Source organism: Giraffa tippelskirchi, chromosome 9 (genome assembly GCF_054371585.1).
Source record: "Giraffa tippelskirchi isolate mGirTip1 chromosome 9, T2T-mGirTip1v1.2.pri, whole genome shotgun sequence".
In the NCBI taxonomy this organism is placed as follows: domain Eukaryota; kingdom Metazoa; phylum Chordata; class Mammalia; order Artiodactyla; family Giraffidae; genus Giraffa; species Giraffa tippelskirchi.
Genome location: NC_137283.1, coordinates 128404256 through 128476344, shown reverse-complemented (window position 1 = coordinate 128476344; position 72089 = coordinate 128404256).

Below are 72089 nucleotides of genomic sequence, written 5' to 3'. Positions count from 1 at the left end.
TTGAAAGATATGTAGCATGGATGCTGACCCCAGGCTTTCTCTCTTTTTCTCGTGCTCTCTGATTCAGAGTTCCCTGCTCGGCCTTCAGGCCCAAGAAAATTCATTGTCTTAAGGTGAGATGGTGACAGTAAGGTGGTGTGGTGGTGGGAGTAGCATTTTAGGCAGGTGGCAAGCGTGCCTTATGTGTTTGTGTATTTGGTGTGGGTGGCCTCTTTTAGATCTCTGAAATTAACAAGAGGTAGCCAGCTGCTTCTTCACCTGCCTAAAATTTGCCTTCAATGATGGATTCCCCTTCTCAGAGAGAGCAGATGGCCTCCTGCTAGAGACAGATACTTTCTCCCTTTTGTTTAGCGGGAGGTATGCCTAAAAGCCTGATGTGAAGGAACCTCTGGAAAAGAGCAGCCTCTGTGCAGAAAAATATGGAGAAGTAGACCCTGATCTTAGACAAATCATACACAGGGGCAGACAGAAGAACAGAACTTAATTCTACTGTGGCCTCTTAGCAAAGGTCTGCCACTTCTGCATCTCTATCTCTTTCCGTTTCCATAAAGCCCTTTCTTAAGGCCTATCTGTATGTAATCGGACAGCCATCCACCAACCTTTGGGGTACAAGTGTAGTACTTCAATCTTGCCCCAGCCTCACCCCAAGCCTAAACAGAGGCCTGAGAATGGGGTCAGGCCTCCTAGTGGGAGTGCCAGTACAAACCAGTATTTTCCCTCTGTTAGTGTTGATGTCCAGCTCTTCCTTTCAGGTCTACTTCTTTAGGTATGTTGTTTCTATTCTATGAAATGTCTCTTTTTAGAGAATTTTTCCTAAGAAGATAATTAGGTAGGTAGCCAGAAATAGGATGTGCAGTAATGAGAGTAGGTTGTACAATCTGGGAAGATTTTTCATGCCTATAATGGGGAGAGGGCACAGATAAGAATGCTGGTCTTCAGTAAAGTGAGAGGTACAATTGCATCCTTTTCCTTATCAAATTATGACCCCCTTGTTATTCTGTTTCCTGACTTTGAATTCTTCCTTCTATAAAGTCATGTACTAACTGGAGAAATGAAACATCTTATCATTGCCATATATATATGTATATGTATATATATAAATAATAGGAAAATAGGGAAAATGTACCTGAATCTTTTTTAAGTTTTTAAAAAATTTTATTTATTTATTTTAATATACTTGAACCTTAACGGCTTGTATTTTTTCTAGAGCATTTCTTTTGTGGTTCTCCTTTCTGAGTCTTAGGTGGCTTATCTGTGTATCAGAAGCACAGCAAGAGGGAGAAGAGGAAGAGCAATCTAAGGTCATGACCCTGAGGATTCAGGCAGCAAGATAAAAGCTCCTTTCCTGCCCCAACCGAGAGAGGAAACCGGAAGTGATGGGCATGCCCTGACTTTAGCTCTAGAGCTGCCTTTGAATCATTTGGTTGTGAGAGGTGAATTCTTTTTAAAAAAAATTTAAAAAGAGTAATAACAAAAAATGGCATCATGCACACCTCTTAGACAAGATACCACTAATTTGGCTAAATATTAGGTGAGGAGAGTTGATGGTCCCAGGGAAAATTCAAATGCCTGCTTTCATCCAAATCTTCTGCATGTGAACAATAGCTCTCATTGTCATATTAGGAAAATTGAGGAGAGAAAATAGATGTAATTTTCTATTCTTGTCACTACATTCCTCAGAGTCCTTGAGTGGCTTCTGAGTTTTACTCTAGACATCAGATGAAAACTTCTAGCCCAGGCCTTCAAAACTGCACACCAGGCTTGTCTTTCTTGTCTGCTCTCATCTCCAGTAGCCATCAGGAAGTCTCTTCTGCAGCACAGACTACCTCCCTGTAGGATCCTGAGGTCAGATTTTCCAATCTCCCTGTTCATCGAGTGCACAGCCTGGGCTGGTGCTCAACCAGCCTTAGAAATTTTGCCTGGGTTCCTTGCATACACTGGAGTCTCCAGATTTCTCATCTTGTCTGCTCCTATCCAGGATTAGGTTAGTGTTTCGAGAAGATCATCTTGACCATGGTTTTGAGAAGGGAAGGCTTAGTAGAAGGGCATGGGTAGGAGAAATGCAAGCAGTTGGGTGGGAAACGAGCACCAGGGATGCTTCTATACCCACTAAGAAGCTAGAGGAAAGATGATTTGAGTGCCCAATTCAATGTCAAAAGTGAAAAAGTGATTATTTGATTCTATGCATTTTGATTTACTCTAACCACTGATTATCCAGATTTACCATTAATTGAAATACTTTATCTCCTTACTATGGTCACATTTATTTAAGGGACAAGTTATATAAAGTTACCAGAATTTCATTTATAGAAGCACAGTTGTTGTCTTCAGATCACATTTAGCTCCTCATCTAAGGATATGGTCATACCATGAAAATGAAAGTTACTTGCAGATTTTAAATATAAAATATGAGCAGTTCACAAAGTTGCCATAAGAATTTTCTCCCCACAGTTCCAATGCCTTGGTTTTCTCAGAAGGTTCCCAATACCTTTTTTTTTAAACCACACCCTAAAATAAACACTAAACAATTATGTCACAAAATAATACAATCTTGTAAATATCTGGAAAGTATAAACTTTATAAAGGGAAAAAATTAAAATCAGTCATAATCCTATTGTTCAAGGAAAGCCACTGAATTTTTTGAATTTTTTAGTCTTCAGAAAGACTAGATTGGCATAGGTGTAACTGTATGTATCCACATAATTAGGACCATAGTGTATATTCTAATTTATATTCTTTTCTCATTTAATACTATATCTTGAGCATTTTCCATTGATATTAGAATTTTTGCAAAAGCAGCATTCAGTGAATATATGACATTCTAATATAAAGAGGTACCACAGTGTAACAGTTTTTGCTACTGATGATGTTGTGGCAGAGACTGGTTAGATGGAAGGTCATTGAGAGTATGTGACATCCAGTTGACCTCGGAGCTGGACTCTGACAGTGGAAGGCTCCTCACTCCCTCCCCTGTCCTTGGAATGTGTGCTCTGTCTACTATTCCCATAGCTGGAGCTGTTTCCAAGGATGCAGCCTTGAGTGAGCAATGTGCTGTTGAAACCATCTGGATGGTATACATGACTGAGCCTGGTTAACTTTAACTACATAAACTTTAAGGTTTTGTGGGTAAGTGTAGAGATCCACTCATCCTGTAGCTGCTCAAGATGAGCCTCCTAAGTTTCCTTACCACCTGCCCATCTGGAGTGGTCTTCCCCTTTCTTTGGTCTCTTCTTTCCTCTGTGTATGGGGGTGGGGCAGTTTCAGATTGTTGTTGTTTTTTCAGGAAATTCTCAAGGTTTCAAACCAACATCATCAACCCCATTTCCTCCTCCAAGGTACACAGGAAGATGATACTGTCCAGTCTCTCTTGTAGCTAGGTTGGGGCCATGTGACTGGCTGCTGGCCAAGAATTTGAGTAGAAATATCAAGTCTAACCCTAAAATATACTTTAAGTCTTCCATTCTCTACAGAACCAAAAGGACTCATGGCAGATGTAAAGGAAGGCATATCTTGGAGTTGTCACTCAAAGAAACAGTCACACAAGAAAGCCCCTCAGCCTGCATCAAACTCTGGTATGAGTGAGAAAGAAATGTTATCGTGTCAAGTGTCTGGGAATTAAAGCTACCCCCCACCCCCCCAGCAGCTACCATTATTTATGTTGAGTTTTTCTAATTTTACTCAGTTTATTAATATACCAAAATGTCTATCTTTATACAAATATAATTTGTCTTGTTAGGACAGGTTCCTTAAGATCAATCTGGGTGGGATTTTTGGCTTCCATCGAGGATGTAGAAAGCTAGAAAGAGCATCATCCCTATTCCAGCAATAAAAAATCTGGATAATCTACAAAATAATAATTTTTCTTAGCACCACCCTAGAGGTGAATTCACCCAAAATTTAGGGAAAATTTTAGAACCTAAAATTAAGGAAAATTAAGGCAAGGCAGTCACCTCCACAGAGAGACAGAACATAAGCAGTGTCCTACCTATCAAGGCAGCACAAGGAAGATGGGGCTTTCATACAAGGATGGGCAAAGATGCCTTCAGCTAAGATTTGTATCAGATTGCTAAAGGCTAAGAGTGGGCCGGCATGAGTGTATAGATCTCCTGGGAGCCACAGACAGAATGGGCGTTTTGCAGCCTCTTCTGGGATCTTGTCAGATGCTCAGAGAAAGAATGGGGCATGAGGCAGTTGGAGAAAGGCTCTCTTGGTGATATTGGCCTCAGAATGAGATTGGCTACCCCTGTAGGAAAAGCATGACATCCCACTTGTTCCCATCACCCTGTGGGCTGCATAAACATTTCAGTTAGTCAATCAGCAACTAATCACTGTATAGGCCAGGGCTGTATAAGGCCTCTTGAAGTATGCCATAAAGATTTCCTGCCTATAGGGAGCTTCTAATGTAGTGAGGAGGCCCAATTAACACCCACAAAATTAGGAACAGTTAAATATAACACTGAAAATTACCGACTCAGAGTTCAACATATGAAATCTGGATGTTGAAACCCCCTTTCCCCACCTCCCACCATCAGTACAATCACAACTTCAGTTGGATATGATCAATAAGCAAAATGAGGAAACATCAGTAACATTTGCACAGGTACGAGTGTCATATGGGAACAATTCTTGGCACAGCAGAATAAGATCCTTGGTATAAACTCAGAACTAGCTCTTTGCCCAGCCCAGCTTTGTATGTCAATATCAAAAGATATTGCCGAATTTTCTCAAATTATCTCTGAAACAGTTTATACTCTCACCAGAAATGTATAAGAGTAAAATCTTGTTTCACCTTAAATCACTATATGTCAATCTAATGAGTTAAAATGCTACATGATTTGATTTTAATTTGTATTGCCTTGAGTGAAATTAGGCATATATTTCTTATGCTTAGAGATCATTTGCTTTTTCTTGTGACCCATCTATTCACATCCTCTGCTCTTCTAATACATTAATGGTCTTTCATTTATTGATTGTAGAGCTCATTTGTTGTTGGTGTTCAGTCGTTAGTTGTGTCTGACTCTTTGTGACCCCGTGGACTGCAGCATGCCAGGCTCTGCTGTCCTTCACTATCTCCCAGAGTTTGCTCAAATTCCTGTCCATTGAGTCAGTGATGCTCCCTCACCATCCCATTCTCTGCCTCCCCCTTCTCCTTTTGCCTTCAATCTTTGCCATCATCAGGGCCTTTTCCAATGAGTTGGCTCTTCACATCAAGCAGCCAAAGGATTGGAACTTCAGCTTCAGCCAAAAGTCCTTCCAATGAATATTTAGGGTTGATATCCTTTAGGATTGACTTGTTTATCTCTTTACTGTCCAAGGGAGTCTCAAAAGTCTCTCCAGCATCATAGTTTGAAAGCATCAATTCTTTGGCGATCAGCCTTTTTATTGTCCAACTCACATCCATACATGACTACTGGGAAAACCGTAGCCTTGACTAAACAGACTTTGTTGGGTAATGATGTCTCTGCTTTTTAATATCTTGTCTAGATTTGTCATAGGTTTCCTTCCAAGGAGCAAGCACCTTTTAATTTCATGGCTGCAGTCACTGTCCACAGTGATTTTGGAGCCCAAGAAAATAAAATCTGTCACTGCTTCCACTTTTTTACCTTTTATTTGCCATGAAGTGATGGGACTGGATGCCATTATCTTTGTTGTTATTCAGTCACTCAGTCATGTCTGATTCTTTGTGACCACATGGACTGCAGCACACCAGGTTTACCTGTCCTTCACTATTTTCTGGAGTTTGCTCAAACTCATGTCCATTGAGTTGGTGATGCCATCCAACCATCTCATCCTCTGTCATCCCCTTCATCTTAGTTTTTTTAACACTGAGTTTCCATCCAGCTATTTCACTCTCCTCTTTCACCCTCATCAAGGGGTTCTTTAGTTCCTCTTCACTTTCTGCCATTAGAGTGTTATGGACAGTGACTGCAACCATGAAATTTAATGGGCACTCTGGCCCTCTGGCACCTTGTCTTAGTTCATCCAGGCTGCTAGAAGAAGAACAAACAAATATCAAATTGCTTGTTGATATTTCTCCAAGCAATCTTGATTCCAGCTTGTGATTCATTCAGCCCAGCATTTTGCATGATGTAATTTGCATATAAGCTAAATAAGCACGGTGACAATATACAGCTTTGTTGTACTCTTTTCCCAATTTTGAACCAGTCAGTTATTCTGTGTCTGGTTCTAACTGTTGCTTCTTAACCTGCATACAGGTTTCTCAGGAGACAGGGAAGGGGTCTGGTACTCTCATCTCTTTAAGAATTTTTCACAGATTGTTGTGATCCACAAAATCAAAGACTTTAGCATAGTTACTACTTCAATTTTAAAACTTTAAATTTAAAAATGACTTTTTTTAAAATTTAAAAATACCATACTTAAAAAAAAATTTTTAAAGAAGAAAAAATTTAAACAGGAAGAAAAAGCATCTCTAAAATGACCAATGACCTATTAGTCAGTCTCCTGCTAAATTTTTGCTTTTTTATTTCTTGACTACATGCTTTCCCCCTCTTCCTTTCTTCTTATTTCCCTTCCTCCCAAGAGTAATTCTCACTGCAGTGATAGTATGGTGATATTACTAAGGCCCTTACCCACTAGAATTTACACTGAATGAGTATCAACAAGTATCTCTGCTCTGCTTATTTGGGACTTGAAATCTCCATTCCCTGGCAAGTTCTTCACTTTACAGCTACCTGGTGGTTATCTGACTCGCTGTGTGAAGTTTTACTCTATGAATGACTTACTACTCAGCAAAGATTCAAGATGACTCTTAGGCCAATTTTTGAGGTTCATTTTCTGTGTAGCTCCCATGTTTACAGAACTCTTTGCAACTTCCAGTGACTTCTGGCTAATTAAACTCCAATCTTTGTTTCTTTGACTCAAAGAGTCTCCAAGAACTTGTTTAATTTCCTTTCCCTTCATGTAATGTCTGGAAATAACTTCCAGGAAGAACACTAGGGAGATGGTAGCATTTACCTTCTTTGCATCTGTTCTCCCAGGGATCACAGTCCTGGGCTGTCTATTTTGCAATAACTGGAAACAGTTGCTTTAGATTCCACACCCCCTCCCAGTTTTCTAGTTGTTTGTGGCAGAAGATCAAATCCAGTTTTTATTTCTATATCACAGCTGGCAATTGAAATCCTTAGCTTCCTTTTAATAACCTATCCAGAAGGCCAACTGTGATAGGCAGAAGAGTGCTCCTCCAAAGATGGTGGTGGTGGTGGTTTAGTCGCTACGTCCTGTCCAATGCTTTGTGACCACACAGGCTGCAGCCTGCCAGGTTCCTCTGTCTACAGGATGTCCCAGGCAAGAATACTGGAGTGAGTTGCCATTTCCTTCTCCAGGGGATCTTCCTGACCTGGGGATTGAACCCATAGACCCACATCTCTTGCATTGCAGGCATATTCTTTTACCGTTGAGCCACCTCCAAAGATACTCATGTCTTATTCCCTGGAATCTGTGAATTCGTTGCCTTTCATGGCAAAACGGACTTTGCAGATATGATTACGTTAAGGTTCTTAAGATGGGAAGATTGTTTTGAGTCATCAGGGGCCTAATGTAATGTATAGAGAAGCAAGACTGTCAAATTTAGAAAGGCATATGTGATGACAGAAGCAGAGATTGGAGTGATTTGCTTTGGTGAAAGAAGAGGGCCATTAGCCAAGGGGTGCAAGTGGCCTCTGAAGCTAGAAAAGACAAGGAAACAGAACTGCCCTGAAGCTTTCAAAAGAAACACAGGGCAAGTGACACTTTAGCCTTCGAAGACTCGTTTTGGACTTCTGACCTCCAGAAGTGTAAGATAATAAATTTGTGCTGTTTTAAACCCCTCAGTCTGTGGCAGCTTGTTCCAATAGAAATTGGAAACCTAGATATCCACCCATGTCACAGTGGCCACCCAATCTTTACAAGGGAAAGCTGGAAGACATAGCTTTTAATGGGCACTCTGGCACCTTGTCTTAGTCCATCCAAGCTGCTATAACAACATGCCACAGACTGGATGGCTTATAAACAACAGATATGTATTTCTCATGATTCTGGAGGCGGGAAGTCCAAGGTGAGAGTGTCAGCATATTCAAGTTCTGGCGAAGGCTCTTTTCTGTGTCGCAGACTGATGACCTCTTTCTGTGTCCTTACACAGTGGAGGAAGGAGCAAGGGATACTTCCGGCACCCTTTTATAAGGGCACTAATCTCATTCATGAAGGCTCTGCCCTCATGACCTGATCACCTCCCAGAGGCTCTACTCCTAATACCATCACTTTGCAGGGTTAGAATTTCAGCATATTAATATGGAGAGACAAAAGCCTATAGATCACATTGCACTTCCAATAAAATTAGAATTCTATTAAAGCCAGAATTGTTAGTTAAAAATGAGCAATCTCTTCCACAACAGATTTGTTTTAGTTCTTCACTATCCTAATTACTTTTTAAAAAGAATTTATTTATCTATTGTTTTGGCTGCATGGTATGTGGGATCTTATTTCCCCCACCAGGGATGAAACCCATGCCCCCCTGCCTTTGAAGCAGGGAGTCTTAACCACTACACCACGAGGGAAGTTCCACTATCCTAATTATTATAGCTGTTGTGAGGTGTTTTAATATCTAGTGGGTCTATTCCCTTTCACTTTTTTCCTTTTTTGAATTTCTTGAATATTCCTCCTTGTTTATTTTGCCATGTGTACTTTACAGTCAATTTGTTTAATGAAAAATATCCTGTTGGTATTATGTTGATTTGTAGATTAACTTTTAGAGAATACTGACATCTTTATGAGGCTGAGTTCTTCTGCCTAACTGCATGGCATGGGTCTCCATCTGTGCTAGCCCAGTAAGACTCCTTTTGTACTTCTGACCTCTGGAACTGTGGGCTTTGCTTCTTTCTCTATGTAGATTTTAACTTCTTGCTTGAAAAAGGCTAATTCTATTTGTTATAGGATATACAAGAGTGATTTTTCAAATGCCGAAGTAAAAAAACATGTGACAGTAGTATTACGTTGAATTCCTTCTCTCAGGAGGTCACTTGCAGAGAAGTATCACTGGATATAAAATCACAAACAGCTTTGTTCACTGCTCACTATTTGAAGATACAATATAGCTCCTTGTAGACAATAACCGCTGAAACTTGTTCATAGAATGATTATATTGTCAAATATGTGAAATGTTTCTTGACATGTAAATTACTGCATATGAAAACTTTGTTAGAACTGAAGTTCAAACAGCCCCATCAAATTCTGAAGAGTGAGATAGAGCAAACTGAAAGGAGGAAAAATGCTGATGTGTGAAACAGGCAACTCATAATGCCAGGCTAGGGATGCAAAGGGAGAGCTATGAATGTGTCCAGACCTCACTGATCCTTGATATCAATCATCCAAAATATACTTTCAAATTCTTATGCTACTAGACTAAACTGCCATGACTCCAATTCTTTAGTATCTGGTACTTTCTGAGAAATTCTGTATAAGTAAAGAAGAGTTACTTCCTAACCATCATATATAATCAACCATAAACTGGCTTAAGTCAAATAGTCAGAAGTTGTATTCATTTATCCTGTCTCACTTGAATCTATTAAAAAAAAAAAAACCACTAAAATGTTGATTGCTGCTGCTGCTAAGTCACTTCAGTCGTGTCCGACTCTGTGCAACCCCATAGACGGCAGCCCACCAGGCTCCCCCGTCCCTAGGATTCTCCAGGCAAGAACACTGGAGTGGGATGCCATTTCCTTCTCCAATGCATGAAACTAAAAAGTGAAAGTGAAGTCGCTCAGTCATGTCTGCTCCTCCGTCCATGGGATTTTCCAGGCAAGAGTACTGGAGTGGGTTGCCATTGCCTTCTCCAAAATGTTGAACAGGGCTTTTTTAAAAGACTTTTTTGTGTGTGTGTGAACCGTTTTCAAAGTCTTTATTGAATTTGTTAACAATATTGTTTCTATGTTTTGGTTTTTTGGCCATAAGACACGTGGGATCTTAGCTCCCCAACCAGAGATTGAACATGCACCCCCTGAATTGGAAGGTAAAGTCTTAACCACTAGACTGCCAGGGAGGTCCCTCAATTAAGACTATTAAGCAAGGGTTTTACCTCTTTGGGTGCTCAGCTATTTCTTGAGGGGGTTAGCTGTATAGAATTTCAAGGCATCACTCAGATGTAAACATAAACAACAAATGGATTAGGGAGATCCTTTAAATGATTCACAGCTTGGAGGAGAATGTCCTGTAAATTGAATGCTTTAATTAGCTTCAACAAATGGGAGAGACAAACTGGAACAGAACCAAGGGAAGATGCTTAGACTAACCAACATGCCAGCTCTAGTTGTTTGCATCAAAAAAGCTACACTGCCATGACAATTTTTTCCAGTTGAATTCAAAGAGGAAGTAGAACATGCACAAAATAGAAAAATACAGATTGAAAAAGTAGGAGAGTTAATCTGCATTAATATTCAGGTAAACCAAATTCTATAATTTCAAGAAGGGATGTAAGCATTAAGGGAAAGAGGTCCCTGGCTTATAGCCACTGTTCATCTCAGACTTGACTGCCTGCCATTACCTAGAAGCAGGCACTGGGCTAAAAAAAGACCCAGAATATTGCAGACCCAATTTTGGAAGGTATGTTAAATGTCATCTGGAGTGATCCATCTCCTTTCCTGTGTTGATTCCTTTCTGTAGAAGCCTCACAAAGTCATCACTAAATCAGCTTGTACACCTCCTTCCAAAGCAGTCTACTCAATCCTTGGGGAGCTCTGGCTGTTATCTTTTGCTGTATGTTGATCCAAAAGCTGCATAGCCTTAGTTTCTACCCATTGCTTTTAGTTCTATTCCTTGAGGAACAAAATTAATCTTGGAAACTGTACAACAGTTTTTCAACTCTCGAAAACTGGCTATCATTTCCACAATGTACTGTCTTTAGCCGACAAACTAGTTCTTAATTTCTTTAACTGCTCTGAACAGGACAAGAAGTCAAATCTCTTCATCATCCTTGTCTCTCTTTTACAAGCTTGAGTTTCTCTGTGTCATCTTAGGCAATTAACTCAGTAATCATGTATGAACTATTCATTGCTGAACAGAGCATACTTCCTTTGTTTTAAATCTTTGCTATCGAAGTGTGTTCTTCCAACTCACAGGACTATCCAGGAACTTGTTAAAAGTGAAAACTCCACAGACCCACCTCAAACTCCTGAATCAGAGTTTGGATTTTATTAAGATCTCAGGTGACTCATATGAACTTTAAAATTTTAAAAACACTGTTCTAGATAAGTGGTTCTAAAACTTGACACCACATTGGAATATAAGTCCCTGAGTCCATTCTGGGGGATGACTGAAAAAATGTTTTTTCCCAGAAGCATCAATACTACCTATTTTTCTATATAAATGTTGAAAAATAGGGGCAGTTGAAGTGTGGAGAGCAAAATAAGCATGTCATGAGTCAAGAGTACTAACAAACCCCAGAAGGAATGTCCGTTTCCATGTGCTGTGTGGTGGTGCTATCCAGTCTTAGTTCTGCTTCCTTGAAATATGACATAATACTTATTGGAAATTATAGTGGCTTTACTTCCTATTGATAGAAGAATCTGGATAACAAAACAGAAAAAAAAAAAACAATGAATTTAGAAATCACAATGACTAGGATGCCAAATTTTATAACTTATGAAGGCCTGCTGTTTAATGTTAAGACAGTAATTTTGTATTTATTTGCTTATACCACATGGTGGCTCAGATGGTAAAGAATCTGCCTACAGTGAGGGAGACCTGGATTCAATCCCAGGTTCAGGAAGATCCCCTGGAGATAGGATTGGCAACCCACTGCAGTATTCTTGCCTGGAGAATCCCATGGATAGAGGAACCTGGCAGGCTACAGTCCATGGGGTCACAAAGAGTCGGACATGACTGCGCAACTAACACATATGATGAATTGAGACTCACATGCCAATAATGCCTATGTCTTGTCCACTACATGCAGCCTGAAGACATACTCAGGTCCTTTTTTGTTGTAGATTTTGGAGTCAGTGTTTTATAAATCATTCATCTATCATTTTAAAGGCAACAGTAAAGTAATTCACTTTCATCAAAAGAAAATTTAAGCTTTTTGTGCCGTGCTAAAGAAGTTAGATTAAAATCTACTAACTCACTGGTCCCAGAGCTCTGGGATCTAATGTCTGATGATCTGAGGTGGAGCTGATGTAATAATAATAGAAATAAAGTGCACAGTGAATGTAATGTGCTTGGATCATCCCAAAACTATCCCTTCTCCCTGACCTGTCAAAAAATTGTCTTCCACAAAACTGATCACTAGTGCTAAAAAGGTTGGGGACCATAACTTATTGGGAATAGAAACAGTATTCAATACAAAGTAGAAACAAGAAAGATTTTAGAAAGATTCTCTTGAGAACAAAAAGAGAGAGTCAGAGAGGAAAGAGTTTAATCTCACAGTTCTGCTGTTTGAATATCCATTTTATCTGTGTAGAATGAATAAGTTGACTTGTTTTATTGCATCCCACAAGGCAAATTCCTTCAACTTCATTAGAAAAAACAACAAACAGAATGGATGCAATATTTTTAGCACATCAGCATGTAAAAGATTTGCATTGTGTGATAGGGAAAAAAATACATGTAGACCACGTGTTACGTTCAGTTCAATGGTCCCGGCTGTCTACACTTGTCGAATGCCTCTCACTTCTTATATAGAAACTGCCACAGCACATGGTAAAAAATGCACCAAACTATCACAATTAGGCATAAAAATATTCCCTAAGAATACAAAATACAAGGGACTGATCTCAAAATACTCCCTAGTATACAAGTTCTAGGGACCATATTTCTTTTCTGAAATCTCATTTTTTCCTGGGAAGTGGCAGAAGAGAATTGTGGTAATTTTAATCTCTAACAGAAGGACCTGTAAGGAGAAGGCTAAAAGCTTGAATGGGCTTCCCAGGTCTGTCAGTGGTTAACAGTCCACCTGCAATGCGGGAAACAGTTTTGATGCCTGGGTCGGGAAGATTCCCCTGGAGAAGGAAGCGACAATCCACTCCAGTATTTTTGCCTGGGAAATCCCATAGACAGAGGAGCCTGGCAGGCTACAGTCCAAGAGGTTGAAAAAGAGTTGGACATGACTTAGCAACTAAACAACAACAAAAGGTTGAACACTCTTTCTGGGCATCTGGATAAATCAGCAGTTGAGATGAGAACTAGAAGTTAGAGGACAGGCTCAGTAAAACAGCATTTCAATGACTTCCATCTGCCTTCTCTTCTCTTCATTGCATCCTTCAGCCATGCACTCAGTCTGTTGTTTCTTTCCTCCTTATTCATGCATTTGTTCCAAAAATAACTGCTGAACACTTACTGCATGCCCAGCAATGTGCTGACGTCTATGGATACAGCAGAAAGCAAGACAAAAGGTCTACTCTTGTGAAGCTTGGTATTAAGCAGAGAAGACATGCTGTTAACTAACCAAATTACAACAAAGTATTTGACTGTGTTTACCCCATCTCGTTGTCATTTACCTCCAATGTCTACATCTCTTCCTCCCTCTCTGTCTGGGCATAAGGAAACTAGGGGCAATCGGGGAGACCAGGAACAGAGGAGGTGACTTTGTCCCTGTGTTCTCTGAATCTTGTAGTTTTGGGGATAGAGTACTCACTTTTCAACCTAATGTTAAATATTTATTTTCTATTTCCAAACTTAAGTTACACTTCACATCATAGGGTTATCTTATACATATAAATAACACTTTATTATTTTTAAAAAAATATTTATTATTTGGCTATGCTGGGTCTTAATTCTGGCACTAGGGATCTTTAGTTGTGGCATATGGGACCTAGTTCCCTGGCCAGAGTCAGTTGAACCCAGACGCCCTGCATTGGAAACATGGAGTCTTAGCCACTGGACCACCAGAAAAGTCCCTGTGTAGCACTTTAGAGTTTGCAAAGTCCTTTCACAGTCATTATTACCTTAGACTCAAAACAAGACTGTGAGATGAATGATCCATTTTATGGAGGAGAAAACCAAGGCTCCTGGAGGCTAAGCTACTTGGATCATTAGCAGAAGAGCATAAACTTGAACTCTTCTACCAGATTTAATTGGTTACAGGCTCACACTAGATTTAAACCTGTCTTTGCCTCAGTGATGCTTCACCAAATATCTACTGTGCTAGAAGAATGTTAAAAATCATAGTTTATGTTACTTCAGTAAATGATTACAGAGACAGTGATTAGATTTTATCTTAGCTGTTTTCAGAAATTACCCTGCAGGTGGCACACTGACATATTCAACCCAGGGATGCATTTGCCAAGTGGTTTCCTAGAAGCTGCCTGTTTTGTTTGTTTGTTTTACCATTTATTTATTTTTTAATTTTTTTGGCTGTACTGGGTCTTCCTTGCTGCGTCGACTTTTCTCTAGTTGAGGTTAGTGGAGGCCACTCTCTAGTCACTGTGCACAAGCTTCTCATTGTAGTGGCTTCTCTTGTTGCAGAGCACAAGGTCTAGGGCTTACAGGCTTCAGTAGTTGTGGCTCCCCAGCTCTAGAGCACAGGCTCAATAGTTGTGGCACATGAGCTTAGCTGCTCCGAGGCATCTGGGGTCCTCCCGGACCAGGGACCAAACATGTTGTCTCCTGCAATAGCAGGCAGATTCTTCACCACTGAGCCACGAGGGAAGCCCACTGCCTATTTTTGGTTCCTTTGCCAATACTAGTTGTGGCTGGAGTTCTGCAAGTGGAGACAGGACAAGAGACTATTAGGAGACTGCTGGAGCAGGGGCCCTGACATACCATGTAAGTTAGGTCAGAGTTCTATGAGTAAAGTGGGTTAAATTTGGGAAGACAATAAAAGAAGATGTCAAGAATCTCAGAGCTGGTTACAGTGAGACTTAAGCAGCAGGATGATGAACACCATCAGGTTGGGCCTCAGGCTGGCTTCACGGGCCTGTGACCTGTGCAAGGTTTAATGTTATGCTGTTGCCATCTTGAAATTCTTGATAAGTATGTCTTTATATATTTAGTACAATGGGGCAATGATGATGAAGAGAAAGAAGGAAATCTGTGAAATATGCATATGGTCAATCACTTCCCTCCTCACTTACATGTAGCACTCACCATGCTCCGTGAGTATGTGATGAGTGAACAAAGGGTGGCTGTGAAAACAGTTGTCAATATCACAGGGTGATCCATGAGCACAGGGATGTCCATGAACATTCTGAACATCTGTCCAGAAACACAGATGACCAAGGATCTCTATTACATTCTTTCTCACTGTTGTACCTCCCTGCATTGCTGCTGCTGCTAAGTCGCTTCAGTCGTGTCCAACTCTGTGCGACCCCATAGATGGCAGCCCACCAGGCTCCCTTGCCCCTGGGATTCTCCAGGCAAGAACACTGGAGTGGGTTGCCATTTCCTTCTCCAATCCATGAAAGGGAAAAGCGAAAGTGAAGTTGCTCAGTCCTGTCCGACTCTTAGCGACCCCATGGACTGCAGCCTACCAGGCTCCTCCATCCATGGGATTTTCCAGGCAAGAGGACTGGAGTGGGGTGCCATTTAAACTGAAATGGTGACATAGAAGGAAAGAGCAAGATGGAGCAACTCAGAGTTTCTGATCATTTCAGTCCTTCCTTTCTCATCAGCAAGTAAAAAGAGAGTTAGGTGGTATATGCGTATATTAATAAGTAAAATAAAGCCAGGTGGTTTTGTGACGTTTTCCCATTCTTCTGGTTAGAACAACATGCATATGCTTGTTTCAGTTCTGATATACAAAATTGTGTAATTTTGGTGATTCTACATATGAATTAAGTGCTCTTGTATTTTCATTTAAAACTGGCATTTCACAATATAGAGATGAATGGGAAAATTCAGGCTATACATTTAAATTTAAAAATTTTGTTTGTAATGACATTAAATATTAATTTAAAAAATTCTATGATGAGTGAAGAGAGAAGCCATGGAGGAAAGAAAAAGTTTATATCCAAGCATGTTTAAGGCATGTTTTCTCTTGCTTTGGGAGTGGGGTTCCTGCATTTTCACTTTGAACTGGGCCCTACAAATGATGTGGCCAGGTCTCTTTCTCCCAGGTAGGGTAAAGAAACCTTCAGCACCCTGGAAGGCCTGCAAAGATCAGTAAGAGCTTGAAACTTGGTGACTTTTATGTATTTGGGTCAGACAAACTAGAGGATGTTCACTAAAGGAGCCCCAGACAGATGTATCTAGAGTCTGGGGGACAGTCAAGGTCACCTTGATGTAGACCCTAACTACAGAGGAGTGTGGTCCCTGGTGAGGCTTACTATTTTCTGGCCTTGGGTGGCTTCTGTGAGCACCCTGGGCGGAATGGGCCCTGGAAGAGGAATAGCAGGTGCCAGCAGCAACAAGAACCAGGTGGCTGTGAGGTGCGTCTGAGTCAAGGTGTTTCTCATATCCCGTCAATGCCATCTACCTTTATTGCTGCATTGGAGCTCCAAATGCTTTAGTGAGTTTTCAAGTAGCCCAGGGAAACTATTCTCGTTGCATCAGATGTCTAAGCAATAAACATCATGAACTCTTTGACTCTGTGAACCCCAGGATACACAGATGCAGTGAGACAGGAAAGCAAAGATGTCACTGGAGACTGGATCTGAACCCCATGTGGGAAACAGCTGGCAAGCATGAATGCTAAACACATCTACATCTCACAGTTTTCTCTGCTCACATCTGACAGATAGGGCAAAACTCGTAGGCTTTCCTAGACAGAATGCTCCCTGCTTCCCACCTTCAGCTTCTAACTCGGAGCCTGGCCCCATGGCACACCTTTCCTCCTTCCTTCCTGCCGTCACATCACTGACAGGGAGGGGATGTGTGTTCATGCAAAACCAACCACAGTAGCAAATGGTCCCAACATCCTTTCTTTGACTCTTATTGAGCTTTGCCAATAAGGCTAACAGCCTACAATAATAAATACATGCCATATAAGGATTTTCACCGAATATAAATAAGAACTCAAGAAGTCTCAGCACTTCTTCTCTCCACCCTTATTTTTACCCACACATTGGCTACTGCTTCTGGAAGATATAAAGATTCTATGTAAACCTTGGGAGTACCCAAGGCGATAGTGTGCTGAATAGGAAATACACTGCATTTAATATCAGAACTTGCCAGTGGGGCACTGGCAAAAGTTATTTTATATCAGTGAGCCTCCTCTATTAACTGATGAAAGAAGTTCTCTTCCTCTGTAGACAGTGTGGGTAATGTCTTTGTTCATGGTGGTGTCTATGCAAGTGTTGGTTATCATTAAGACAGTCAGTACTTAAATTTCTGTTGAATTGTTGAATCCTCAAGGAAATCTGGTGAAGAAGTCCCCCAAGTAGTTAGTCTGATTGTCCTAACCTCTGCTTGGCATTGTATGTCCCAAAGGAAAAAAAAAATTGACAAAGGAGAAAGGATAAGGGTCAGTGGCTGTAATATCCTGGCTAGTTCTCAAAGCAAATTTGACATACTTAAGACGGGTAGAGGCAAGATTGATTAAGAGGTCTTTTGGGACATATTGTTGTTCAGTCTCTAAGTTGTGTCTGACTTTTTGTGATCCCATGAATTGTAGCATGCCAGGCTTCCCTGTCCTTCCTATCTCCCAGAGTTTGCTCAAACTCATGTCCATTGAGTCAGTAATGCCATCCAATCATCCCATTCTCTGTTGCCCCCTTCTCCTCATGCCCTCTATCTTTCCCAGTATCATGGTCTTTTCCAATGAGTCAGCTCTTTGCATCAGGTGGCCAAAGGATTGGAGCTTCAGCTTCAGCATCAGTCCTTCCAATGAATATTCAGGGTTGATTTCCTTTAGGATTGACTGGTTTGATCTCCTTGCTGTCAAAAGAACTCTCCAGAGTCTTCTCTAGAACTACAATTCAAAAGTATCAGTTCTTCAGTGCTCAGCCTTCTTTCTGGTCCAACTCTCACATCCATACATGACTACTGGAAAAATCTTAGCTTTGACTATCCGGACCTTTGTTGGCAAAATGATGTCTCTGCTTTATAATAGGCTGTTTAGGTTTAGCTTTTCTTCCAAGTACTGGGACATCAGTTCAGTTCAGTTCAGTCATCAGTCATGTCCGGTTCTTTGCGACCCCATGAACTGCAGCACGCCAGGCCTCCCTGTCCATCACCAACTCCCGGAGTCCACCCAAACCCATGGCCATCGAGTCGATGATGCCATCCAGCCATCTCATCATCTGTCATCCTCTTTTCCTCCTGCCCTCAATCTTTCCCAGCATCAGGGTCTTTTCCCAGTATTGGGACATGGCCAACTGCAAAAGAGAAATACTAAAGATAAATTTACAGCTCCAAGAACTCTCTTCACTTTATATAGTTCACATGTGTTTGTTTAGAATTGGAAGTACTTTTAAAATCAGTTTATTTTCATTTTGTAAGTGGCACAAAATTCTATTAAATTCCATAGCAAAATATTTTACAAACTAATTGCTTGAAAGAGGTAGCAATAATTAATGTTTGTAACATGTCTTAATCTTTACAAAACACTTTTTTAATTATGATGCATTTGCTCCTCACAAAAACCTTTTGACAGTAGTAGCTATTGTTTATCTGTTTTATAGCTAACAGTACTGGACTTAGTATCTTTTCAGGAAAAATTAGAAATTAGTTGGACTCCAAGTTGAATACAGGCCTATTGACTCCAACATCCATAACATTTAACAAAATGTATAACTGATAGTCAGATACTCTGAGCAGAGAGGGAATTAGCCCAGTACTCAGGAAATGTGGATTCCAACCCTGTCATCATCTAGAGTCGCCTCAGCCCCTCCCTTTCACCGGGTCTGTTTCTTCATCGGCAGAATGAAGAGGCTCTGTGGAGCATCTCTAAGTTGTCTCCCATTCCTTTATCATTCGATTGGTATGAAGAAAAGAATTGCAATGGAACCACATTGAACGGAAATTACTCCAATGCTATCTATTTTAGAAAATGTGTTTTCTGTTTGGCTTATGGGAGAAGGAGGGCAAGTAGGAACAGCCAAGCAAGTAACAGAACTAATCGAGGCGAGTTTTCTCACCCAGCATAACTCCCACAAGAAAATAAATTCCAACTGGCACGGTGCAGACCCCACCCCGGCCCCGCCCCGCGCGCAGGAATTCAGGGTGGATCGCAGAGGAAGTGGCTGCGGTAGAGCGCCTGGCACACTCTCCTGTCTTTGAGCTTGAAGATAGGAGGAGGCTCCATCAGGAGGGTAGGAGTTGGTCCCCAACAGAGGGTTTCAGAGGCGCTGAACCTGCTCCACAGGCATCGTGCCTTTCCCAGAGGAACTCATACTCGTTAGTCATAAATAGGTCCTGTGAAATGCCGCCCACGTCCCATGTGAATATTTCAAACATCGTGCTTAGCCAAGAAAAAAAAGAACAAAAACAAAAGAGAGATTTACCTTTTAAGCTTTAATATTTGTTTGTTTATTTATTACCAGATTTAATCTCCTGAAAAAAAAATTTGGTATGCCGTCTTTAAAATTGTTCCTCTCTGACGTTTCCTGGTGAGGCGCAAATATTCAGGCAAAGACGGGCTTTGGAGGTCCCGTCTAATCTTTATACTCCTTATTCTAACTACTGGAGGTCTTCCCATTCTGGAGACCAGGCAAAGTGCTATGAGAGAAATCTGTGGTAGGAAAGCAGGTTTCCCTAGAGTCAGATGTCAGGCACTGGTCCTACACTTGAGCAGGGAGATGAATAAGATACAGTTTAACTAGTGGTTACCAGTAGGGGGGGGGAGGGATGGGCAAGACAGGGGAAAGGGATTAAGAGATACAAACTATTCGGTATAAAATAGATAAGATACAATGATGTCACGTACAGCACAGGGAATATAGCCAGTGTTTTATAACTTTAAAATGGAGTATAGTCTAAAAATATCAAGTCACTGTGTTATATGTCTGAAACTCATGTAACATTGTAGATCAATTCTATTTCAATTTAAAAAAGACACAGCTTAACTCAGGGAACCCTCAGTTTTACTGAGAGAGACAGGTCAGGTAGAGGAATCGAAGGAAACGATCGTGAGATGTGAGCTTGGAGAACAGAGTTTGGCTTAGACATACAGGAGAGGACTGAAGGCTACCTGAGAGCAGAAGAGAATTCAGAAACACCTCAGAGAGCAGATGACATTAGAACTGGGTTTTAAGGGAGGTGTTTCACAAGAGAAGGAGTAGGGGAGGAGAAGAATCTTCGTGAGAGAAATTAAGGCATGTGCAAGGCAGGGAGGTGAGAGAACAGGGTCTCTTCCGGGAGCCTGACCCTCCTTTGTATGGCAGGCACCCAGGACTTGTATGTGGAAGTGGTGCAGTATTAGCTTGGAAGTTTGAGCATCAGTCAGAAGGTGAAGGGGACTTGTGTTCTATTCGGGTGGGAGGTTAGCTTTTTTTCTCAAGGAAATGTGAACTTGGTTTTTGGATTATCATTCCAGCAGAAATAGAAAGGATGGATTAGAGGGAGAAGAGGCTAGAGGAATTTCTTCTTATTATTGTAAATTTTTGGCTGCATCCTGTATCATGTGGGACCTTGGTTCTCTGACCAGGGATCGAACTCACACCCCCTGCATTGGAAGGCAGAATCTTAACCACTGGACCTCCAGAGAAGTTCCCAGGCTAGAGAAACTTAAACCAGCCATATAGAGGCAAGAGAGGGGACACGTGCGAGAGATCGAGGAGGCTGAATTGGTAGGACTTGATGGGGTCGCAACGAGTCGGACACGACTGAGCCACTTCACTATCTGTCTAACTATTTTCTGGAGAAGGAAATGGCAACCCACTCCAGTACTCTTGCCTGGAAAATCCTATGGATGGAGGAGCATGGTAGTCTACAGTCCATGGGGTCGCAAAGAGTCGGACACGACTGAGCCACTTCACTGTCTGTCTGTCTGTCTGTCTGATGACCCGCTACACAGACCCAGTAAGCAACACAGTCATGGGGCTTGGGAATGCAACTTAATCATGATAGGAGAGGGTGATGAGCCTTGAGGCCCTTGATGGATGGGCTAACAAATACTAACTGAGCTATTTGTTGGTATTGTGGTTGGGATGAAGGATGAGCCAGAAAGTGGAAACAGTAGTGATAAAGCTTCTTTCCTCTCTATAGGAGCTTATCCTCTGCCTCACTGTTCAAGGAGTGGTCTGAGGTCTGGGCACCAGCAGCATTGGCATCACCTGGCACCTTACGCAGCATCCTGAGCCCTTGAGGGTTACTAAATCAGATTCTGCTTTCTAATAAGGTCCCCAAGTTAGTTATATGCAGTCAGTTATATTAAAGTTTGAGAAGCACTGGCCAAGGGTAACTCTTTGAACTTTTTCTGTTGGCAGGAGGATTGTAGGGGCAGTAACCACAGAGAAACAGCATAAAGCATTAGACAAAAGTGCCAAAGATTCAAATTGTTAATCACAAGATTGTGGAGCCAGACACTGATGTTTCTTTATCCTGAAGTTTGTACCTATTGGTAACTATGCCTAATTACTATCTTGATTCTCTAATCTTTCTTCCGCGTGCATGCTCAGTTGTGTCTGACTCCTTGCGACCCCATGGACTGTAGCCCACACCAAGCTCCTCTCTCCCTGGAATTTTTCAGGCAAGAATACTGGAGTGGGCTGCCATATCCTACTCCCGAGGATCTTCCTGACTCAGAGATCAAACCCTTGTCTTTTGCATTTCCTGCATTTGATGGTGGATTCTTTACCACTGTGCCACCTGGGATAATCCTTTATGTATATGTGACACTTAAAGGTACTTAAAATGTTGTAAAATGAGTAAAGCTATTTTGGGAACAATTAAGACAACAAAATAAACAAAAAATTAACAAATTTGTTTACATATCTCTGGCATCTTTAGCAACTCATTATTCCTGGGTTATAAGGAGATGTTGAGTATGATTTAATAAAGGCTAAGCTAATATTCTCCAACTTCTAGATCAGAGAAGAGACTCAGAAAGTCAGGGTCACTTGGTACCAGGGCTCTGTTGGGAGCCAGGCAGCTTCAGGCAAGGAGCAAGAGTCTAAGTCATTGTGACATCTCCATTAAGCCTCAGAAACTGTTCATTGCTCCAGACAGGAGCTTTGGTTGTAGTGGCTCTTACTTTTTCAGCCTCTCATTCATTCAGTTAGGATGGATTTACTGGCATGAAAATTTGTTATGGATCTAGAACTCTATGAACCAATAATAATAGCATTTGATGGAGGTCATAAAGATGACTCAGGCCCATAAAAGAAAAGGGCTCTGCAAAACGCTAAAAGCACACCAAGATAAAAAGCAGAATATGCGGCATTTCACAAGCTTAAAATGGCATTCACCTCTAGAAACAGGCTTAATCTAAGCTTTGACACACGCTATCAAATGCAAGATTTCCAAAGTCTGATGATGTACTAGTTGCACAAAGAGTATGAGAGCAGGTAGACCACATTCAGTTGCCCCTGTGATGACTAGAATGACTATGTGTTGGAGCAGAGAAGTGACAGGAGACCGTGTGCACTTCAGAAGCACTTACAGTGATGAAGTCTAGACAAATAGATGAATTTAGTGGCGATGTGAAATTGCTTTTCAAGTACATAATAAATGATGGGATATTCTTTTCTGAACTAGTCTTGTTTCTATGAACCACAACTGTGAAGAGAATATATTTCTTAGGAATTGAACAAAGCCTTTGAAACAGTCCACAGCTACTCTGAAGGAATGGTTAGTTTCCATTATGGAAGTCACTTTGGGGTGGTTTTTAATAGCACTGTCCTAAGGGAGGGGCACTTTACACTTAGGCACTTCACTCAGTTTTCTCATCTGTAAGATGTGATGCATCCTAGAGCAGACTGAATGGATCCATCAGACCAGCAAGTGGTTGTTTCTTCAGTTCCTGGGTTTACAGTAAGTAATGATGCTCCTATTTCCTCTCCTTAAAGTGTGGAGTGTAGGATACTGTGGTAGCAAGAGTGGAATGAAAGTCCCCTCTCACCACCCTTCTGTACCAAAATTACAAAGATGTGGGAGGAATGTGGAGGGGTGGTGAATGCCATCACATTTTCATTTTACCCACTTTGTTGACCTGTGCAGAAGATGTAGGCTTAACAATAAATTATTCCAAGTGTAATTAACTGGTGGATTGAATTATAGCTGCTCCTCTAGATATGATATCTTCTCCAGTATAAATAGACAAATTCTTTGACACCTGTTTTGTAGCTCCATATCTGACCACCTCCAAACTCCTACTGAACCTAATAGCACATTTCAGAGAATAGGATCTAACTGTGAAGCCAAAGAGAAAGGCTGAATGTTACAGACTCCAAGTAGGAGGGATTTAATTCCTCATGGTGAAAACTTTGATCAACGGGGGATATTTGACAGGAGAGACTTCAAGAAGACTTCAAGAAGAATTTCCTGTGTCTTCTAAGAAATGCACCTCTAGAGTTAAGGGTGAAAAATCTCTATGAGAATTCAAGGGCATACCTTATCTGTTTCCTTTAGCAAAGGAAGGCTGTAACTGGAGGATAGACTTCCAGATGAGACCTTAAAAGTATTTAATCCATATTGTAGCTACTCTGAGAGATCTGAAGGGGCTGGAGATTAACCGGGTGCTAAGCCCGATATCCCTAGGAAGACCCTAGAGCCCCTGGGCTGTATGTTCTCTTCCAGGCCTGGCAGCCAAAGCTGGGCGCACTGGAAGTGGAAGGAGGTGGGAAGGATGCTCAGGCTGGCGGTAGAAGAGGGGGTGGGTTGGGGGATGGACAGATGAGCATCTGTCACTCCCTGTGAAAGCTCACTGGGCAGAAGAGAATCCTTAGTGGTCAGTTTACTGCTAGTGAAGACCCAGTAAAACAGATGCTTGATTTGCCCCCAGATAGAAAGGTGGGTGGGAGGGAGGCATCCCAAAAGGAAAGCAGTGAAGTGGTGGGTTTTTTCTTTTCTTCTCTTTTTTTCTTTGTTTCATAATATACCTGTCTCAATTTGACATTATTTTTAAACAGACAACGTCTGTGCTGGAAAAGAAGAATGTCTGATAGGTAAATTTGGACCATGAAATGAATAGAAAGGAAGGTCATTTTCATTCACCTCAAATTTTTAAGTTCTTATTTTTGTTTTTATTTGAAAAGATGTGACTCTTTTCCTGGAGGGACTTATTACCTGCAGAAAAAGACACAATGCAGGATACTGGGAATTTGGAAGGAAGAATATTGTATACATAAATGCAAGCTGAGAAAATACATGCCTACATATATAGGCATGTGTGCTCAGTCACTAAGTCATGCCCAACTCTTTGTGACCTTGTGGACTGTAGTCTGCCAGGTTCATTTTTCCATGGGATTTCCCAGGCAAGAATACTGGAGTTGGTTGCCATTTCCTCCTCCAGGGGATCTTCCTGACCTAGGGATCAAACATGCATCTCCTGGACTGGCAGGCAAGTTCTTTACCACTGAGCCACCTGGGAAATATACATGTGTATATATATATATATATATATATATATATATAAAACTTTAGGTAAGTATAAATATATATATATATTCATAACTTCAGCTAAGTATCAAAAGGAATGCTTTGGTTTTCTTTACCTTTCAAAGTGCATTCTTATTAGGTTTTACTGTAAGATTAAATAACAAGGGAATGGGCAAGGTAAACACAGGGCTTGAAAATTACTTTTTGTTGGAAAAAATTACAATGACTTAATCCTAACCTCCACTTGAACCAGGGCAGCATGCAGCCACAGAACTTAACATTACAGACTGTATCCTGAGGCCCCTGATGTCCCTAACAGCCCTTTCTTCTGGTCAACACATATTTTAACTTCTCAGAGCTTTTTAGTTACAAAGATATTTCTATTTTATCTAGCAAGACAGCCTCCACTTGAGAAAATGTGATGCCCAGATAAGAAGTATTTCTTCTTTCCCTTTATTATTCTGATAAATATTCCAGAAGGAGATCTCAAAAATCAGTGGCAGCTGCCTGTCAAGAAGACATTCTGTCAAATTAGATAATTCAGTGATTTTGCAGTGTGACATGAAATTCCTATTTTTAATAGAATTGTCACCAAGGTTCATTACCAACTAGACAGGTACGTTGATTTAGTTGTGAGTCACCAGAGTTAGCACCAGCTAGAGAATTTATCTGAGGTGCTAGACTCAGTAGAAATGAAAGAGAGACACTTGTGGTTTTGATAGAATGCCCATGCAGGTTCTGTTTATACAGAACTAGAGTGACTTTCTTGAAACTGTTGTTTCTATTGATGTTTTACATGTATCTTAGCTTTGCTAGAATCTCTTAAGGCTATCAACTCATGTTCTTTTGGCCAGGAATCAATATCAAGCAATGTTTTGTAGTTCTCAGGAGATTTGATAACCTATAAAAGCCTTTCTATGAGGAAGTGTCCTTAGAATAACAATCTCGTTTAAATCTTTGGCAGTAATTTTCCATCATACACTCTCTCATAAATGCAGACTCCTGTCCATTCTCATTTATTTCCTCACTGACTTATTAGTATAAAGTAATTTTCAAGTTCAAGATGATAAAATTATCATCTTTAAATTCTTATGTTTATTATTATTATAATCATTAAATTCACATTATTTCAAATGTCATAAATAATTCATAGCAGTGGAAATAATAATTTAATGCTATTCAGTTTCACAGCATCCCAAATTTCACATGGTTTTGCCATTGTTAAATCACACTTAAGCCCCACTTTTATATTGTTATGGTAATATGACCATCAACCTGCTTTTACTTTTATGTCATAAAGCTCTCATAACTAAAATATGGCAACTGAAACTGACTTCTCCCTGGATTCATGGTTCCTAGGAAAGTCAAAATCTTGTATGAAAGCAACTCTTTGCTTCCTCTCTTCCTAGGAGAAAAACATTTAATTAGTTCAGGTTGGGTCTTATTTATCAATTCATCATCACAGTTGGAGGAGTACTTATTACCCATGTTTAGTTTCCATGAAGAGAGATATTTCCCTTAACCTCTCTTGCTCTGCCCTACCCAGGACAAGAGATTGGAATTTTCTGATTTGAGGGTTTGGAGATAAAATCTGAGATCCCTTGCTCAGTCCTTTCCCTTTCTTATTGCAGTGCATCCAGCTGCAGAAAGCACCCCTTCTGGTCTGCTCCTCCAAGCTGTCTACATTTCAGGGGCAGGCTCAACCCTGGTAAGGAGATGGGGAACACAGGTGAACTTTCCCAGAGCGCAACATCTGGTACATGGGTTGAGGATCTTGAGAAATCAACAAGGGGTAGAATTTGAAGAGAAAAGTAATACTCACAGAGCCTGAGACTTTGAAATGGGTCAGGCCATATTTTTGTTGTGTTGAGTTTGGCATCTGCAGGTGTCTCTATTGTGTGATGCTGCTAGTTTTTACAATGGGAGAGTTGAGCGTTGGTGAGACAGGCTTTTAACTTGCATAGCCAGAGCAAGCAAGTTTGGGTTTTAAAGTATGAGCTACTTCTCATTGGCTTGATATTATATCAAGGCTGGGATGGGATTAGATCTTTCAGGTGCTGGTTAAGCAAACAACATTTGCTGCAGCAATAATATTTTTCAGCCAGGTTGATAGGCAGCAGCTTTAGCTTTCATGGGATCTGAGTTCTGCACACCTTACAGAGCACTCATGAGGCTTATGATTTCAGTTTCTCCCGCCAGTCTAAAGTCAGCTTAAATTCCATTTTGTACTGTAGCCCAAGAGAAGGCAAAGGAGGCTCTAGGCTAAGTTTGGGTTAAGTGGCTTATTCATAACCTTGGGTTTTCCCTACTGTGTTATTTCAAATTGACTCTGGATTTCTTAATGACAGGATATCTATCCTTAGCTTTGGTTTTCAGAGAGCCAAGCTCTAAGTCCATCCATAGAACTTTTGATTAATAAATAGATTTTGTTAATAAAATAATAGATTTTATTAGATTTTATTAATAAAATAATAAAAAGGGGTTGGAAGACCTTATTATAATAAAATTATGCCATATTTTAAAGGGATATAAATAAATTAATGAAGTTACCATATACCCAAAAGTTAGAAAGGTAACGAAAATGTCTTGACCAGGTATTCTCTGTTTCCAAAGGTCAGTTGCTTGCTTTAACAAGAAGGAGCTGGAGAGATCTGAAAATCATTCCTCAAATAGACAAAGGCCTATTCAGTCCTACTAAAGGGCTTCCCTGGTGGCTCGGCAGTAAAGACTCTGCCTGCAATGCAGGTGACCCAGGAGACCTGGATTCGATCCCTGGGTTGGGAAGATCCCTTGGAGGAGGGTATGGCAACTCACTCCAGTATTCTTGTCTGGAGAATCTCGTGGACAGAGGAATCTGGCAAGCTACAGTCCATGGGGTCAGAAAGAGTCAGATATGACTGAGACAACTTAACGTGCATGCAATATAACAAAAGTAATGGAAGAAATAGAATGAAATAAAAAATTTAAAACCTGTTGAACAAGGGAAGGGAAAGATGAGACTGTGACAACTGGAAGGTCAGACCTGATGTGTGTTAAGGAGAATAGGATGTACCCAGGTCTAATGACTCTTAAAGGAACTGTTTGTAAAAGAGGACCTGTTTTGCAAGGTAACTAGATCAGAAAAGCTAACACAAACCCTAAACAATATAACAGAGGAGGAGGAGCAACATTGTGAGCACAAACTAGAATGATTGTCTGAGGGAACCTGTCCCCAGGATATCCTGAGAAAGACTTCTTAAAGTTTCACTTGTATAGTCTATACCCTGAGCGTTTGGAAAACCACTTGCTGACTGTCTGGGCAAGTCTCCCAAGGTTGCATATTATCTTCATCCCAAATTCAGGCCGCTCACTATCCTATAAAGAGGAGAGGATAAGATGCAGGTATATAAAACTCTTCAAACAGAGACTCCTAATCTTCTAGGAATCGCTAAGGAGATTTCTCAGGAGGACCTCTAAGATGAGGAAAATTAAGTTCCCAATGTGATTGGGTGACATCTGTAAAGCATAGTGGGTGTAAGCAGGAGAAATATTGATACAATTTATTTGACTAGCTGTTGAGCATTTTGTTGTTTTAAAACCCTTTGACACACATCATCTCCTTCGAGTCTCACTGTGCCCTGTGATAGAGGGTGAATTACTTCTGGAATCATAAGCAATGGGACTGCTGCTCAGCCAGTTGTTACTTGCTAAAGGACATTCAGCTAGTGATTGAGAGATCCAGATCGCTGAGTTGTGCCATCTACTCCATTTCCCTGAACCACACTGTTCTTCCCACCCTTAACAGGGGTTGCTCAGCCTGAAGAATGACCAGTGATATAGGGTCTGGGTAGTGTCAGAAGATATACTTATCTTGAAAACTAATGTTGTGAATTGCCTGATTCTTTTTAAAATTAATTAATTTTTGGCTGTGTGTCATTGCCGCGCATGGGCATTCTCTAGTTGAGGCGAGCAGGGGTGACTCTCTAGTTGCTATTCCCTGGCTCCTCATGTGGTGGCTTCTCTTGTTGTGGAGCACGGGTTCTAGGTGTGCGGCCTTCAGAAGTTGTGGCCCCTGTGCTTAATTGCCCTGCAGCATGTGGTATCTTCGTTCTCCAGCCAGGGATCAAGCCCATGCCCCCTGCACTGGGAGCACAGAATTTTGTTTTGGCTTTTTTTCTCAATTTATTTTTAATGGAAGGATAATTACTATACGATATTGTGTTCATTTCTGCCATACATCAACATGAATCAACCGTAAGTGTACATATGTCCCCTCCTTCTTGAGCCTCCCTCTCACCTCCCACCCCATCCCACCCCTCTAGGTTGTCACAGAGCCCCTGTTTGAGTCCCCTGGGTCATATAGCAAATTCCCACTGGCTGTCTATTTTACATATGGTAGTGTATATGTTTCCAAGCTTCTCTCTCCATTCATCCCACCCTCTCCTCCCCTCCTCCCCCATGTCCGTAAATCTGATCTCTATGTCAGTGTCTCCGTTAGGGAGCACAGAGTTTTAACCACTGGACCACCAGGGAAGTCCCTGAGACGTAATACTATGAAATAGGGCAAGTAATCAAACCAATGCCAAATCTGATAGTTTGGCCTTTTAAGAAATTATTGAAGAGTGACTCCATTTGGTTTGAGGAAAAAGCAGTCTTTTAAAGTGAAGGTTTTAAGCATATTTGAGCAGATTCAGAAAATTTTTGCACATAAGAAAAAACACCCCTCCTCCAGTCAGTCTGCACAGTTATTATTATGAATAATTTACATTTCTCTCAGGGATTTTGCTATTTATTGCTCTTAATTATTTGCTTTTCAATTGCCACTATAGGTTCCCTGGGGAAACCCTTGAGAGAAGGAAGTTGTCAAGCTGGGGAAAGCATCAGCCTAATGACTCACCGTACTGAAGCTGTTGGTCTGCGGGTGACAGCAATTACCATTCATTAGCTCAGCATAACTGGTGGAGCAAAGTTCTTCTAAATGGGCACTTGACATGTGTATTAACTTAATCTTTTCCAAAGAAAAACTTCTTTGGGGGAAGATGGATGAAAATGGAAGTGAAACGTTGGAAAGAGAGTCTCCAGCTGTTCATTTTTGTTCTTTCTGCTAAATCAAATATTCTGTTAAATAGTCTTAGGACAGTGTGAGCACTGAAAAGAAGAAGTTTGGGATCCAGACATCTGGGTTCTGTTATAGGGGTGTCATTAATCCACTGGGATTTTTGTGCATTGGGTTTTTCATTTGCAAAATAGTGTGGGAAATGGTAATGGGGAATAATTAGACCAAATGAAAGAAGCTTTAGTTCAATATAGGGAGCTGGGACTGCTTAAAAGACAGGCTAACTACAGAAAAAGAAATACCTTGAAGCAGTTTACTCAGGCAACCTAGGTTAAATCCATAATCTCTTTACTTACTCTTTACCATCCAGGAAAAACTGGTCAAAATTAAAGTTTGCTAGGGGTGTGTGTGTGTGTGTGTGTGTGTGTGTGTGTGTATGTGTGTGTGTGTGTGTGTGTGTTCAGTCACTGAGTCATGTCTGATTCTTTTGGACCCCGTGAACTCCACCCACCAGGCTCCTCTATCCATGGAGTTCTCCAGGCAAGAATACTGGAATGGGTTGCCATTCCTTCTCCTGGGCATCTTCCCAGATCAGGGATGGAACCCGTTTCTCCTGCATTGGCAGGCAGATTCTTTACCACTGAGCCACTAGGGAAGCCCTCTCTAGGTCCATAGGAACTAAGAATAGTGAGCTTCTCAGTATTATTCTATTGAATACTCATAAATCACTGTTCCAAAGAACAGGAAGAGTCAAGCTAATGGTTTTAAAAAGGGGACATGATTTGGATACAAAGCTAGCAACATGATTCTCTGCACAAATCCAGCATAAGGATACCTGCAGGTGGGTCTGGTATACCCATCCCTTAAAATAAACAGAATTAGCTACTATGCTAACAGGTTGCTTTGCAAGAAGCACAACATAATACTGTGGCTGGGAAAGGAATAGGAAAAAGAGCTAATCATTTAAAATGGGGATAATAATACAGTTTTAATATAACAAGAGTTGGCAATAATACATGATGTTTTTGGCCTTGGTCTATTGTGGAGGTGAATCTCCATCTGGGGAATTTTTACTGTCATTGTTGGCAGATAAAATTGTTTAAAGGTGGAGAAGAGGAAGGGTTAGTACTCAGCCTTTCCCAAACTCCTTCCTGCATTGCCCTATTACTACTTTTTGCTTGGAGTACTTGGAAATGAACTAGTCTTGCTGCCTTCGGTTTCACTTCTCTGAACCTGTTTTTGTTTGTAGCCTGGGAAAACTTGCTAATGCTCACATCTGATCACATCACTGCACTTTGTAGACCATGGCAAAGGCTCCCTTGAACAAGAGATGAGGTTTGAGTAGTTCAGCATAGTTAAAATGTTCTGCATATACTTGGTCTCTCTCCCCTGCAGCCTCTCACGGTTGTACTTGTCACTCCTGTTAAACCAAACCTCCCCACCCCAGGACCACAAACATTACTGCTTGTGAAATACCTGCCCCTTTCTTCAGCCCATCTGCACCTCGAATTCTGAACATCCTACAATCCCCTTAGACAACACATCTTCTGGGGAGCCTTCCCTGGCAACCAAGATTAGGACAGGTTCTCCTACGGCCTTTCTCATCCTGGTGTCCCTTCTATTACCATGTTTATTGTACTGTCTCTGAGTTTCACAAAGTGTGTATAGAGGGGTCCTGGGATGCTTCAACAAATTCACAGGATATTTTAAAATTTTGAAATTTAGACCCAAAAAGCCATTAGACATCACATGGACCATTGTCTTAAATTAGTTGAATCTAACTATTTCAAAAATTGTGCTGTTAGTTACTTCTTATAACCGAGAGGGACATGGAAACGTTAATTAGACATAAAAGGCAAAGGTTGGCAACTTTGCCCTATTGCAATTGCCTCTTCTTGTCTGGGTGTCTCAGTAGAACAATTTTGTTATAAAACTCTTAGGGAATCCATGAAAAGTTTTTGTCCCATCTTCTAGAAAAAAATTGCATATGCTTCTGCATTTAAGAGATTCACGGGCCTTTGCAGCCCATTGGTGAACCCCTTATAGTAAGAAAATCTAGTACAGGGTTTTATATAGGCTGAATGAATGAATGAGAGGCTTAACCTGTCTGGTTTCACAGATGCAGAATAGTCAGAGGAAATTAGAACACTGGAAATAGGCCTTAAGAGGAGAGAGATTTCTCAGTTGTTTGCCAGAAGAAGAAAGTGGAGATTTTTCAGTTTGGGGATCTGAGAGTCTAATTAATAACCCCTCTTTTGGATTTTGAATCAACTGATAGCAGACACAAGGGGCTGAATAGAACCAACATGTCAATTCTATTAATGCTGTGGATGGGATAGACCAGAAGCTGAAATTGGACTCTAACTGGGGAGGGGGGCTCTGGTTATTGTATGGGAAATGGGAGGGATTTTTTGATCCATAAGACAAGAAGCACTAGATGGATCATAAGACATGAAGTTACATGTGTGCAACGATGTCTGATGTGAGCCCCTCCAGAGGAGAAATGCCAACCTGTCACAGCACCACTTCTCACAAGTTTCCCTAGGTGGATCTGTCACAATGTGGACAGGAAATAACACACCAGGTAGGTACACTCCCAGTACTTCCTCAAGACAATCTGAGTGTCGGAAGCTCCTACTTTTAGGATCCAGGCAGCATCTCAGGGAAGGGAAGAGGATTATCCTTATGCACTTACCTATTTTTATTGTCATAATTTTTGTCATTTGTTTTCTGGCCTGTTGATAGACACGTGATCTGAAATCTCATTCAAAAGATCCCAGGACATCCTTAGGATGCCCACACATAGTCAGAGAGAAAATTAATACACCTGCAGAAAAGGTTCAAACAAGCCTCATGTTCTTAGAGGTTTGTTCTTTCTCCTCTCTCTCTCGATTATATATATATATATATATACGCTTAGTTTCCCTTTGGTCTCTTTGTAAATATCTCCATTTATATTAATTATGAGCTACACTACTCATTGCAGCCAGTTACCTATTCCATTTGGCACAAGACCACCAGATCCCCCCACCCAGCACTGAGGCTGTGTCTCTGGTCTTTGCAGCACCTTGCCTTTACTTGGTGACAGAATTATCCTTTTTAGTTACAAATGTTGTTTATGACATTGCTGTCAGAGTACTACATCTTGTTGTTTCATGTGCTGGATTTATTTATAATGTATTTTTACCAGTGAAATTATTTCATTTGTCATTCTGATTGCTTTTGTCTTTAACTTCTTGAAAGGATGATGATTTCTATTTAAATTACTAGAAATATTTCATCATCTGGAGTGATGAAACCATTTTTCAAACCAAATCCTTCCTCTGACAATTTATTATACAATGTTGTAAATCCCAAGGATGAGCTTTCTTTCTCTGCATGGGGAAAAAAAGAGGGATAGAAAAGATTTCTAAAGGACATCTAAAGTGTCAATGTCAAAGATTTCTAGAAAAGACATCTAAAGTGGCAATGTCAAGATTATGGGTGAACAGGGGGAGACACCATTCCTGAGAGGCCATTGGGTAGGTAGTTAATTCCTACCCAGCTGATCTCAGTTCACTGATTTGATTATTTAATGCAAAACTTGGGAGAGAAGGGGAGGTTACAGGAAGTTAAAATGTTTCATAGAAATTGTTCTGTGTTGTATTTGAAGGCAGGGCTTCCCATTGGCATATAAACAGCATGCTACTTCCTTACCTAGCAGTTACACTTCTACTATTTGGTAATCAAAAGATAACCAAAGAAGTAACTATTTGGTTTACTTCTATTATTTGGTTATCAAAAGAAAATCAGTAGGTATGAAATAACCTAGGACCTGGCCTTTTGGAATTAGAAATATATAAATTGGGGAAGAATGACTGAATTGAGGATCAGTAGAAGCACCTGAGTCCACTCCATGTGTTTGACACACTGTCATGGGTGATGTGGCATCAGAAAGAGAAGATGATTCTTTGTTCACTTGATCAACTGGAATCAAGGTAAAAGTTACAGAGCTGAAAAGTACAGACCATTCTTAGAAGCAATGAATGTAAGAGGACCCTAGAGGCTGGATATATAAACTTGAATGCCCACAGGATCTAGGCAGGGGTTGTAAATAAATAAGACAGGCAAGCAAATGGGTAAACATCAAAAGTCAACAGGAAAAGTGGAGGCCATCAGAAAGCTCATGTGAAGAGATAGTTGCTTCTTATTCTACACTGCTGTCATGTGAGGTTATGTGCCCAGTAGTGCAAGATATTGCAAGACTTTTAAAAATTTATGTTTTTGTCTGCCTTGGAATAGGAAATGGCAACCCACTCCAGTATTCTTGCCTGGAAAATCCCATGGACAGAGGAGTCTGGCAGGCTACAGTCCATGGGGTCACAAAGAGTCAGACACAACTAAGCAACTGAGCATGCAGGTACACAGTTCTTAGTTGCAGCACATGGAATCTTCAATCTCTGATGTGGCATGCCGGATTTTTAGTGTGGCATGCGGGATCTAGTTCCCTAATCAGGGGTGAAACCCAGTCCCCCTGCACTGGGAGTGTGGAGTCTTAGCCACTAGACCACCAGGGAAGTCTCAAGATATAGCAAGATTTTAAAGAAGTTATTTAAAAATTATTTTGTTATCACTTGAAAAAGATTACTTAAAGATTTTGTGTGAAATCTCGCCATTTCTAAATGCTGTCAACTGATTTAAATTTTGAAAACTTTGTGTAGTTCAGAGGACACATTTCTGTCACTTGAATTTAGCTCACAGGCCACCCTGCATACTTCTGCTATCTGATGAGAAGCCAAGAAAGTTTTTTTGAGCAAAGGGAATGGCATTTATTCTTTTTTCATCCATTTAACATCTATCTGTCAAATGCCTGCTCTATACTAGTCCTGTGATGTGGTACCAGCCTTCATGAAACTTACATTCTACATTGTAGTAGGGGAGGCAGATGATAAAATAGGAAAAAGAGATTGTGTGACACACCATTTCAACAGTGAAAAAAATGTGATGAAAAAAGTAATCAGGCTAAAGGGGACAGAAGAGGGTAGAGGGTGCCATTTTAAATGTCATTGGCAAAGGTCTCTGTGAGTAGGGTCTGTGGGAACTGAGACCCAACTAGAGTAAGGGGGCACGTTGTGTAGTGTAGCAGGGTGGAGTGGGAGAGGAGAAGCCCCAAGTTCCATGCAAAGGCCCTGAGGCATATGTGTAATTTGATGTGTTGTATCTGGAGGAAGGAGGCCAGAAGAGCCAAAGCAAAATGAGCAAGGGAAGTTTCAATAGGCAAGTCTGTGTCTGAGAAATGCCAAGATGTCCTATTACATGGGGCTGGGCAGGGCTGCTTTTAAGAGCTGCTCATCCTTCAATGCCCATTTCAAAGAGGGATGAACAACAGGGAAGCAACAGGGAACAATACTGATAGTTGTTGGAGCTAAGTCACCAGTGAATGGATTCCCAGGGGGTTTACTGTATCTTCTACTTTTGTATAAGTTTAGTAGTTTTTTAAGACAAAATTTTAAGACGTTCCAGTTCAGATTTTGTATTTCCCCTTCTTGCTGTTTCTCTGAACTTCCTAAATACCTTATTTTTTTTAATAACTCAGTCAAAAAGCGCCTGGGTTTTGTAATTTATCCGTCATCACAAGTGTGTCTATTTTTTTTTTCTCAATTATTTATAAGTGCCTAAAAATCTGGTGACCCAGTGATAAAGAATTTACCTACCAATGCAGGAGACTCGGGTTTGATCTCTAATCAGGAAGATCCCCTAGAGAATAAAGCACCTGTATTCTTGCCTGGGAAATCCCACGAACAGAGGAGCCTGGTGGGCTGCAGTCCATGGATGCCTACTAAGTTGTTTCAGTCATGTCTGACTCTTTGCGATCCATGCATCCCAAACTGCCAGGCTCCTCTGTCCATGGGATTCTCCAGGCAAGAATACTAGAGTGGATTGCCATGCACTCCTTCAGGGGATCTTCCCTACCCAGGGATCGAACCCATGTCTCTTATGTCTCCTGCATTGGCAGGTGGGTTCTTTACCACAAGCGCCACCTGGGAAGCCCTGGGCTACAAACAGTCTATGGGGTCGCAATAAGTCAGATACGACTTAGTGATTAAGCAGCAACAGCAACACCTAAAAATCAGGACAATGATTCACACTTCTTTAAATTTTTTACTTTTAAAATTATTTTATTTTTAATTAAAAATTTTTAATTGGAGGATAATTACTTTGCAATGTTGTTAGTTTCTGCTTTTTAACAAAGTAAATCAGCTGTACGTATAGATGTAACTCCTCTTTTTTAGATTTCCTTCCATTTAGGTCACCACAGAGCACTGAGTAGAGTTCCCTGAGCTATACAGTATGTTCTCACTAGTTCTATTTTATCTGTCGTTCTTTAGTCGCTAAGTTGTGTCCAGCTCTTTTTGTGACTCCATGGACTGTAGCCCACTAGGCTCCTCTGTCCATGGGATTTTCCAAGTGAGAATACTGGAGTGGGTTGTTATTTCCTTTTCCAGGTGATCTTCCAGACCCAGGGATTGAACCCAAGTCTCCTGCACTGGCAAGCAATTTCTTACCTCCAAGCCACCAGGCAGGCCCCGCCCCCTGGAAAAAAAGAAAGAGAAAAACAAACATTATATATTAATGTATATATGTGGAATCTAGAAAAATGGTAAAGATGAACCTATTTGCAAAACAGAAATAGAGACACAAACGTAGACAACAAACGTATGGATACCAAAGGGAGAAAGGGGGTTGAGGTGAATTGGGAGGTTGGGATTAATAGTGTTATGTCAGCGACAAATTGGTACTTGCCAAGGGCATTTGCCATCTGCCTCTTCGGGGATTGAATCATGTACTGCTGCAGCTGTTGACCATTAACATGCCCCAAGGGAGTTCAGGATGGATACTAGGAATGAGGCCCTCTGTGCTCCAGGAAACTAGCAGAACAGGTCTTTAGATAATAGATATTTTTAGGAACTGATTTCATGAGCCCTATCCTTGCATCTCCTCATATCTGGAAAAGCACTAAATCCCTTCATGGTGCCATCAGCATCTCTGTGACTAGCAGAAAGCCTTTTGTAAGATAAGTAAATGCTTGATTACAGGAACTCCCCCTTCACCAAAATCACATATATTGATCCTCCCCCCTACCTCTTTGGAGCGGTTTCTCAGAGGTATCTGAGGTGCCGTCTCTTGGGCTGCAGTCCTCATTTTGCCCCCAATACAACTTTACTCACAACTCTCACACTGCATCTTTTTTGCATCAACAGTTACATAATAGTATATATATGTCAATTCCGATCTCCCAACTCATCTCAACCCCTTTCCCTGCCTTGGTATCCATGCTTGTTGTCTATGTTTGTGTCTCTATTTCAGTTTTGCAAATAGGTTCATCTCTACCATTTTCTAGATTTCACATATATGTGTTAATATATGATATTTGCTTTTCTTTTTCTTTTGAAAAAATTCACCAGCTTAATCTTTTTTTTTTTTTTTGGCCACATTGTGCGGCATGCAGAATCTAGTTCCCTGATGAGGAATTGAACCTGCGTGCTCTGCATTGGGAGCATGGAGTCTTAACCACTGGCTCACCTCTGTTTTTCTCATTCTGACTTACTTCATCATTTCTTTTCAGTCTTAGTGTTTAGTACATTGCTAGGCACACAGAATTTGTTCATTAATATCAACTGATGGGTGGATTAAACAAATATTTGAGTGTCTAGTTTGTGCCTAAATGTGTGATAGGTAAGGGTGGGGGAAGGGATGCTAAGACATGGTTCTTGTTCTCTACAACCTTCCAGTATTCCAGAAGATACTGATGTTATAGGGCAGAATGTTGAGAGTTTGTTACAGTGAATGAGATAAGTTAAAGGCAGACTATAAAGGTCAGAAATATAGAGAAAAGGTTGATTATTTCACATAAAGCTGTTCTGTTTATACTCCCAGACTTTACTTGCTAGATCCTAGGTGAAAACAAAATGAAACAAATGCAAAAATAAAAACTTACTCTGATGTGGTAATCTTAATTTGATGTGATAAGCTTTTAATAGTTCCTTTGCATTGCTCTTAATCTTTAAGAGAAAAAAAAACACTAGTGTTTTGGAGATTTTTTTCCCGTTTTTCTCTCTCCACTATCAAAGCAAAAGTTGCACTGGACCCAAGTAAACAGGTAAGTAAGACTTAACTTAAGGCTATTGCAACAGAGGAGAGAGATCAGAACTCAGTTTGAACTTATTTCTGCTGAAACAAAGAGTATGAGGATTTTTAAGCACCTGTGGGGGGAGAGAGAGACAGGACATCTGTGTTTGAGAATTTGGTTTTACCTAAAAGAAATGCAAACTTTTTTGTGTGTCTTTGTGATAGGAGGTAGTTTACGAGTTGGAGCAAAGTGCCTGCTGTGTTTGCTGCTGCTGCTTAGTCGCTTCAGTCGTGTCTGACTCTGTGCGACCCCACAGACGGCAGCCCACCAGGCTCCCCCGTCCCTGGGATTCTCCAGGCAAGAACACTGGACTGGGTTGCCATTTCCTTCTCCAGTGCATGAAAGGGAAAAGTGAAAGTGAAGTCGCTCAGTCGTGTCCGACTCTTAGCGACCCCATGGATTGAAGCCTGCTAGGCTCCTCCATCCATGGGATTCTCCAGGCTAAAGAGTACTGGAGTGGGGTGCCATTGCCTTCTCCGCCTGCTGCGTTTAGGCTCACCAAAACTTGGAGACAGGGGTGCTATCTCCCTTGAGGTTTACATTGCAAAGAGATGCCTCCAAATCCTTGAGAAAGACATTTCCCGGTTGTAATATTGGGAAGAAGCTTTAAAAAAAGATACAGGGTGCTCAGGGCTGGTGCACTGGGATGACCCTGAGGGATGGGATGGGGAGGGAGGCAGGAGGGAGAGTCAGGATGGGGAACATATGTACACCCCTGGCTGACTCACATGTGAATGTATGGCAAAAACCACCACAATACTGTCAAGTAATTATCCTCCAATTAAAATAAATAAAAGAAAAAAAGAAAAAAAAAGATATGCATATATCTCAAAGAGGCAGAGAAATAACTTACAATGATAAGTTTACTACAGTAAATGCTATAAGAAAAGGAGGTCAAGGCTAGAGCTGAGAAGAAGCTGATGTGAAGTTTAGTCATGCTAAGTGCCATCTTGGTCTTCATCTTCTTCTCTTCAATGTGGCATCTGGGGATGTGGGCAGGGGTGTGGCTTGCGTGATCTCCTGGTGGCTGGCAAGATGTGGTCCTCAGATATTTTGATTTCTCTGTTTCCATGGTGATGTTCCTTGTCTGCCTGGCTGCTGCTCATCCTGGTAGCCCCCATGGCTGAGCATGCAACATGTATGATATTGTCCAGTTTTTCTCTTGGCTTGATAAGTTAAGAGTCTAAAGCAGTGGCTCTCAATCTTGCCTGATCTTTCAGTTGCCAGTAGGGAGGCTAAAGATTAATAGGCATGGATAGTGTGTGAGATAAAGTCTTCTATGAGTCCAAACATGACGAGCACAAAATCCTTTTCTTTCAGGATCTTCCCTAGTGGCTCAGACAGTAAAGAATCTGCCTACAAGGCAGGAAACTCAGATTTAATCCCTGGGTTGGGAAGATCCCCTGGAGAAGGGAATGGCAACCCACTCCAGTATTGTTGCCAAGAGAATTCCATGGACAGAGGAGCTTGGAGGGCTATAGTCCATGGGGTTGCAAAGAGTTGGACATGACTGAGTGACTTTCGCTTTCATGCAACATACTGTTACTGAAAAGTAGGGGATCCAGTTTCTCACTGCTCAAAAGCCATATGTCTGAAGGCTGACTACCCCCCAACCTGAGAGCTTTTATACAAGGTAGGGGGCTACATGCAGAAACAACACAGTCATCTCTGACAGTCATCTTCAAATTGGTTTCTTTGAGGCTAATTCTCGGAATTGTGGCAGCTTATGCTGCCTCATCACCAGGTAGTTAACTTCTTCCACCTGGTGTTTTGGTGTCTATGAAACAGCTCACAGGATATGGCTCAGAATACTGAAGGGACTAAAGGTCCTTGACTATGCTTAATGACTACATTATTATTATTCGATCTTCTTTGGTTATTTTCCTTTGTTTCTTCATGTTCTCATTTCTCTGATTAAACTTATTCTTTGACTAAAGTTTTCTACAGACAAAAGCAGGCAAAAGACGTGGGGGCAGCAAGGACCATAGGGTCCTGCTCTGTTTCAATATTCTTTTTTTTTTTTCCCTTGGTGGAGATTTGAAAAGGGTGCATGGAACATACGTGACTTACTCTACCTCTACCACTTCTATTTCCCTTTCTCTGTCTCTCTTCTTCCTATAGGCTGTCTGGACCAGGTTTCTCTTTTTCTTCCCTTACTTGATATCTTCATCTTTCCATAGGATAGGAAGCCTTGGAGTTTAGCCTGAATGAGAGGAAGTCTCAAAGTCCTTGGAAAAGACAATACAATTATCTCAAGGTTTAGTTCTCAATAAACTAAAGGAATTTGGAAAGCCTTATCTCTGGTCTGCTATTTAAGTTTACAGTTTTGTTCTGGACATAAACCTCAATATTTGACCTCAGAGGGTAGAAGGCTACAAGATAGTAAGATGTAAGAAGAAAGTTAAAATTTAAAGTTAGTTTAACATTTGCAAAATAGGATCTATTAAAAGTTAAGCCAAGTATGCTGATGTTAAGCAATGTATGCTGAACTGTGAGCTCAAAGGAAGAGTATAGCAAGTGTAAAAATATCAGATACCTCAAATAGATTCAGGAGACCAAAGTGAGGAGTACTCATACCCTGTGATGATAGTAGAGTCCAAGAAGAAGACAGACACTTCTTTCCTGGCAAAGTCTGGACCAAGGACTCCTCGTTTACAACAGCCCTCCTGACTTCCTTTTTCCCTCTATAAAAGAGGGCCCCCTTCCCTTACAGGAACTTGCACGTGGCTCACCATGGTTGTAGACGCTGAATTGCAATTGTCAGCTGATCCCAAATAACCTCCCTCCTTTTTTTATTTTGCTGGCAAAATAACTGGCAGTCTGTGTTAGGTCAACATTTTGGTGGCCCATATGAAGACTAGAGAAGAGCCCTAAGGGCTCTGGGGCTGGTGAGCAAACAAGTGAGGTACCCACTTGTAGCTCATTGTCTCTCTCATGGCTTCTCTTGCTGACCCTTTGAAGCTGTGTCTTTCTCCTGGATCTGAGTCTGAAGATCTCTAGGCTTTTTTTCAGGATTTACATTTAAGATTTTGTCCTTGCTAATCAAGGTCCTGTTCTGTATGCAAGTACTCATTTGACATTTTGGTCTGATTTTGCTTCAGCTCAAACTGGCTCAGAAGACTTCAGCCCATTCCTTTGGGAACAGGGACTGCTTCACTGAAACAGTGCCTGAATTGTACAATACTTTGGAATAGAGGCTGTTCCATGGGACCTGGCTTAGCAGCCTTCAGTCTGGCTCCTTCAGAACTGGCTGGTATCAAGCCTGCTTGCTGTTCGAACTGTTTGAGTTGAAAGCTGTTTGAGATACTGCAACAGTTTAAGCTCTTTGAATTTAGTTGTCTTAGCTGTTTGAAAATTATTCTTTTATTTAAAGAATAACATCTGGGAAATGAAATCCCAGTTATCTAAATATTTTTTGAGAGTGCCCCATCTACTCTTCAGGGATTCTGGAGATTTTATGTTTAAAAATCAAGGTCTTGCCTAATGTGCATTTCTAACTACATGGAACAACAAAGGCAGTTTAGAATATCAATGGCCATTATGGGGAACTTTTATATCCTGAAACTTAATTTTCTTAAAACTAAGTTGGACTACAATAGCTTAGAAACTCCTCAACCTGAATGGTATGCCTCTTTCAACTGACATTTTTTTGGCAATATTTTGAGGCTTCCAGACACTGCACGCATGCTCAGTCATTAAGTTGTGTCCAAATCTTTTGGGACCTCATGGACTGCAGCCTGCCAGGTTCTTCTGTCCATGGGACTTTCCAGGCAAGAATACTAGAGTGAATTGCCATTTTCTCCTCCAGGGGATCTTCCCTGACTCAGGGATCAAACCTGCATCTCCTGCATTCCCTGCATTGGCAGGCAGGTTCTTTACCACTAAGCCACCTGGGAAGTTTGGAGCCTAAAATTGCCTCTCTACAGAATAAGATTTTAAGATGACCTGGGGAAAACAAACAGTTAAGTTCAGTTCAATTGCTCAGTCATGTCGGACTCTTTGTGACCCAATGGACTGCAGCACGCCAGGCCTCCTGGTCCATCACCAACTCCCGGAGTTTACTCAAACTCATGTCCATTGAGTTGGTGATGCCATTCAACCATCTCATCCTCTGTCATCCCCTTCTCTTCCTGCCTTCAATCTTTCCCAGCATCAGGGTCTTTTCCAATGAGTCAGTTCTTGGCATCAGGTGGCCAAAGTATTGGAGTTTCAGCTTCAACATCAGTCCTTCCAAGGAATGTTCAAGACTGATTTCCCTTGGGATGGACTGGTTGGATCTCCTTGCAGTCCAAGGGACTCTCAAGAGTCTTCTCCAACACCACAGTTCAAAACATCAAGTCTTCGGTGCTCAGCTTTCTTTAGTCCAAATCTCACATCCATACATGACTACTGGAAAAACCATAGCTTTGACTAGATGGATCTTTGTTGGCAAAGTAATGTCTCTGCTTTTTAATATGCTGTCTAGGTTGGTCATAACTTTTCTTCCAAGGAGCAAGTGTCTTTTAATTTCATGGCTGCAGTCACCATCTGCAGTGATTTTGGAGCACCCAAAAATAAAGTCTGTCACTGTTTCCATTGCTTTGCCATCTATTTGCCATGAAGTGATGGGACCAGATGCCATGATCTTAGTTTTCTGAATGTTGAGTTTTAAGCCAACTTTTTCATTTTCCTCTTTCACTTTCATCAAGAGGCTCTTAAGTTCTTCTTCACTTTCTGCCATAAGGGTGGTGTCATCTGCATATCTGAGCTTATTGATATTTCTCCAGGCAATCTTGATTCCAACTTGTGCTTCATCCAGTCCAGCGTACTCATGAGATGTACTCATGAGAATAAGCAGGGTGACAGCCTTGATGTACTCCTTTTCCTATTTGGAACCAGTCTGTTCTGGCTACATACAGATTTGTATACATACAGATCTGTATACATCTGCATACAGATTTCTCAGGAGGCAGGTCAGATGGTCTGGTATTCCCATCTCTTTAAGAATTTTCTGCAGTTTGTTGTGATCCACACAGTCAAAGGCTTTAGCATAGTCAATAAAGCAGAAGTAGACGTTTGTTTGGAACTCTCTTGGTTTTTCGATGATCCAGCAGATGTTGGCAACTTGATCTTTGGTTCCTCTGCCTTTTCTAAAGCCAGCTTGAACATCTGGAATTTCTCGGTTCACATACTGTTGAAGCCTGGCTTGGAGAATTTTGAGCATTACTTTGCTAGTGTGTGAGATGAGTACAATTGTGCGGTAGTTTGAGCATTCTTTGGCATTGCCCTTCTTTGGGATGGGAATGAAAACTGACCTTTTCCAGTCCTGTAGCCTCTGCTGAGTTTTCCAAATTTGCTGGCATATTGAGTGCAGCACTTTCACAGCATCATCTTTTAGGATTTGAACAAATATTTAAAGAACAATAAGGGACTCCTGAAACCTCAGCTCTTCTTCTTTGGCTTTGTCTCCGTCTCCACCTCCAGCGGTGTTTTCTTCCCCCTTTCCTTCTTCACTGCCTACACCTCCCCTAAATTCTCAGTCTCCTCCCTGCTCAACATAAGAGTTTTCTCGCCAAACTTCCCTTTTTCTGTGAAACTTTCCCCTGTTCTTTCTTCCTCTGAGCTTGTTAGAACCTGCCCCTGTAAAATTAAGCCCCTGAGGATCCAGAGGATGAACTCTTAAACTCTTATATTCCCTGGTCTAAAGATGAACTTTGAGCCATAGTCAGAGATTTTCCTAAAGTAATTGAAGATCTTCACAGATCTGCTGATGAATTTAATATAGTCATTCAAACTTATCAACCTGTTCTCTCTGACTTACATCAGCTAGTTCATATGCTTGTCAGTGAAGGCAAGTCTCAGCATTGCATAAAAACTACTAATTGGGAGAACACTGTGTGGTCTCTAGAATTATAACTGGGAGACCAGTCCACAAACTTATAATCTGATCAACTTGGGCAATTGCTAGGTGACTTCATTGAGCAATTCCTAGGGCTTTTCCGAAGTTTGCTGATTGAAACAAAATTCATACTTGCACACAAAAATCTGACAAAGCTGTTCATGACTATTACAATCCACTTCAGGTTGTTTCTAAAGAAAATTCTGGTCTTCCTTCAGAGGTTGATTCCACCCCGGTAGCTTTTAATTCTATGTTTACTAAAGGCTGGAACCAGAATATTTCCCTTCAAGCAAAAAGGACAAAGATGGGATGAGAAACTATGTCCACTCTGGATTTAATTAATCTGGCAAACCAGCTCTCTCAAACTCTAGAGGAAATGTCACCTCAAAGCCAGGCGACCAAAATTCTCAATCTTCAACTCCAGTAAATGAAGGCTTCTACAGGAAACCCAAATCCTTCCCATTTCTGTTATTACTGCAAAGTTAGGATAAAGAGATTGTTACATATTGAAGTGTCTAAGCACTTCAAGTGCCTTCAGTCCTCTAGCCAGATTTCCCATGTCCTCCCAATTCTCAGTGACAGAATTTCAAGGAACTATGGGGGCTCTTCCCAATCCTCGCTCTTAAGCAGCTTGGAGAGATATTTCTCCATATGCGAATGAATCTCTTCCAGTCCTAATTGACACTGGAGCCACACCCTTGGTGCACAACCTCAGTACTGTTAAGTAGCCCCGGCCTCAGAGCACTAAAACAGTTCAAATAGTGGGGATCTCTAAGGAACCTTAAGAGGTTCCCGTCTCTGAACCTAATTCCTTTTGTTTAGGCCCTTTAAGAGATTCACACCCTTTTCTCCTTAGTTCCTCCCTCTATCCATTTATTAGGCTCAGATTTCTTAAGGAAGTATCATGCCAGAATTTTTTTCTCCCAAAAGGGGAAAATAATTCTAGAATTTGACAGTAATCATCAAAGAAGCTGACCAGGTGGATTAAATGACCCTTTGATAGCGTTTATTTGTTCTGTCTCTGGTGGTTCTAGAGCTGATTCTGGAAACACTGATTATTTGCCCCATACTGAATTAGCTATCACTTTCCTAAGGGGCAAAATTTCCAGCTTGTTGGCAAAATTCACAACATAGTTCCCATCAAGATTCAAATAGATACTTCCAAACCTCTTCTCAGAATCAATTAATACACTTCAAAGGAGCCTTCGAAGGCATAAAGCCTGCAATAGAAGATTACAAGGCCTTATTACCCTTTGTACTGGCCTCGGTATCATTCTCATTTCTCTAGTGACAAAAACTAAGGGCTTTGTCCAGGACCTCCAAGCGATCAACAATATCCTGTTCTAACACTCATTCCTTCTGGGAATAAATTCTTTACTGCAAATGATTTATGCATTTCATTCCTTAGTATTCCAGTTGATGAAGCTCCCCTATGCCTTTCTGTTTTCACTTGGGAAGGAAAAAACAGTTCACCTGGATAATAATGTCTCAAGGCTTTACTGAGACTCCTTATTTCCTCACAAATCCTGAGGTTGGTCTGCATGATACAACATTCCCTAGAGGTTCTACTTGGTGGCAATATGTGGATGATTCGCTCCTTTGCTCTTCTCAAGCCTCCTCATGGGAAGACAGCATTCAAATGCCAACGCTTTCAGCTTTAAAGGGACTTAAAATTGCCAATGGAAACTTGCAGCTTACCCAAAACTAGGTTCAATATTAGGGTTACAGTCAGGTCCAAGTAGATTTCACGGTATCTTATGTTTCCCAAAATCTAAAACTAAGTGCCAACTATGAAGTTTTCTCATGTTAGTTGGTTATTACTGAAACTGCATTCCAGATTTCTCTCTTATGGGCAAATCTTTGATATGTTTTACTCAATAATAACAACCCCAATCCATTTTTATGGGAAGAACTGGATGACATAGACTTCCAAGCCTTAAAGGAAAGTTTGATGAACCTACCTGAACTTGGGCATCACAAATCAGATTCCCCTTTTACATATGAAAATAAAAGGAATGCCTGTGGCCCATTCACTCAAAACATGGCAATTAAAATTGACTCATCGGGTATTATAGATAGCTACTGGACTCTGTGGCTTGGAAATACCCCCTTTGCCTTAGAAACATTATGGTCACTGCCTTTTTGGCTAAGGCCTCTGAAAAAATGGCTCTGGGATCCCCTGAAACCATTTTTGTGTTTCATGCAGTAGAAGTCCTCCTGAATTCTTGTCACACTAAACACTTCTCAGTCAGTGGCCTTACCTCCTTTGAAGGCCTTTTGTTAACTGCTCCTCATATAACTCTTGTTTTGTAATAACCTTAATCCTGCTACTCTTCTCCCCTCCATTACTGACAAAGTCCCTCATGACTGTTTAATCACCTTCTGACTCATGATAATCTGCAGGAAATTCCTTTGGGCAACTTGACTTCTAATAGTTCACTGATGGTTCTTATTTAAAAGGCGACAATGGCAAATACAGTGCTGGGAAAACTACTGCAACTCCTTTTGATGTTGTTCAGGCAGCGTCTTTACTTGTGGCTACTCTAGCCCAATAGGCTAAATTACACACTTTAAAAATGAACTTTTACTTTAACCAAGGACAAAACTGCTCATTTTTGGCATTTTTTACACTGATAGTGTATATGCTTTCAGAGTAGCTAACGATTTTCGAATGTCATGGAAGCAACATGGCTTCCTCACTTCCAGCAGAAATGAAATTTTAAATGGCCTCTATGTTCGGGAATTATTGGTGCAATACTTGTACCTGCTGCTTTAGCTGTTCTTTATATTCCAGGGCATTCTAAACTTGACTCTCTGAAACCAAGGGAAATCACCTTGCTAACATTTCTGCAAGGAATGCCCTCTTAAAGGAACTAGCAGCAGCCAAATCTCTGTCAGAGTCTAAAGAAGTCTTTCTCTAAATGATAAATTGAAAAACTGGCTACAGAAGTCCAACAATTGGTGTCAGAGAAGGAAAAACAAGACTGGAAATTCAACAGTGGTTGGTTTAATAAAAAGTGCTCTCTCTACCTTGTCATGCAGGACTTGCACGTGGCTCATCACAGTTGCAGACCCCAAACTGTAATCCTCAGCTGATCCTAAATAAACCCATTTTCACTGGAGAGATAACTAGTGGTCTATTGATTTTAGGTCACCACAAGAGATAAGGAAGTTTAAGTACAGGCTGCATAAAGAAGGAAAGCCTAGAGACAGATCAAAGTTTCAAGTGAATAGGTCAGATTTAAAATCTGAAAATACTACTTAGTAAAGTGGAGGAGTGGGAGACTCTCCCCAGGAGAGTTTAAAATTTTGGAGTTCGAACACTTCCAGATGGCATAAGTTTTCAGATACATCTCTCAGCTAGAGAATGAATTTTAATTTTCCTTCTGAAGAACCCATGTATTCCTGACATGATAATATGCAATGAAACTGTGTAACCAAGACCAGCATCACCTTCAAGAAAATGAAATTCTAAGTTTGAACATTAGGTGGCTTAAAATTTCAAAAAAGTTGCTGCAAGTTTTAAGTTCCTCCTTCTGCTTCCTTTCCCACATGATCCCCTATCCACACCCATTCTGAATCAGCTCTAGCTGTAGGTTATCAGGGCTTCGCTGATGGCTCAGTGGGTAAAGAATCCACCTGCAATGTGGGAGACACAGCAGACCTAGGTTCAATCCCTGGGTCAGGAAGATCCTCTGGAGGAGGAAATGGCAACTGAATCGAGTATTCTTGCTTGGAAAATCCCACAGACAGAGGAGCCTGATGGGCTACAGTCCAAAGGGTTCCAAAGAGTCGGACATGACAGAGCGATTAAGTATGTAGGTTATCAAGGTATATGTAAAACCTCACTGTCTATATAGGAAACTACTTCAGAAACTTGTTTTTGAGGGACTATGAAAATGTCTATGCATCACTGTGTTGACGTTTTGTGACAGAGCATGATGAGAAGTCTCAGGATGCAAATTTCCTCAAATAGCTTACAGTCACCATGTATCTCCACATACAGAGCTTTCGAGGTCCTCCATCTGCACAAACAGCCCACGATTCAGTTATTCACACCACACTTCCCTCTGAGATGCCTTTTAATGTACAGGGATCAATTAAAAGTGAACCAGTACTTTTATTTAAATGTCATCTCATAAAGGCAGGCCACACAGATAACCTTTTCCTGGAGTGATTCTATTCTAATGTACTCCTCACAGATGGCAAAGCCTTCTCTTCATTCCAGTCTCTTGACCAAGTCTGCTCACATTTATTTCCCTGAAAGTTATTTATTACTAACTAAGAAAAAAAAATGCAGAAAAAATTTTAGAAGAAGTAAAACACTTTGGAATACACACAAAAGTCAACTTGTTTCTTTCCCTTGACTGTCTTCTTTTCAAGAGTTTCTCTCTTGGTCTTTGAATTTCATGACTAGTGGTCTGCAGTGGGACTCATCAAGATAGAGACATATATACATGCTGTGAGGCAAATATGGAGACTGAAGGGGGGAAGGAGAATTTTCTAGAAAGTCTAGCCTTTATTCTCATTTTTTTTCTCATGCTTTTCAAAAAATAACTAGCCCTAAAAACTAATTTGCTTTCATGCTATTTTGTATTTTTAGACCAAGGAGGGTGAAGGAGAATGAAGCAAAATAACAAAGGCAACAATCATGAAAATTAATATCTTCAACACGCCACTTACCCTTATTCCCCCTTTGAAAACATCTGCCTACAGTGTTTCTTTGCACTCATTATGGGCTTGTCAGATCAATGTTTTGCGTGTCATGCAGACAATTTGATTATCTTAAAACTCACAAATTATAATTTCTTCTTTTTACAACTGTTGTCGTAATGTGGAAAGAGGTAGAATCTTTCAGTTGTGCAAGCTCAAGGAAAGTTTTCAGATTTTCCTCCTTACCTCCCCTAGTCTCACCACCTCCTCCCTCTCTCCCTCTCTCCCTTCCTTCTGTGATTCAAAATAAGAAAACTTCTGTATTAGCTTGAATTGGCTTTAAATGCTTGCTCTCCAAGACACAAGCTATTTAGTCTTGAGTAAATTAGTTAATTTTTTAAGTACCTCAGTTTCCATATCTGGAAAGTGAATAGGATATTGCTTTCCTTGGATGACTTTTATGAGATTTGAAGATATTTGTGAAATACACGACATAATGCACATAGTAGGTGTTTAGTAAGTAGTAGCTACTATCATAATTTATTCAACAATTATTTCTTACCAACCATGTGTAAGAAACCATACTGAGGTACTTATCATTGTGTTTTGACAAAGGTATCAAGGTGCTATTCTAACACAAAGTCTGATTGCTTGACTATAAATAGAGACTTTATCATAGGCAAGCAAAGTCAAGGCAAAAAGCTGTTTATGGCTGATTTAATTTCCTGATGTGATGAAGGGCAGGCTTATTTAAGTACTGTTGACATATAACCAGTGTTCATTGTTGTACACTGGAAGGGTTTGGCCTCAGATGTCAACAATTCAATCCTGTAACAGACCACATACCCTCTCAGCTGTCATAATGACAGGTCATTTCATTTAGAGAACAGATAATGGCTGACATAATGAATATCTATATATATTTATTTATTTTGGTTATAGGAAAGACAGATTTTGTATTTGTGTGTAGTTGATTAACAATATTGTATTAATTTCAAGTGTACAGAAAGTGATTCAGTTATACATACGTATGTATCCATTCTTTTTCAAATTCTTTTCCCATTTAGGTTGTTACATAAGACTGAGCAGAGTTCCCTGCGCTATGCAGTAGGTCCTTGTTGGTCATCTGTTTTAAATACAGTAGTGTGTACATGTCCATCCCAAACATCTTAACTCTCCCTCCCTTCTACCCTTTCCCTCTAGTAACCATAAGTTCATTCTCTAAGTCTGTGAGTTTGTTTCTGTTTTGTAAATAAGTTCATTTGTATCATTTTTTTAAAAAGATTTTGCATATAAATGATATCATACAATATTTGTCTTTCCCTGACTTATTTCACTCAGGGACAGTCTCTAGGTCCATCCACGTTGATGCAAATGGAATTATTTCATTCTTCTTATTTCATTTGAAGCTTTTTATTTCATACTGTAGTACAGTTGATTAACTATGTTGTGATAGTTTCAGGTGCACAGCAAAGAGACTCAGCCATATGTATACATGTATCCATTCTCCCTGCATATGTATTTATTTATTATGCAAATATGCACAGCCTTTGGTACTATTCCTAGGGAGATGAGAGATGTGGAAAACTTTCTTATCAAAACACTCAAAAATCTTCATAGCTTCTATTGGATATATTTTCTTTTTAGTAATGAAGCAAAATTCTCCCATTATTGAGCCATTCTTTTTATACCAATTCTATAAAATTGCATGTAACTTTATATTTTAAAAGGTACAGTTGTGTAAATATTTAATATCCTGCTAATTTGATTTTGAATTGTAAATGTCAACTATTCTGTTTGGGGAGATTTTATGTTTTATTATAGTTTGTTAAAAAGGAAATATTGTACATTTTTAGAATGTCCGTATGAGTAAATTTAATGGACTGAAAATAATTTTTTTTTTAAAAGCTGTGCAAAAAATTTAGTGGGATTGAGTTTAAAACACAAAGACCCAACAGAATGCCTTCCTTATCCTTCTTTCCATAGTTACTTCTCACCATCCCAGTCTTTCCCTCTTGTGTCCCACAGGTAAATTTTAAGATTTCAAAACCACTTACTTTCTTTGGAACAATGGAACTTGTTGATTTTGCAGTTATCAGGCAAATAACTGATCAGTATTCTTTTAATGGGTTAAACAAATTGTGTATCACTTTTTCTGGCATAGACTATTTCAAGGGGTAAGGGGTGTGTTGTAATGTGTAAGTGTTCTGGAGTCAGGCTTGTTTATTATTGTTTAGTTGCTCAGCTGTGTTCGACTCTTTGTGACTCCATGGAACTGTAGCCTGCCAGGCTCCTCTGTCCATAGGATTTCCCAAGAAAGAATATTGGAGTGGGTTGCCATTTCCTTTTCTCTAGGGGATCTTCCCTACTCTGGGATCAGATCCACGTCTCCTATACAGGAGGTGGATTCTTTACCATTGAGCCACCTGGGAAACCTGCTGCGATTCAAGTTCCAGCTGTGATATTTCCTGATTGTGTGTGCTTGTACAAATTATTTAATCTCACCGAACCTTGAGTCCTTGTCAGTAAGATAGGGTTTATTGAGAGGATCAAACAAAATCATGATCTATGGTACTTAATGCATGCCTGCATATAGAAGACACTTAAAAAACTAGGGGAACAGTTTTCCATTGGCATCTGTGATGGATTGGTTCCAGGACTCCTCTCAGATATGAAAATCCACAGATCCTCAAGTCTCTTATGTAAAATGTCATAATATTTGCATATAGGGCTTCCCAGGTGACACAGTGGCAAAGAGCTCGCCTACTAATGCAGGAGATGCAGAGATGCAGTTTCGATCCCAGGGTCAGGAAGATTCCCTGAAGTAGGAAATGGCAACCTGCTCCAGTATTCTTGCCTGGAAAAGTCCATGGACACAAGAGCCTGATGGGCTACAGTCCATGGGGTCACAAAGACTCCAACACGACTGAGCAACTGAGCACACACGCATATTTGCATATAGCCTGTGCACATCCTCCTCTGTCTTTTAAATCCTTTCTTATAACACTCAATACATCGTAGATGTTATGTAAATAGTTGCCAATCCCCAAAAAATTCAAGTTTTTCTTTGTGGAACTTTTTCCAAATATTTTTGTTCTGTGGTTGATTGAATCCATATATGCAGAACACCAGGTATGGAGGGCTGATTCTATTATTATTAGGATTGTGCAGCATTTTAATCCAAATTATTACTAGGTTCTTTGCACTAAGCCTGCCCATATGTGAAATTTTTATTGGCTGTTCATAACTATGTTGATTTAGAGGGCTGTTTTATTTAAGACAAGTTTATCAAGGTACAGATTTCAGGACTGGACTTCTATTGGGCTTAAAATATTCTCTCTCTATACTTTCTCATCCTCCCATTCTTATGAAGACTCATCTTTGGATAAGGAAGCCAACAAACAATGAGCATATTTTTTTCAGACAGATTTTATAAAATAAGATTATGTGGAAGGCCAAAGCTTTTACTTTCTGACAAATTTTGTAGGAAAAAGCCAAACAAGAATCTCCAGATCTCTGCTTCTTGATTTTCAGTAGACTAAGCAAACTGTGCTGGTCTAGCTCTCTGCTCCCCATGATAGAGGGTTAACTGAAAGGCACACTGTTTGTGCTCTCATGTCTACACAGGTGCTAAACGCAAACCTATGTCTACATAGATGCTAAATGTTGATTTATATTTTGAAACTCGGGTCATTTGAGAATAAAATCATCTCAACTCTTAAGTGCATGTCTTTGTTCCTTTGGTTCAGGTGCTTATATTGTGTTTGAAAATAAATTTGTAATTCCTACTCTGACATTCCCCTACGTAATGCCACAGTTGCTGGCAGTTTGGAATACAATCTGGGTCCACCTCTGCTGTGAGATGGCTCACGTCTCCCATGAACTGTTGGAGGACTATGGAGATGCTGCCAGGCCAACTGTCATTTCCCCTGGAAGAATGAATGGGGTGGAGGTGGGCAGTATGGGAGGGAGCCCGGTTTCCAAGGCCCCTACCTGCCTCCCTGCCTTGTCTGCTCTGGCAGTTCACCCTGGGGCCTCTCATGCGCTTATTCTCTTGATCTCTTGCTTTCTATTTTTCTCTCTCCCTGTCTCTCTCTGTCTCTTTTCTCTTCTCTCTCTCTTCCTTTCTTTGCCTATGCCATCACCTGTACTATTTGGTCTCTTTTATTTCTATGGCACTCATTTCCATGGAATCTAAGTATTCAAACAAACACATTAGGTTAAATATAGGCTTGTGTAGGAAGAGAAGGAATGTGTCTCGCCTGCTGCCTGCCCTCTGGCATGATCCACGCTGGATGAAGTGAAGGGCGAGAGGAAGATGCTCACACCCGTGAGCACTGCAGAGGGCATCGGAGGACCAATGAGTAGTCAACCTGAGCTTCCGATGCCAAAGTCTTGCTTTTCTGACAATTTTTATCTTTCTCTACTTCATCTTTATCCTGCCCCTCCAAGAGGGAGTTTAGCAAATTGTGCTGAGTCAGGGAGATCACTGTGTCCTTGGTTTCCATGAAAGCATACACCAAAGCCAAAGCTAGGTAGTATTAGTATTTTAATGTGAATTATTTCAAAGCTGAATGACATGAAGTATTTGTCCTAGAATGCGAAATTGGATAATGTTGCTTGATCCTTCTAAATTTTAATTTCTTTATCAGCCAAAAAGCATACAAGATATTGATAAAATTTATAAAATTGGCTTGTGTAGAGACACTAAAGAAAACTGTTTTAGGCACTTTGGCACTACATAGCAATACTAAAAACACAGCTATGGCAGGGTTTTCTGAGTATTAATGGTCCACAGACATGAATAACCCAGGCCTAACAAACAAAACCAACATGTACCTCTTGAAGCAAGTGTGAAGAATGAAAATGTCATTCGTTGTATTGTTACTGTACTTATAAGTGTATTTTGAAGCACAAGTGTATTGTTACCGTGCTTAAAATTATTAATGTCTTTTTTGAAACTTCCAAAATTAACTAAAAGTAATTCATATATTCGTTTATTGAACAGAAATATACTAAATCCCTAATTTATGTCAGGAATAGTGTTAGATGTTGGGGATACAGTCCTGGTAAGATACCTAGGGTCCTTGCCCTCACTGAATCGCCTGTAATCGAAAAGTATGATAAATAAGGGACATACATCCATTCATTCAACAAACATTTGTTGGACAGTTACTGTCTTAGATTCTGTTCTAGGTTTGGAGGATCCTGTGGTGGAACAAGACAGGCCAGATGCCTGCAATCAAGGACTTTATAGTCCAGTGAAAAAGTTTAGTGTACTTTAGGATATTGTGGGAAATGAAGGAAAGCTCTCTAGAAGAACTGGTTTCCCAATTGAGACCTGAAAATTGGGAACTTAAATAGAATATATTGTGGGCAGAAGTAACAATATATACTTAGACCTGAGGATGATAGTAAACAAGGAAAATCCAAAAAGATGAAAGGAGCTCAATACGGCCACTACATCAGATACCACATTTGGAGAATGTCCAGAGATGAGCTGGAGAGGTGGGTCATGTCAGATCTCAAAGGGTCATGCCAGTCATGTAAGTACTTTGGACTTTATTCTAAGGTAAAGTGCAGACATCAAGATGTATGAAGAAAGAGGGGAGAAATAATTAGATCTGTGTTTAGAAAAGTGTATCTGGCCACGGTGTGGAGAATAAATGACAGATCAAGATGGGATGCGTGGAGATCAGTTAAGAGACTGTTTCAGTTGTCAAGTTAGTGAACATGGTGATCTGGAAAAGGGAAAGGACAGTGATGATGGTGAGAGCAAATCTAGACATAGCTTCAATAGTGATGGATTAGATGCGAGTGATAAAGAAAAAGGAGGAGATGATGACGACCACCAGGTATCTAGCTAAGACACTATCATCATACACAAAAGAACAGTAGGCTTCAGGTGGGAGATAATGAATCCCATTCAGTTTTGAACAGATTGGTAGCCTGCATGTTGCCTCTCAGTGGAGACGCCCAAGCAGTTAGATGTGTGAATTGGAAGCTCAGGAGAAAATTGAGCTGCAAATATATGTATTTGAATCATCACCATAAACATGACAATTGAAGTCATGGGAGTAGAAGGACTGGCCCAGGAACAATATGAGGAAACCCTAACTCTGAAGAAATAGTGTTACAACAGTTAATATTCAAGTGATAAAGAGAAAGAAAAGACTGAAAGGAGACTGGGAAAGAAATGATCAGGGAAGCAAGACAAAAACCATGAGCAGATGGTAACATAGAAACTCATGGCGGCAGACGATACATCTCAGGCAGGAGGCATGCTCTCCAATGTCCACACAGCTGCCTCAAAATCAAATAAGAGTAAAGGAGAATAGTTACCACGTGGACGGACTTAAAGTGTACTATGCCTAGTGAAGGGCTTCCCAGGTGGCGCAGTGGTAAAGAATTCACCTGCAGTGCAGGAGACCCAGGTTCAATCCCTAGGTCGGAAAGATCCCTGGAGGAGGAAATGGCAACATACTCCAGTATTCTTGCCTGGAAAATTCCATGGACAGGGGTGCCTGGCAGGCTATAGTCTATCGGGTCACAAAGAGTTGGACATGACTGAGTGACTGAGCACAGCACACACACCCATGCCTAGTGAAATGTCAGACAGAGAAATACTATATGATATCACTTATATGTGGAATCTAAATATAAAACGAGAAGATAACAAAACAGAAACAAACATGAATACAGAGAACAAACTAGTGGCTACCAGTGAGGAAAGGGAAGAGGGAGGGGAAACACAGGGGTAGAAGATTAAGCGGTGCAAACTACTATGTGTAAAATTGATAAGCAACAAAGATATCTTGTACAGCACAAGGAAATAGAGCCGTCATTTGGTAATAACTTTAATGGACTATGTTCTATAAAAACATGGAATCACTGTTATACACCAGCAACTAATATAATATTGTAAATCAACCATCCCTCAATTAAAACAAAAAGTTCGAAAGACGCAAGGAGAATAGAAGCCATTTTGTAGTGAGTAGTAATGAATAGAAAAGAATGTGGAGACAGCAAGGGAGGAGGGTGCTTGCAAGACATTTGGTTATAAATGAGAGGGATGACTAGGGAAGTTGATGGAGGGATGGAGAGAAAATTCTTTTTAAATGGAAAATTCATTTCTTTTTAAATGGGCACTAGAGCCTGTTTAATTGTAATGGAAAGGAGCCAGTGGAGAGCGAGAGAGATTAAAGAGAAGATGGGGTACTTGAAAAATCCAAGTCCTTGAGAGACAGGGAGATAAAATTCAAGGAACAGCAGAAGATTCGTACCAGTTAGGAGACGAGATTCATTTTCTTCATTTTCTGCTCTTTGAGAGGGAAGGAAGAAGGAGAGAATATGAATGCAGGTCCATTTGCAAGAGCCGAGGGAGGTATCGCCTGATGGATTCTATTTTTCCTGAGAATGAGAAGAGACCATTTGCCATAAGCAAGGGCAAGGTGGCAGGATTGGAATTCTGAAATGTGAAGAAGCTCTGAAAAGTCTCTACAGTGAAAGGAGGAGAGGTTGATTAGTGAAGGTTTTACACTCAGCATCCAAGGCTCTGGTCAAGCAGGAGCTTGTGATTTTCAAGTGAAGCCCGTCTGGGAGGCTGTGTGAAGTCAGACAACAGCTTAAACGGGAGTGGAAAAGCTGGATAGTTAGGGAGTTACAGAAATAAGAGCATTGAGGGTCTTTACTAATTGCCTTGCTAAATTCCATCTCTTTCTTTGCTCAATTTGGCTGATGCTATTTAATAGTTACAGTTAATGTTGCTGTTCAGTTGCTATATGTCCGACTATCTTGCAACCACATGGACTGTAGTCTGCCAGGCTCCTCTGTCCATGAGATTTCCCAGGCAAGTAGACTGGAATGGGTTGCCATTTTCTTTTCCAGGGGATATTCCTGACCCAGAGATTGAACCTGTATCTCTTGCATTGCTGGCCGCCGTACCGTTGAGCCGCCAAGGAAGTTTATGATTAATGAATCTTCTATAATTATAAATGAAACTTTTCTCACATTTTCATAAAATGTTCAGAGAAAGGTAAATATCAGCATGAGAAAGCCGAGTGTAGTGATTTTGAACTCAAGTTCTGGGCCTGGATTATTGGGTTAAAATCCTATCTCATCTACTTATGTGTTGTGGGACTGTGAGTACATGGCTGCTAAGTCTCCTCGTGTGTGCTAAGTCACCTCAGTCATGTCCAACTCTTCGAGACCCCTTGGACTATAGCCCACCAGGGTCCTCTGTCCATGGGATTTCTGGGGCAAGAATACTGGAGTCGGTTGCCATTTCCTTTTCCAGGGGATCTTCTCGACCCAGGGATGGAACCCAAATCTCTCATGTCTCCCTGCATTTTCAGGTGGGTTCTTTACCACTAATGCTACCTAAGTCATCTTATCTTTCTGAGCCTGTTTTCTCACTTAGAAAATTGGGGTAAAAAAGTATCTACTAAAAACATAGTTAAATGAGTCTATATCCCTAAAATATTTAAAATAGTTTCTGATACAATCATAGGAAGTACTCAACAAATGTTAGTGTTGGACTGCACCCTGCAGTCCTGCAATCCTTGCAGTTGCTCAGCCATGAGACCTAAAAAAGAATCTGGAGTCAGTGACAGAGACATCAGTGATTGACTGGTCAGGGAATCTTACAAGTCGGAGGCAAATGTCCTAGAGCGACACCCCGCCATGTGCAGCTGACGGCAGGCAGCACACAGCTGCAATCCAGCAATCTTCACTACCCAGGGGAGGGAAAGGCTCCCAGTTATAGAGGAACGACTCGAGAAGGGCTCCTTGGCTGTTAGGGGCGCTGCTGGAGTGCATCCCCCCACAGCTCCTTGGGTTAGCAGCCATCATGAGGGCCATTATTTCCTGTTAATGACAGAACAGAGTGGACCCTTTCTGGTCTGTGGGCTAGAATCATTGTTAACTGGGGATCCTCTTGATCACACAGGTAGTGACTGATTAAACTTTCAGCTTAGGAAGGGGAGGCAATTGTGTGCGTAAGATGAGGAGAGGCAGGACTGGGTGGGGGCAGAGGATGTGCAGAAAGCAGTTGTCTTATGGGGCCTGAACATACAGTTAGCTTTTATCATCATTACTATTATCATTAGGACTCACATCATTCCAGGTCCAAAAAGGGTCCTGGAGGCAATTTTGTCTAATTAGCTCATTTTACAGAAAAGGAACCTGAGGGCCACTGAGAAATGCTGACATTCCCAAGTTAGGCAGTAGACCTAGGTCTGGATGCAGATCTCTAGAGTCTTAGTCATGCTTTAGCTCTTCTGTGTCATGGTATTTAGATTTTGTCTACTTGCAAGGGCTTCCCAGGTGGCTCAGTGGTAAGTAAAGAATCTGCCTGCCTATGCAGGAGACACGGGTTTGATTTTTGGGGTCAGGAAGATCCCCTGGAGAAGGAAATGGCAATCCACTCCTGTCTTCTTGCTTGGAGAATCCCACGGAGAGAGGAACCTGGCAGTCTAGAGCCCATGGGGTCGAAAAGATTCGGACATGATGGAAGCGACTGAGCATGCGCAGGAGGAGCTAGCTCTACTCCTCAGAGAGGGAGGGGGGCGTCCAGCAGAGAGCTCCTCCGTAAGCCGATCACATGCCTCTACAGTAGCATGAAGCCGTCCTGCGCAAGACGTAGTACAAGTAGCCCTGGAGGCCTAGGAAAGGTCACCAGATTTCCTCTTCATGGGCTTTGTGCCGCCGCTTGTCATAGCAAAGAAAATTGCACTTCCACAGGCTCCAGTGTATTTTCTGTTGTTCTATGACAAACGGGCAGCTGTGGCTCCCATCCGATTTATTGTCCTGTTCAGACGGTGGAAGAAAGGACATAACGGGAGTCATAGATGATGTTTTAAAGCCAGGGCTCTGTGAGCAGCAACACTTTCCAGGCTTCGATGCACATGGATCTATCCTGCTCTGAGTAACAAAGTGCATACTAAGAAAAATTGGCAATCACTTTCTCAGTTTCTGCACCTCAAAGACGGTGTACACAGAGACTTTTCTGACTGATGGCCTCTGGGTCTCTGTTGTGACTGAACACCCGGGCAATCCAAGCTGGGATGTGTGTCACTTCTAACACTTGTCTAAGTTGATTATTGAAGAACTTAAACTGAAGCTTTGGAATCATACAGGGTAAATCATGCTGATGAGATTTCCAAACCAATTTTAGGTTCAGGTGGCTCCATCTTGTTCAAATCCCTGTGTGCTCCCAATCAGAATCTTGATTTGTGGTTTCTCAGCTGTGCCACCAGCCTTCCTACACAATGGTCAGGACTTTGTTTTGCTTTTTGTGCTTGTTGCCATTTTTTCCCTTCTAACTGAGATTAGAAACCAAGGCTATGCGAATTATTTGTAATTGCTACATTTGCCATCTTACTCTGGGCTTCCCAGATAGTTCAGCAGGTAAAGAATCTTCTTGCTAATGCAGGTGACACAGGAGACGTGGGTTTGATCCCTGAGTGGGAAAGATCCCCTGGAGAAGGAAGTGCAACCCACTCCAGTATTTATGTCTGGAGAATTCCATGGACAGAGAAGAGTGGTGGGCTACTGTTCATGGTCTTAAAGAGTCGGACATGGCTGAGTATGCCATCGTGCTCTGCAGCTAAGTCTAGAGAAGTAGTTGTTAACCTTTACCATGCATCAGAATTACCAGGCAAGCTTTTACAAAATGAGGATCTTTGGGTGTTAATTTTCAAGGCAGGGTTGAGAACCACTGCTCTAGATCTGTGCTTCTTAAACTTTAATATGCTCATGAATTTCATTACTACCCAACTAGTGATTCCTATTTCTCCAAATGTGTTCCCCATGCAAGCACCACTGATAATGCTAAGAACTTGTTAGACATGCACTCTCAGACCCCAGACCAGACCTACTGACCTAGAATCTGTACTTGAACAAGGTCCCAGATTTCTTGTGTACACTTTTGAAGCTTGAGAGGGCCTGCTCTAGAGAGTTTTATTTCCATCTGAAAACCATAATTTTGGTTCGCCATCACCAAGTAGATGCTCTGCCTGAGTTATGACATGGAGATCTTAACAACTAGGTTTCCCCAAGTCAAAAGTCATCGAAAACTTTTCCATGACAACATATGATATGAATTTTCCAAAAAGTAAGGTAAAACTGTGTAAATAGAATGATTCCAGTTATTCAAAATGCAAGTAAAAATAAAAGAAATACATATTATTCTCTCTGAATTGTAAAAATGTGATTGATTTTTATTCATTTTATATTGCCTTCTAATGTATCAATTTTCTATAATGCACATATATGATACTACAATCAGAAAAAGAAGATATTTTAATCAAGGGGAAAAGTCTTCTTTAAAATGTCTAGCTTTCTCATTATCTTTTACCCTTCTTGGTCACTATAGGACAAATTTTTATTTCAATGTTGAATAAGGGATGTCACTTCAACATATTTATTCTCAAGAATTTTGTAGCATTAGTCAAATAACCTGATTTTCAAAAAGGGCAGGAAATTTCATATCCTATAGTGATGAACTTCTTGTCAATCTTTAAAAAAAATCAAGAATAAAACCAAACTCACTCTTAGAGTGTAGGGGGAGGTGATCTGTGGAGGCTGCATAAATAACAAAAAATAAGTGATGACAGATTAACACTATTTCCTTTTACAGATAAGTCAGTAAAATGGTAAATAAAGAGAATCTTTAAATCATCTTTCCAAAAGATTGCATGGTATTTTCATTAAAATATTAAAAATATTGAGAACTGTGGGCTGGATGATATTATAGTTGTTAGAGATCAGTCAAGATTCCAGTAGGAATGGAACACTCAAACAGGTTAATTGAAGAACATTTAATAAAGGGATTATTTACAAAGGTCAGGCATGTTTTAGGAAAACCAACATGAGAAGGTGCAGTATCTAAGGGCTGGTAACAGTATCTATGGGTTAGTAACAGCAGAGAATTGTTACCACCCAGAGTCTGGGCTTCCCTGATGGCTCAGATGGTAAAGAATCTGCCTGCAGTGCAGGAAACCTGGGTTCAGTCCCTGGATTGGGAAGATCCCCTGGAGAAGGAAATGGCAACCTACTCAATATTCTTGGACAGAGGAGCCCGGCTACAGTCCATAGTGTCTCAAAGAGTTGGACACGACTGAGCAACTAACACTTAAACTTAACAGCCTGAAGAGGTGAGGGGATGGAGAGGTTCCAGGAGGCAGAGAGCTCCTGTACGCAGTGTTTAATAGAGAAACAGAGCCATACTATAGGACCTGACAAAGAGCGAGTCAGGATTAAGTGCCTTCCCCTCACTCTTCCCCTCTTAACTTCACTTGGTGCCACTTATTGACCAAAACATGGCAAATAGATGGGGAAACAATGGGAACAGTGACAGACTTTATTTTGGGGGGCTCCAAAATCACTGCAGATGATGACTGAAGCCATGAAATTAAAACACATTTGCTCCTTGGAAGAAAAGTTACGACCAACCTAGACAGCATATTAAAAAGCAGAGACATTACTTTGCCAACAAAGGTCTGTCTAGTCAAAGCTATGGTTTTTCCAGTAGTCATGTATGGATGTGAGAATTGGACTATAAAAAAAGCTGAGCGCCGAAGAATTGATGCTTTTGAACTGTGGTGTTGGAGAAGACTCTTGAGAGTCCCTTGGACTGCAAGCAGATCCAACCTGTCAATCCTAAAGGAAATCAGTCCTGAATATTCATTGGAAGTACTGATGCTGAAGCTGAAACTCCAATACTTTGGCCTCCTGATGTGAAGAACCAACTCATTTGAAAAGACTCTGATGCTGGGAAAGATTGAAGATGGGAGGAGAAGTGAATGACAGAGGATGAGACGGTTGCATAGCATCACCGATGTGATGGACATGATGAGTTTGAGTAGGCTCTGGGAGTTGGTGATGGACAGGGAAGCCTGGTGTGCTGCAGTTCATGGGGTCACAAAGAGTTGGACACGACTGAGTGACTGAACTGAACTGAATCGAAAGGTCAGAGGCCAGGGAATCAATCCATCCATATAAGTCAGCCTCTCAGAGGACAGGGCAAGGTGGTAAGTAGACCCATAAAAGCATGTGGGAAATATCAGGAATAAGTCTAAGTAATGACTTAATAAGTCTAAGTGAATATCAGGAATAAGTGTAATGGGCTGAAGGATAGAAGAGAATGAGAAATAACTGGTTAATGGCTTTGAAATCCCTTCGTGGCTTTGCTCCACTCAACATTTCATCAGTGATTTGGATGAAGGTAGAGGAGGGCACATGGAATGAATCTGAAGATGTCACAAAACTGGGGAATAGAGGACACATCAGACGATAGACTCAGTATTCAAAAGAATGTGATTCTGTTTCTAACATTAAATACATCTTTAATAGATATAACTCAAAGGCTAACATTTGAGTTTAAAATACCAACTGTTTCTATAATTGTAGGAGAAATAAAATTAATATCATTTATCAATAAGGGTTTTTTTTCTTTTGATTATTTGAGAAAATCCTGTAAATAATCAGTTATGTGAAAAGATTGCCCCTCCCACTAATATGACTTTGGTGTGAATTAGAATCAAAGACTCCAGAACAAAAGAGGGGTATGATCTCACTTTCTTCTGTGCTGAACAGACAGTGATGATAACATGAAGTGTGTGCAGGGAATTTAGGGCCAGGATGGTAAATATTTAACCATTCTCATGGAGAATGAGACTCCATTCAAGAAAGAAGGTGGAGGGAAAAATCCTGGAGCTTATTTCTAATTTTCTGAAGGACTCGCCTGTGAAGGAAGGAGGTAGCTTTCTTCCAGCTCTGGGATCAGAGGGTTTTAGGCATAGGGAGCAGCAGTTAGATGCCAAAGGGTGAACAGGTAAATGATCTGTGCCCCTGAAAAAATTGAAGTATAGTTGATTCATAATGTCACATTAGTTTTAGATGCACAGCACAGTGATTCAGTATATATATATATGTGTGTGTGTGTTTATATATATATATACATTCTTCTCCCTTACATGTTTTTACAAAGTATTGAATATAGTTCCCTGTGCTATACAGTAGGTCCTTTCTGGTTATCTATTTTACATATAGTAGTGTGTATGTTAATCCCATCCTCCTAATTTATCCCTCCCCCACCCTTCCTCTTTGGTAACTCCTACACTGTTGATAGGAATGTAAATTGGGGCAGCCTCTATGAAGAACAGTATAGAGATACCTTAAAATCTAAAAATAGTTACCATATGATCCTGCAATCCAACTCCTGGGCATGTATCTAGAGAAAACTATTATTCAAAAAGATGCATGCACCCCAATGTTATTTGCAGCACTATCCACAATAACCAAGACATGAAAACAGTCTAAGCATCCATTGACAGATGAATGGATAAAGGAGATGTGGTGAATATATACAATGGAATATTACTCAGCCATAAAGAAGAACAAAATAATGCCATTTGCAGCAATATGGATAGACCTAGAGACTGTAAACTTATCCTATCCAAGCAAAGGCCAGATATCCACTTACAAGATACATTGCTAAGGAGCTTGGTTGCAGAGAACTGTGTTCTATGAAGGCTTGGAGGTGAGAACCCCTCTTCCCCCCGCCCACACACACCTAAATCCTCAGGGTCATGGTGGCCCCCTGCTAGTCTTATTTTCTTCTCAACCTAGATGACCAGTGCATGTTCGATGCATGAAGCAGGGCACCCAAAGCCGGTGCTGTGGGACAACCCAAAGGGATAGAGTGGGGAGGGAGGCGGGAGTGGGGGTTCAGTTTCGGGTAGATACATGTATACCTGTGGCTGATTCACACTGATGTATGGCAAAAACCATCACAATATTATAATTATCCTCCAATTAAAATAAATAAATGAACAAATGAAAAAACTCTGTATGTTGGTAGTTTCTACACCTTCTCTTTTCCAGAGCCAAGCAGAAATAGAAACTAAAGTTACGGAGGTTTTACGTCTTTGATATTATAGATCTGTTGTTCCCAGTTTCCATCAATGGCCTAAATCTTCTCATTAAACCTCAGGAGCTGCAACAGCTTTTCCAATCTGACCAATTCCTCTTTTTAGGGGAGTGGCATGGCTTGTGGCTTGCAGGATCTTAGTTCCCTGACCAGAGATTGAACCCAGGCCCGCAGCAGTGAAAGCATGAAGTCCTAACGAGTGGACCGCTAGGAATTCCCACATCAGTTAAAGAAAAACACAGTTCTCATACCAGTAATAGTTAAAAACAAATTTTAAGTTAGGCCTTCATTTAGTTCTTTATTTACTTTTTCTGTTTGTAAAAGTGTGAATAAACTAAAAAGTTCTAAAATAAAAAAAAAAAAAGAAAGAAAGCAAAAATCTCTGGAAATCCTACCACCCAGAAATAATCATGATCCACGTTTCGATGAACACTCTTCCAGACCTCTCTTTGTGAGGGCCGCCATATGGCTTTCTGGATTCATAGAAAGATGATTTTACATCGATAGGTTTATATTATACATGCTGCTAGGCCATCTGCTCTTTATTTGCAACATCATGTTGTTGAAATATTTCCATGTTAGTGAATGCTTTTTAATGCTTCATATGGATATGGATATAAACTTTGAAAAGTCATTTAAATAGAAAATAGTAAAAAATTTTAAGATGCATGCACTGGTTCTTTTAAAAATAGACTACTGAGACAATACAGTGTCCCAACTGATACAGTTTCAGCTCTCTTCCCAGATGATAGCAGTCCTCATGATGATGTAGCAAGGATACATGTGATGCTGAGGAAAGGTGAAATTCTGGGGCTATGGTTAAAATTAATTATCTATTAATTTCAGAATGAAAAAAAAGTATTTATTGACTCATTGCTGTGTTAAGATGAGAGATTTAGTGTTTTTCCCTTCTTTCCTATCTCTGTTACACGTCTTCAGTGTATTTCATTAGATTTATATTAGTTTTAACATACTCATTTTTTAGTGTCTATCAGATTATATTATCTGCCATTTTTTTTTCCTTTTTGACTTTTTATTTTGTATCTGAGTTTAGTGGATTAACAATGTTTTGATGGTTTCAGGTGGACAGCAAAGACACTCAGCCATACATATACATGTATCCATTCTCCCCCAAACTCGCCTCCCATCCAGGCTGCCGCATAACATTGAGCAGAGTTCCCTGTACTATACAGTAGGTAGGACCTTGTTGGTTATCCATTTTAAATAGAGTGGTGTGGGCAGGTCCATCCAAAACTTCCAAACTATCCTTTCCCCCAATCCTTCCCCACCCCTACCTGCCCTGCAATTGTTCTCTAAGTTCTCTAAATCTGTGAGTCTGTTTCTGTTTTGTAAATAAGTTCATTTGCATCGTTTCCTTTTAAATTTCACATATAAGGGATGTCATATGATATTTCTCCTTCTCTCTCGGGCTTATTTCACCATTTCTTCGTCCATGCATGCTGCTGCAACATGCAAAAATGGTCTGTGTATTTTGAAGATCAAAACGTCCTGTATCTTTCTGTCTAAAAACTCTTGATCACGTTGAATTTTTTCCTCCTATGCTTTGTTGTTTCATATCATGAGCACATCCTCAATGGGACTTTATCTATAGAAACCTTGTGCCCCTGAGCCAGAGATGCATCCTTCCAGGTAGTTTTGCATTTGATAATGCTAAATGTCTCACTGACTTTTAGGGTAATTTGTATTTGAGGGACTTTTACACCACGTAGTTCATGCATGCTAAGTTGAGTCAGACTCTGCAACCTGCGGACTGTAGCCTGCCAGGCTCCTCTGTCCATGGGATTCTAAGGGCAAGAATATTGAAATGGGTTGCCATGCCATTCTTCAAGGGATCTCCCAAGCCAGGGATTCAACCTGAGTCTCTTATATCTCACGCATTAGCAGGTGGGTTCTTTACCACTAGTGCCACCTGGGAGGCCCTTTACACCATGTAGGTAGTTTAAACTTGAACCATAACTTATATAAGTGCAAGCAGGCAGGTGCTATTTCTTACATTCTACCCAGAACCCTAGCTAGGATGCAGACCCTTTTGTCATCTCTTCATGCTGGTGAAAAGAATTTTCTTCATTTCCTCTTTCACTGAGGCTTTGACTAAGAGGGTCTTGGAGGGACAGCTATCACCATACTCAGTGGTAAAATATGGAAACTTTCCCCTGAGACTGACATCAAGACAAAAATGTTCCCCATTACCGCTTCTATTCAAACTTATACTGGGCTTCCCAGGTGGTGCTGGTGGTAAAGAACCCATCTGCCAATGTAGAAGACATAAGAGATAAGGGTTTGAGCCCTGGGTTGGGAAGATCCCATGGAGAAGGGCATAGCAACACATTCCAGTATTCTTGCCTGGAGAATCCCGTGGACTGGGGAACCTCACAGGCTACACAGTCCATAGGGTCATAGAATTGGATGTGACTAAAGCGACTGAACAGGCAGGCAGACCACTTCTATTAAGTGAGGAGAAAAGATGAATAATGCTGGAGCAATGAGATACATGGGGGAAAAAACAGAACCTTTGACTCACATCAAACCATACACAAAAGTTAATCTGAAGTGAGTCATAGAACTTTAAGCTTCTTATTGGAAGATAAAAATAATTAAGCTCTAGAATAAGATAAGAAACTATTTTTATGACATTTAGGTCAGTCATGATTCTTACAGAAGACCCAAGAGGTATTAATCACAAAAGCAAAAGCAAAATAACAAACTACTGGATTTACTCAAATTAAGACCTGTTTTAATTGAAGACCACCTGTCTGACCTCAGATAAATTACTGAATATGTGAACAGGAAATCCATAGACCAGAAGTTGTTTATAATACAAAGGTCTTATATACAGAATATCTGAAAAGTTTTTTCAAAACTAATAAGTAAAAGGCAAAGTACCAAGAAAACTTCACAAAGGATACAGATAATAAGCACAAAAAACAGCTCAGAATAATTAGTCATCAAACAAATGCACGTTAAAACCACACTGAGATATCATCTCACACTCGTTGAGAGGGCTACAGTGTTTTACAATTTGACAGTATCTAGTGTTGGTGAGGATGTGCAGCAACTGGAACTCTCCTGCTGCTGGTAAACTGGTTCAATCACTTTGGAAAACAATTTGACAGCATCTAATAAAATTAAATGTAATATACACTTTGTGTGTTCAGAGGCTCAGTCGTGTGACTCTTTGTGACCCCATGGACTGTGGCCCACCAGGCTCCTCTGTCCATGGGATTCTCCAGGCAAGACTACTGGAGTTCTTTGCCATTTCCTCCTCCAAGGGATCTTCCTGACCCAGGGATTGAGCCCGCATTTCCTGTTTCTCCTGCATTGCAGGCAGATTCTTAATAAATTCACTCATAGGTACCAACCAGTTGTGTGGCTTTAGACATGTCTCTTTTTGTCTTAAGGTGTCAATTCCTTCTGTAAATTTTTTTAGACCAGATGACTTTTGAAATCTCTTCCATTTCTATGATTTTACCTCAGTTTATATTATTCATTGCATTATGTTATATATTACACATATATATTACATTACATTGTATGATATTATATATATGACTATCCATTTGATTTCCATTGAAGTAATAAGCATATCATAGGCCAAAATTAAGCAATGAACCTTAGGGTTCATTAAGTGTTTTTACTTGACCTTGCTCTTATTATGTATATAGAAATGGTTGAGAGAGAAAAACATGCAAGAACTCAAAATAGCCTGGACTCTATTAGGAAAAAAAAAATTATTGTAGGGAAATTGTTAAGGCGGTATCGGAAAGTATTACTTCTTTTTCTGTATCCATACAAAATTTAAGTTACTGTCATATGTAGCAGGATACAGATACCTTCTCAATTCATAAAGTTGGTGAAAATTATACCTGGTATTTATATCTTTTCTGTTTAGAAAGAATTAAAATTGCACTATATTTTAATGAATATTTTCATCTTTTCAACTAGACATAAAATTTAATGAGTATATTATTATCTCACTTGGAAGTTAATTAGAACTTTTCAGAGAGCAAATGCAACAGTTGAGAGCTAAAAGTCAGTTGATTCTCATCTTTGATTTTCCAAGCACCTAAAAAGTTTTGGTGTTTGATTTCTTTCATTTAAAAACATTTACAGGGAAAGAATAACATTAGCTTGGAATATTTATGGGTTTTGTTTGTCCCTATACCTATCATAGAACTTCTGCTTCTAGTTTAGAAGTCTTGGTGATGGGAATTCCCACCTTCACAATGTGAACAAGCAATGTTAAGTCTATGTGCTTAGTTATTCAGTCGTGTCCAATTCTTTGTGATCCCATGGGCTATAGCCTGCCAGGCTCCTCTGTCCATGAGGATTCTCCAGGCAAGAACACTGGAGTGAGTTGCCATGCCCTCCTCCAGGGGATCTTCCCAACCCAGGAATCAAAGCCAGGTCTCCTGCATTGTGGAGGGATTCTTTACCATCTGAGCCACCAGAGAAGCCCATTAACTATCCAATCACGGTTAAAAAAGAAAACCTTCGGTGATTTAAGGACTTGAAGAAACCAAAATGAACTTAAAATTCTAATAAGTGATGAACTCTCCCTGAGGGAGAAGAGATCTTCTCTAACATAGCAGCAGTAGGACATGAAGGAGAAACTAGCAAATTTTTATAAGGAGAAACAAATTTTAACAAACTTAATTCTGTATGTGGGTTGGAGTGATGAATTAGAAGCTGTAGGCACAGAGCAGCGTTCCTCCACCTATCATAGACCTTCACCAAGTATGCCAAGTAACTAAGGTTGGAATCAAAATAGGAGAGATGACAACCAGCTCTGTGAGGCCTTCCTTTGTGCAAAGCAGCAGCTACTGAAGGATGGGGCAGGTCAAGGGTGTGTAGAGGAATCCCTCAGATTCTCTCAGGTGTCTTGTTGGTCTGAATCCCATTGTAGACCATAGTGGTTGTTCAAAGTGTCAGAAGAGCCATCTCTCACTAACATAAGGAAAGATAAAGGTAGTACCTTTATCACTGTACCATGCTTGATCTCTCAAGGTTGTGGCTCTTTGTTTTACAACCGTATCTCAGCCATAGCTACAGGAATGTGTGCTCTGTGCTAGGAAGCCCATGCTCATAGGCTGTAATAGGGATCCCAATACCTTTCCTGGGCACTCTAAAAGAATCTAAAGAAAGAAGTTGACGTATGTATATGTGTAACAGATTCAATTTGCTATAACCTGAAACTAACACAACATTGTAAGTCAACTATACTCCAAAAAATTAAAAAAAAAAAAATTCCTGGACACTCTAGATTTAAAACCATGTAATCTTGAACCTAACTCCTTTAGGAGAACTTCATCACATGTGGGCTGTTATTATGGCAGCTGAGTTAGCAAGACAGAGTCTGAAGGAGAAACTTGCCATCTATAGACTTAATTATAGATCTCTGGGTAAGGAGTAGCTAAAGAAAAGAAAAACATCTATAAATCTGCCTGTCATGAAGATAGTTTGCTAAAAAAAAAAGCATAGGAGGAGATTTTATGTTCATTTCATTCTTTAACAGGGAAAATTCAAAATGCTATTTTAAATGAATATTCTTCATGTGAACTTGCTAAGAATTAGATCAAAGTATATAGTTTGCTTCCTGAATGGCTTTGGTAATATGTAACTGCACAGATGGACTTCCTCTCAGTGATGCTGGTGAGGCTCTTGGGCCATAGTATATGCTGAATGGTTGACCATGGACCACCATCTGCCAGGGGAAGAAATACAGCCCACTGAGGCACTTAATGAAGGCAAAGGGGATACAGAATGGTTAGCAGAAGATGATAGATGAGAATACTAGCTATGACCACATGACCAGTTATAGAAACAGGGACTGTAATTGTCATGAGAATTTCTTCCTTATTTTGTTATGAATATATTTGTGAGCATATGTACATATATTAAGTCAATATCCTTGTTTTATTTCCTCTCTTATTTCCTTATTATGTAACATAAGATGTCTTGACTTTACATCAGTATTTAAATATTAATTTTATATCATAGTATTAATGTTTAAGTTATAAGTTATCAGGAGAAGAGTAAATATCATGTAAGGATTTTGCCTTTTTTTCTGGATAAAGGATAATGCACTTTTAAAGATATATATTTATTTATTTGGCTGCATCACATCTTAGTTGCATGTGGGATCTTTTATTGCAGCACACAGACTTAGCTGCCTGCGGCACGTGGGATCCTAGCTCCTGACCAGGGCTTGAACCCACATCCTCTGCATTGGAAGGTGGGCTCCCAACCACTGGACCACCACAGAAGTCCAGGATAATGCACTTTTGGTTGGACACAGGAGAGTCATATCATGTGAGGTAGAATTATAACTTTGTGTGTATGTTCTCAGTCATTCAGTGGTGTCTGACTCTTTGTGACCCCATGGACTGTAGCCCATCAGGCTCTTCTGTCCATGGAATTTTCCAGGCAAGAATACTGGAGTGGGTTGCTATTTCCTACTCCAGGGGATCTTCCTGATCCAGGGATCAAACCTACATCTCTTGCATCTCCAGCATGGGCAGGCAGATTCTTCACCACTGTGCCTGGATGAGAAGGAAATGGCAACCCACACCAGTGTTCTTGCCTGGAGAATTCCGTGGACAGAGGAGCCTGGTGGGCTGCTGTCCATGGGGTCGCACAGAGTTGGACACGACTAAAGCAACTTAGCATACATGCATGCATTGGAGGAGGAAATGGCAACCCACTCCAGTATTCTTGCCTGGAGAATCCCAGGGACAGAGGAGCCTGGTGGGCTGCCATCTATAGGGTCACACAGAGTCGGACCCGACTGAAACAACTTAGCAGCAGCAGCAGTGCCAACTGGAAGAATTATGACTTTATTATTGTCTTTATTTGGAAATCAAGGAACTGTGTATGGGTACCAAGTTGATAAAGGGTCGACTTTTGATAGCTCATTTTATGTGACAACTTGACTGGTATACAGGATGCCTTGATAGCTAGGGAAATCGTTTCTGGGTTTATCTGTGAGGGCAACTTCAAAATAGACTAGGGTTTGAATCAGTAGACTAACTGAAGAAGATTGCTTTCATTAATGTGGATGGGCATCAACCAATACATTGAGGGCTGGACCAGAACAAAAAGTTGGACGAAGGCTGAATATGCTCTCTGCTTGAGATGAGATATCCATTTTATCCTGAGCTTAGACATCAGTACTCCTTGTTCTCAAGTTTTTGGGCTCGAGCTTGGACTTAAAATCTGGTCCCCATCAGACCGGTCAGTTCAGTTTAGTTCAGTTCAGTTGCTCAGTTGTGTCCAACTCTTTGCGACTCCATGAATCACAGCACACCAGGCCTCCCTGTCCATCAACAACTCCCAGAGTTTGCCAAACACATGTTCATTGAGTTGGTGATGCCATCCAGCTATTTCATCCTCTGTCATCCCCTTCTCCTCCTGCCCCCAATCCTTCCCAGCATCAGAGTCTTTTCCAAGGAGTCAGCGCTTCGCATGAGGTGGCCAAAGTATTGGAGTTTCAGCTTCAACATCAGACCTTCCAATGAACACCCAGGACTGATCTCCTTTAGGATGGACTGTTTGGAACTCCTTGCAGTCCAAGGGACTCTCAAGAGTCTTCTCCAACACCACAGTTCAAAAGCATCAATTCTTCGGCGCTCAGCTTTTTTTATAGTCCAATTCTCACATCCATACATGACTACTGGAAAAACCATAGCCTTGACTAGATGGATCTTTGTTGGCAAAGTAATGTCTCTGCTTTTTAATATGCTATCTAGGCTGGTCATAACTTTCCTTCCAAGGAGTGTCTTTTAATTTCATGGCTGCAGTCACCATCTGCAGTGATTTTGGAGCACAAAAAAATAAAGTCTGACAGTTTCCACTGTTTCCCCATCTATTTGCCATGAAGTGATGGGACCAAATGCCATGATCTTAGTTTTCTGAATGTTGAGCTTAAAGCCAATTTTTCACTCTCCTCTTTCACTTTCATCAAGAGGCTCTTTAGTTCTTCACTTTCTGCCATAAGGTCATGTCATCTGCATATCTGAGGTTATTGATATTTCTCCCAGCAATCTTGATTCCAGCTTGTGCTTCTTCCAGCCCAGCGTTTCTCATGATGTACTCTGCATATAAGTTAAATAAGCAGGTGACAATATACAGCCTTGACATACTCCTTTTCCTATTTGAAACCAGTCTGTTGTTCCATGTCCAGTTCTAACTGTTGCTTCCTGATCTGCATACAGGTTTCTCAAGAGACAGGTCAGGTGGTCTGGTATGCCCATCTCTTTCTGAATTTTCCACAGTTTATTGTGATCCACACAGTCAAAGTCTTTGGCATAGTCCATCAAATTCAAGAGTCTACAGGTACCAGGACAAAACTTGCCTACTTGGGGAAACTGGCCCTGGTCATGAAACTCAGTGTTCAGATGCTGCTGCCAACTGTCTTGACTGTTTCTTCATTTATTCAGGGATCTACCTGAGGCCTGCTATGTGCTGAACACTTCTCTAGGATAGGCATTCATCAGTGAAATGGTCTAGGGGACCCTTGGCCTCATGGAGACTATATCCTAGCTTAAGAGAGAAATATAGCAAACAAATCAAAAAGTAAATAATATATAAGATGGTGGTACATGCTGCAGAGAAAAATAGGACAGAGGGGATTGAGAGGTACTGAAGGAAGACTTAAAGAACTTAAAGAAAAAGACTAACACTTCTGTACTAAGAAGTACAGAAATAAGTCAGTAGAAATACAGGAGTAAGTTATAAACATGCATTTCACAGAAAAGGAAAGCTGAGTGCCTAATAAACACACAAAACTATATCACTAGTCATCAGGAAAAGAAAAGTTAAAACAATGAGACACCATTTCCTAAAGTTTCATCAGCTCAAATTATAGTCTGAAAACAACATTTTTGGCAAGGCTGCGCAGTAACAGACATTCTCACCCACTTTTGGTAAGGAGTGTAAAAATTAGCTCAGTCTCTTTAGAAAACAGCTGGCATATTTGATGGAAATTGGATAGATGCATACC